This window comes from Eucyclogobius newberryi, unplaced genomic scaffold, assembly GCF_026437365.1.
Source record: "Eucyclogobius newberryi isolate DKJ021-1_F unplaced genomic scaffold, fEucNew1.0.hap1 SCAF_9, whole genome shotgun sequence".
In the NCBI taxonomy this organism is placed as follows: Eukaryota; Metazoa; Chordata; class Actinopteri; order Gobiiformes; family Gobiidae; genus Eucyclogobius; species Eucyclogobius newberryi.
The window spans coordinates 27,887,891-27,950,307 of record NW_027316532.1 but is presented as its reverse complement, the minus strand read 5'-3'; the positions used below and the strand labels follow the sequence as shown (position 1 = coordinate 27,950,307).

General features: G+C 39.8%; 3 protein-coding genes and 2 non-coding genes across 7 annotated transcripts; 1 reads left to right on the top strand and 4 right to left on the bottom strand.

Moving 5' to 3' along the window:
* The first annotated feature begins 2,533 nt into the window (after positions 1 to 2,533).
* b3gnt7 (UDP-GlcNAc:betaGal beta-1,3-N-acetylglucosaminyltransferase 7) lies at positions 2,534 to 5,516 on the top strand. The gene is made up of 2 exons (XM_072438954.1): positions 2,534 to 2,633; positions 3,431 to 5,516. Coding segments are annotated over exons 1-2 (1,209 nt in total). The 5' UTR covers positions 2,534 to 2,631; the 3' UTR covers positions 4,638 to 5,516.
* A 6,071-nt stretch (positions 5,517 to 11,587) lies between these two features.
* On the bottom strand, positions 11,588 to 17,701 carry ncl (nucleolin). Of its 3 annotated transcripts, none has more exons than XM_072438021.1 (16): positions 17,502 to 17,701; positions 16,613 to 16,702; positions 16,417 to 16,540; positions 16,186 to 16,314; positions 15,734 to 15,946; positions 15,514 to 15,660; positions 15,371 to 15,448; positions 15,080 to 15,203; positions 14,865 to 15,001; positions 14,668 to 14,797; positions 14,454 to 14,590; positions 14,250 to 14,385; positions 12,889 to 13,031; positions 12,656 to 12,782; positions 12,277 to 12,560; positions 11,588 to 12,211 (listed from the first exon to the last, which is right to left on the bottom strand). In XM_072438021.1, the coding sequence occupies exons 1-16, from the start codon at positions 17,517 to 17,519 to the stop codon at positions 12,147 to 12,149; spliced, it is 2,082 nt and encodes a 693-aa protein (XP_072294122.1). In that variant the 5' UTR covers positions 17,520 to 17,701; the 3' UTR covers positions 11,588 to 12,146. The 3 variants fall into 3 exon arrangements, with proteins under 3 accessions (XP_072294122.1, XP_072294123.1, XP_072294124.1); XM_072438022.1 differs by having other exon boundaries at positions 15,734 to 15,943; XM_072438023.1 differs by having other exon boundaries at positions 15,734 to 15,947; positions 16,193 to 16,314.
* LOC140354481 (small nucleolar RNA SNORA75) lies at positions 13,115 to 13,239 on the bottom strand. The gene has a single exon (XR_011925973.1). It is a non-coding gene; the product is annotated as a small nucleolar RNA SNORA75 (small nucleolar RNA).
* LOC140354482 (small nucleolar RNA SNORA57) lies at positions 16,012 to 16,147 on the bottom strand. Its single transcript, XR_011925974.1, has one exon. It is a non-coding gene; the product is annotated as a small nucleolar RNA SNORA57 (small nucleolar RNA).
* A 1,348-nt stretch (positions 17,702 to 19,049) lies between the features above and the next one.
* nppc (natriuretic peptide C) lies at positions 19,050 to 21,422 on the bottom strand. Its single transcript, XM_072438524.1, has 3 exons — positions 21,162 to 21,422; positions 20,375 to 20,669; positions 19,050 to 19,538 (listed from the first exon to the last, which is right to left on the bottom strand). Exons 1-2 carry the CDS (start codon positions 21,252 to 21,254, stop codon positions 20,397 to 20,399), a joined length of 366 nt encoding a protein of 121 aa, XP_072294625.1. The 5' UTR covers positions 21,255 to 21,422; the 3' UTR covers positions 19,050 to 19,538; positions 20,375 to 20,396.
* Positions 21,423 to 62,417: the final 40,995 nt, after the last annotated feature.

Genomic DNA, 62,417 nt, shown 5'->3' with positions numbered 1-62,417 from the left:
CTGTGTTGCTGTTGGACTTAGCATTTACAAAATATCCATCCAGACTCTCTCCCACAAGGTTTCTGTTCCTCGCCACATTGGAAGTTCTGTTACGGTCTTCGAGGCTCCACATAATGGCTTCTTCACGAACATCAAACAGGCTGGACTGTGGTTTCTCTCTGATCAGCCGTCTGAGCTCGCGGCAGAGGGCAGAATCACACACCCCCTCAATTAACTGGTCTCTTATTGCAAGTTGCGGGTCATTAACAACATTAGGAGGAGTTAATAGAGCAGAGTTTAACAACTGTGAAAGAGCATGCGAATAGTCCCTCAAATCTTCTCCATCTGGCTGTCTACGTGCATAGAATGCATGTAACAACTGTGGCGTTGTACGTTTATCTCTAAAAGCTTCACGTAAGAAAGAAAACAATTCATTGGGTGCAACCGTGTGTCCATGTGTACGTAGCTTGATATCATCTAATGCAGAACCCTTTAAATGTGACAAAATAAAGTCTATTTGGTCCCTTTCCCTTAGACCCCTTAGACTCATAGCCCGCTCAATCTCTTCAATAAACTCGTCCACAGAGTGAGCGTCTTTACCCGGATCACCATTAAAAAGGTACAATCTGTTTCTCTCTTGGCACATACACAACGGACCTCGGTTGTACGTCACCCAAAGAAGCAATACTGGACATTACAGCATCATGTTTTCGACTCAGTTCATTAAGCTGTAACTGTAACCCTAATAACTGGTTACCACTCTCGGTTAGAGGTGTAGAGGAAGCACCTCCTGCCGATTCACCTCCTGCATGGCTTGGTCCAGGAATTGAACCGCCTGGTCCGTCCTCTCCGTCTGACATCTTGCAATGTCTTTCTTTAAGTTGCAGTTTCTTGTAGTCCTCAAGTCCTTTGGAACCGTTCCAGTGGATACTCTTCCTCACAGCAGCAGTGTCTTCAGCTGAGCGGAACACCTCTCCACCACTACTGTTGTCTTAAAATTAAAAATGTTCAAAAACAACCAAATTTACCAGGAAATCCCACTTCTGACACCAAAAAGAAGAGGGGTATGTGTGGCCAGGTGGTAAAATGATGAACACAGACACCAGCAGCTCCAAAAAATAATGTGGGTCTTTTATTTCCCGACTGTCCTCAGGAGGAGAACAGCATTAATTTTGGTTTGATTTGGCTTACTCAAAAAATATACTTTACGCTTTAATATCTGTGTCAGGAACAAAATAAAATCAACAAAAAAAGACAACAGTAGTGGGCTTAAAGTCCTATGAAAACGCAAAGAATAAATACATCTTACTTTATACATTCGACTGTGGATACAATGAAAATAAAATTACATTAGAATCCCACAGTATGACAATGAATCTTAACTCACTTAAAAAAAAAGCAAACAGACTGCTCGGACCACACTCAGCACAGAAGGACCACGAGCAGTACTGTCTCCCCTCTGCATTAACCAAAAACACAATATTAAACATTAATAAACATGACAATCAATCAATATTGCAACTCACGCCGTCACGCTGTTTCAAACTACCCTTACGTCAGTAGTAACATGCTTCACAGGGCTAGTAGTCGATCTACATCGATCCTTGTTCTCTACAAAATTAGAGGAGAATAATCTTAAAATATGATGCAGTTTAAAGCATTGTCTAACGATATCAAAGATTATTTTTGTACTAAAAGCTCATTTTAAAGAAAGATTCACAATATATGAACCAAATTCTGCTTTCTCTCAACGAGGCACTCGGCTGTCGCGCTGTGGTGACGTCACAGGTGCGCAAGTGTGACTGTGCTCACATTTGACCACAGTGACATCTGCTGGCTAAACGGAGACTTGCAACTAACTTTTAAACTATTATATGACCCGGCTACATTAAGATGACATTTTAACAATGAAAAAGGAATGTGCTTAAGTGTGCCTGTAAATGTCTTGGTGGAGGGTCATGTACCACACAAAACGTGAATGGATCATCAGATTAACCATAAAAGTGCAAAAATACTTCTTGTTTGGGGATTACACTAGACGTGTATGCCTCTGTTTTAGGTCATTTAATAAATAATTTAAATAAAAAAAAAACGAATTATAGATATTCTAATTGTGCATATCCCCACTTCCAATATCATCATTAGAACGATATATTTCCCACCTCTATTTTGATCACGTTGTTCTGACGCACTTACTCTATTGAAACCGTTTTGCAAAACGGGATTAAATGATTTCCACACGTGAACCGCCTTCCCCCGAGTTAATTAATCACGCTAAACAAACAAAAGTGAACATGCCCATGTTTGTCCTGGTCACACACTACACCTGTCACATACAGGTTGCGCACAGGACGCACGCTGCGCACAGGACGCACGCACATCTCCATCCACGTCCTCCCTACGTGATCTACGTAAGAGCCCTCGCCGCTTTAAAACCGGGACTGTGCGCAGGAGGGTCAGCACTCCTCAGCAGCTCCCCGTAGCCTGCGCGTCCACATGATTCTTGGTCATTTTTAAAACAATTTAAAATACACTTTCTTTGACTGAAGTAACAAAATAACTATAGACATTTGCGCAACACTTTTTTTTTAATTGGAGTTGGGACTTTTAATTTGACTGGAGCTGTACCCGACGCATTTTACAGAAGGCAAAATGTAAGTATCTGATCATAAACTCTTAACCAATTTGCTAATTAACACGTAACAGTATAAATCCACATCTAAAGCTTGATTTGGCCACTTTGACGCACAGACAATTGATGCACTAACGGGCTTTTGCGCAGAGAAATAAGACGCGTTCACTGGGAATTAATTGTTTGAGTTTAGAGAGCGCGCCTTGTGACATTTTTGTTCAAGCACTGTTGACTTAGCCTCACTTCACAATTGGGGTAAGAACTCGCTGTCTTGAGGTAGAACGAGAGCCAACATGGGAGTGCCCCCGGGGGTCGCGGAGGAACGAGCCCCAGCACGATGCAATGGAAAGGCGCGGGTCTGAAGTGCGGCGCGGGGGCTTGCATCACTAGAAAAAATGTGTTTGGAAGACGTGTCCATCGATGGTGCAGTAACATTTATTGGCACACTTTATTACTACACTCCAATAACGCACTAAAGACGCCTTATCTTATATCTTAAGTTTCATTTTTCCTCAAGCCTTTATTGAAACTTCTTCCACTGCAGTTTATGAATAGCTATGGCGGCAATTTGTCAAACAGTAACTATTTCTTATCATTTTTTTCTTTTATCTTTTATCCTTCTTATAAATTGCAGCAACAAAAAACATACAGTAATAAAAAAAAAGGTAACGGTTGACAACGGCAAAAGACAAATTCTAACAACGAAGACGGAAATTGAAACAACTCTGAAAAAAAAAGTCTGGTCATCCTAACGTTTTCTTGTGTTTGTTTTTAACTCTGACATCATCAACTGATTTTTTTTTCTGTCGTGTCACGCAGGATGAACACCCGGGACCGCTGGAGGGTGTACAAAAGGGTGAGCCTCATGTCCCTCCTGGCTGTGCTGGCACTGACCGTTGTCCAGCGCGGGAGCATCAATATGGGCGCTCCCTTTGAACTTGAGCGACAGGCCCGCATGCACCACAACGACGACAAACAGGACGGCATCATCAAGGCTTTCTGGAAGGCAACCAAGCCTCTCCCCGTCACTACCGATCGCCCCAGCGTCACCCGGAGGAGCGGGCCGACCACCTGGGACGTCACCGGCATCAACTGCAGCGTGAATCACAACCTGTCGAGCAAAGATTGGTTCAGCGGGCTCGAGGCAAACTTCAAACAGTTCCTGCTCTACCGGCACTGTAGATACTTTCCGATGATCCTCAACCACCCAGAAAAGTGCTCAGGGGACATCTATCTACTCATGGTGATCAAATCTGTGGCGACGGAGCATGACCGCAGGGAGGTGATCCGCAAAACGTGGGGTAAGGAGCAGGTGGTGGACGGCAAGCGAATCAAAACGCTTTTCCTCCTCGGTAAACCTTCGAACGAGGCGGAGCGGGCCAACCACCAGAAGCTCCTCGAGTATGAGGACTACATCTACGGGGACATCCTCCAGTGGGACTTCCTGGATAGCTTCTTCAACCTGACCCTGAAAGAGACGCACTTCCTGAAATGGTTTCAAACGTACTGCCCAGACGTGCGCTACGTTTTCAAAGGCGACAATGACGTGTTCGTGAGCGTCCCGAATATTTTCGAGTATCTTGAGATTAGCAGCGAGGTGAAAGATTTGTTTGTGGGGGATGTGATTTTCAAAGCTAAGCCCATTCGCAAAAAGGAGAACAAATACTACATCCCCAACGCTTTGTACAACAAGACCTACTACCCTCCGTACGCCGGCGGTGGGGGGTTCTTGATGGATGGGCCGCTGGTGAAGAGGCTCCATGTCGCCGCAGACACCCTGGAGCTCTATCCCATCGATGACGTGTTCCTGGGCATGTGCCTCGAGGTGCTTAAAGTGACTCCCATCAAGCACAATGCCTTTAAGACGTTTGGCTTGGTGAAAAATAAGGCAAGCAAGTTGAACAAAGAACCCTGTTTGTTTAAAAGCATGATGGTGGTGCACAAGCTGCTGCCCACGGAACTTGTTCGCATATGGAATCTGGTCAATAGCGATCTGGTATGTTCCCAGAAGACACACATACTATAGCTTTACGAGAACATTCAGCCTCAAGCTGGAACTGCTCCTTTGATTGTACATGGACAAAGATGACATAGAAAGCTGTGTCTGAAGTGGACTTCCTGAAGGAGCTTCCATAAAAGTAAATTATGATTGACGTTTATTGTTTTTATTAGTGGCAATTGAAGGACTACTACTGAATCTTATCGCAGGTGGATTTGTATGAACATATTCAAAGTAGCTGCTCATTCAGTGGTGTGACACTGGACTTTTTCCGGGTTTTGGCCAAACTTTTCAAAAAGCATCCAGAATCTTAATTTCCATATAGAAAAATATTCCAGTTTTTTTCCTTCTGACAAACTACTGTTTACCTGCAGTTATAGAAAATTACCAACATGAACCCAACAATGTGAATCTGTGATCGTTGATCCTGTGGACAAGTGGTACAAGTAACCATACATATATACATGTGTTATATGTGTCTGTCTGTTAATATTCTGACCTGAGGGATTGCAATTGATAAAGGACAAAACAGTCTACCTCAATGCAGTGGTCGAAAATTCAATATTTTTAAGTGTTGGGATGTCACACTGATTCATGGTGACTTTTTATATATTGTAGACTTGCACTTATTAATTTAAATTAAATTGGACAGGACATTTGCCTTTCTGTGTGTTTTTCTTTGTGAATGTGCTGAAATACTTGACATGTATTTGGTAGTGGGTTTACCATTATCACTGTGAACATCTGTTGAGTGCTGGTACGAGATTATTTAATTACATCAGTATAGAATGAGATGATAGATTTAAGTGATTTTAAAGTCAAAATATATTGTCAGAATGGTTGTTGTTGTTTATGTCTTCAGAGTTAATGTAAAAAATGTACATATTTGTAAATAAATGGCTTAACTTTAGTGTCTCTCTTATATTTATATCATACAATATATAATTATGTACAATAGCAACATGTCCTAGTTCCTTTCTTATCTACCGTGTGCATCAGTGTGAACATCAGTTATAGGTCAAACAACAATAGTGATGTATTTTTGACACTATCTGTTTGACTGTATCTGTTACAGAACTGAACAGTGTGGAATATTTACATCAGCACAGCCTTGTCTTTCATCATGCATAATTACAAGCTATTTACAAGAAGAGGTGGAACATAATTCATTACAAATACTCACATTAATGTAATCAAGTGGATTTTTTGTCGATTTTTAAATTAGAGTATAGTTCTAACCACGTAATTGTGATTAGTTACATTTAAAATATTCAGTGGTGAGAAGTAACAACGTACACAAGTAAAAGTACTGTAGGCTTAAAAATATATAGGTATCTGTTCTTTAAATAAGTACATTTTAAAGTGAATACTTTTTGACTTACTTTTACTTCAGTACATCAAAGAGCAGGTATCTGTACATTCTACTCACACCCTTGAACTGAATATATATAACCAATAATTTGATTATTGGTAAACGTCGCTGCCTTTGATACAAAATTTGCACAATTCTTATTATTACATTTGACTCATAAACAGTTCTCAAAATCTTTTAGTTTTTTTTCTCCGGTACTTCCAATACTCTTACTTAGTGGATTTGTACACAATACTCCTTGAAACTTTATGCAACAATATATAGTTACTGAAGTACTTCATCCACCACTGACAATCATAAGAGGTACAACTCAAGTGTCCTAAGGTCAGTTCCCAGAGAATATGCGGACTGTGGTTTAAAACATAAAAGACTGGTCTAAAAACGCTGCTATAACTGTGCAAAAAGTAATGAGTACATTGACTAGTATTTTTAGTTTTAGTTAGACTTTATACTTTTATTCAAATACAAAAAGTGTGGCAGCAGTATTTGGGTATATTTGAGCTGAGTCACAGTGCTTTTACTTGAGTACAAATGTTCAGTCCTCTTTTCTCCACTGCTTACGAGAGTATCTTCTGTGTTAAACCTTGTGGATCTTTTCACATGACACACTAGAGATGGGGCAGATAGAGCCATGCAGCTAACAGTGGAGAGATTGTTTAGTGGTTTAAGTTGGCTCAGGAAGACAAAGACGCATCACACAACAAAAGACATGCTTTCCCGTTGTTCTTCCCTGTTTCATATGGGACAAAGTGAGAAGAAAGCTATATAGAAACCGGATAGTCTGGATATTATGTTTGTCACAGTGTACACACTAAAACACAGAAGATGGTCTGAGGAGCGTTTTAATCTCTTTATCCAGCTTTTGTTCCCACCAAAAATACAAACGGAGAGTCAAATGGTGTCAAACCAAGCACTACGCCTGTGCTTTATTTGGACAACAACAATGAACTTGGAGAAATGTGACAGCTCACAGTAAACTATTAAGAACAAATAAGTGAATTAAGTTTGATTTGTGATTTACATAAACTGGTTACAGCTTGCAAACATATTCTTACTCCTGGAACTATTCCACATTTTGTCAAGTCACGACCACTAACTAAAATTAATTGTATTGGCATGTTTTGTGAAAGAGCAACACAAAGCGGCACACAACTGTGAAGTGGAGAGAAATTATACATGGATTACATTTCCAGGTAAAAAAAAAACTTGGAATGTGCAGCGTGCAAAATTATTCAGCCCATTTTTCCTGAGTGCAACCAATTGCTGACCTAACGATTCAACAGAGTCCATTTGTGTGTAATCTAACATCAGTATAAATGCAGCTGTTCTGTGAAGGCCACAGCAGATTGTTGAGAGAATGTTGAGGAGCAAACAACATCATGAAGGAACACACCAGAAAAGGTTTTAGTAAAATAATGCTCCCCCGTGTGACTGAGCTCCTCACCCTGTCTCTAAGGGAGCAGCCAGCCACCCTGCGGAGGAAACTCATTTCGACCGCTTGTATTAGCGATCTTGTCTTTTCGGTCATTATCCAAAGCTCAAGACCATAGGTGAGGGCAGGAACGTAGATTGACCGGTAAATTGAGAGCTTTGCCTTTGGACTCAGCTCCTTCTTCACCACAAAAGTCTGATGCACCGATCCACTTGTCAGTCTCCCGCTCCCACCTTCCCTCACTCGTGAACAAGACCCCAAGATATTTGAACTCCTCCACTTGGGGCAAAGACTCCCCATCCACCTGGATGAGCCAAGCCACCTTTTTCCAATCGAGGACCATGAGCTTGGCTTTAGAGGTGCTGCAATGTGAACACAGCTTCTGCTCCACCGGCGGCCCTGAGCAAAGGGCCCCAGACCCCATACTCCCAAAGCCTTCTCCAGATCCACAAAGCTCATGTGGACTGGTTTTGAAAACTTCCCTGAACACACCATCCCCACTGTCCCCACACCTTTTTCCAATCGAGGACCATGAGCTTGGCTTTAGAGGTGCTGCAATGTGAACACAGCTCCTGCTCCACCGGCGGCCCTGAGCAAAGGGCCCCAGACCCCATACTCCCAAAGCCTTCTCCAGATCCACAAAGCTCATGTGGACTGGTTTTGAAAACTTCCCTGAACACACCATCCCCACTGTCAAACATGGTGGTGGCAGCACCATGTTGTGGGGCTGCTTTTCACCTTCAGCAGGACAAGAACCGTAAACATCAGAATCAGAAAAGGTTTATTGTCATTGTCAATGAACAAAATTCACACACATAGGAACTTGTCTTGGTGATTTGATGCAACACAAAACAATACAATAATGAACAATGAATAAGTAACAACATGCTACCAGATATAAAAAAATGAGAGTAAAAATAAAGACAAAAAATGGGCTATGTACACAAATTTACAGTTGTACAGATATACATATGTAGTGCAGAAAGTGAACAGTGCAGGGAGTGATTAAATTATAGTTAAAGTAAAAGTGTTTAGGCAGTGTTCATGAGTCCAACGGCAGAGGGAAAGAAACTGTGGCGGGAGGTTCTGGTCTGGATGGACCGTGGCCTTCTGTCTGAGGGGAGTGGCTCAAATAGTCTATGGGGTGTCCAGGGTGAGAAGGGTCGGCTGTGATCCGACCTGCACATCCCAGAGCCCTGGAGACGTTCAGGTCCTGCAGAGATGGAAGTCTGCAGCCGATCACCTTCTCAGCAGAGCTCACAATGCGCTGTAGTCTCTGTTTGTCCTTAGCTGTGGCTCCAGTGCACCACACGGTGATGGAAGAGGTGAGGATGGACTCAATGATGGCCGTGTAGAACTGCACCATCATCTCCGCTGTCAGCTTGGCTTTCCTCAGCTGCAGCAGGAAGTTCATCCTCTGCTGGTCCTTCTTGATGAGGGAGCTGATGGTGGTGCCGAGAAAGCGGAGGGAGTCCACAGTGGAGATGGGGGAGTCTGAGATGGTGAGGGGGGGCTGTGACTTTCCTGAAGTCCACGATCATCCCCACTGTCTTCTGGTCATTGAACTCCAGGTTGTTACCGCTACACCAGGACACCAGCCGGTCCATCTCCGTCCTGGTCCACCTCCCTCCTGTAGACAGACTCATCCCCGTCCGAGATGAGCCAGATGAGGGTAGTGTCGTCCGCAAACTTGATAAGTTTACGGAGTCGTGGCTAAAGGTGCAGCCAGACCTACAATGGAAAAGGTTCAAACAAAACATATTCATGTTAGAATGGCCCAATCAAAGTCCAGACCTAAATCTGAGCTTGTTGTTAAATTCAGCTATTGTCTTTAATTAGGTAGTGATTTCACACAGGGAGAGCACTGCACACCCGACTAGGTTTGGTCGACTACCCTTTGTCAGGTATAAGAGAGCAGCCCCTTTTGCTCTTTCTTATGTAAGGCACCTAAGCTTACTTAGCATTTTCTACACAATACATTTAAGTAAGAATGAGAGTGTGTGAGAGTTGTTCTTACTTGAAGCCTAGCCTCAAACTGTGGTTTAGAGCAAAATCTCTAATTGTTATTTATTACAAATGATGGTTTAGTCTTATTTCATGGGGACATATTAGTCATGTTTTATGCGGTTTTTAATCAAAATCTTGGTGCAAAATGTAACTTTTCTGATGGCAGGGCCACCAACTTGAAGTTGTTCAAGTGTCCTGCGGAAGACACTGAGCTTTGGCCATTTAATAACGTTTTGCATGTCCTCAGATCTGTTTTTTTTATTGTTCAAACTATGTCTGCCCATATCTGGATAGTATCTTGCATTTATTCAATTCCTGGTGTTGCAGTGCTGAAAACAAACAAACAAACCTCAAAGAACATGCATTCTTACTAACCTGACCATTGTAAGCCGATTTCCCTCTCCACAGATTTGACCTGTAGCTTGGCTTGGTTGTGCTTGTATTCATGGTGATAGACAGTTTAATGCTGTTTTATTCAATATTCCAAGCAAAAACAATAACATCCCCATAGAGACAAGCAGGTGGTGCACCAGAAATGTTACATTGTGCACCTTTGAAGTGGTCTATCCAGAATGGGAACAACAAACGTTCCCGGGAGAAAAGAGGCACCAGCCAACATTTACCAACATGCAGTGTAAATGTCCCACTGTGGTGAGGATACCTAGCCAGCCAGTGGATAGGCAAATGCACTTTTGTTGACACTAATTGGGTGGCTTTTGATGTCACTGTGGTCAATGGGTCGGCAGAAGGGGCCTCAGGCTTTCACACTAACCCTCCATTTTCTTCAAAAGCCTCTAAGGACCATTGCTGGCGTGGCTGAAGATGGGAATGCTGTAGGTCTTAAATTAAAAAACATTCTTTGTCCTGTCTGGTGAGAATATGCAGTTTGAGGGAATTTGTTACATTTTTTGTAATGCATGCTTTAAAACACATTTAGCATAATTAACTAACATGTAAAACATGTGTATTGTTGTATGGATTATATTCATGCAACTAAAGGTCTGAAGTGGTATTCACAAAACTGACGCAAACACGATAGATTTTGGTATGGCAAAATTAAAAGTGCACTATGTAACTGTTCTGGTGGGGGTCCGCAACCCCTTGCCTGGAATATTTCAGTGTGGTCTTCAACACATAATTTCTTGCATTTATTAAATTACAAGTGTTTATATCACTAAAAAGAAATGAGTTATATTCTTACTGTACAGTGGCTTGCCTCTCCATAAATCTAACCTGTAATTAAGCCTGGTGGGATCACCTGCATGTCTCCATGGAGACAGGGAAGTTTAAAATATTTCCTAACATTCCAGGCAAGGCAATACCTCCGTGGAGATCAGTAAATGGGTTTGCCTCCACCAGAAATGTTACATCCACTCAAATTGAACAGCAGGTAATCCTTGTAACCGTTCACTAAAGTGCAACTAATTTAAAGTGTATTCCTGTTCTTGTACCATTGACTTAAGAGCCATGGCAACAAGAAACATTGAGTGCTACAAGACACTAACACCTTGAGAGGATTCAGACATTGGATCTAAGCTAAGTACTAAACCAATAAGTACCTCAAAAGCTTCACATTTGCCGTGTTTACAAGTAATTGATCACATCCTGTGCATTCCACGTAAATTAGAAATAACTGTAAAATTATGGAAGTTTTATCTGCAAGTTATGAGCAGCTTTTGATGTGTGAAAGGTGTCATTAAGGCTGTTAGAGATACTGCAACTATTTCTCATAATACATCTTTTATCAGATGAGACTAGACCTTCAGATGAAGTAGGTTGTGTACAGCAGGAGTAAAAGACCTTCAGTCATGCAGTAGTCAGCTTCACAAGACATTTTCCAAGGGCTGTTTTACTTCACTGTCAAATGAGCCATTGGATAGAAATCCATGGACCATTTAGAGCATTTTACAGGTTAAACCAAACATTTCACTAAAATAGTGAACAGAGGATTTTTACAAATAGCCCACATGTCCCCAGTTCTATGTATACCCAGTCGCCAATGTCTCCATGCTGCCACCTGGTGGAAGGTAATCTCATAACCAGGCTTAGTGCGCCTGTCAGCCGATAGAAATCATTTGATTGAATATAATGTTATGTTAGCTAGTTTTATATCCTTGTTCCCGGTTCGTTTCCAGTATATAATTCCATTTCAAGACAATACACATCTAAAAATCACCTACTGGGATTTATTTTCATTAAGAGTATTTAGTCGATAAACTACAAATAGAGGGAAGAATTATTCCTGACTCGACAACTTCATCTCTGATGAGATGAACCCACAAAATGCATATTATTCACTTAGCACACAGCCTCAAATATTTATCAAAATATGCTTTACACAGTACAAGTAAAACTTGGACACCTAAAGCAAACTAAAGACAACAGAATATGGATACAAGAGTATCATTTACAAAAGGTAAAATGAAAAACATTTTTTACATGAAATTGACAAGATGCATTCTCAGCAAACCCTTCAGCCAGTCTATAAATTTCCTCATTTGATAGACGAGTAGATGGTGCAGGTTTGCTGCTGGGACATTCAGTACTCCAATTGAGTACTAGACAAAGTACCTTACTGGCACAGAGAGCAGGATGGCGAAGTGGGAGTACAATATAGGCCTAAAATGCCCATTAAAATTTAAATAACATTGATGCTTTCTGGAATGTCCAAAAGCTCTGAAAACGATGAAACCAGAGTCCGTTCAAAAGTAAAAGACTAAAGGGTTTAGTCATCAAACTTTATCTTTTTCCCCTGTGGTTTGGAAAATCCACCGCCACCTCCTCTGCCACCTGAAAAATGAAAGCCATTTAGAACACTGTCATAGGCATATTAGTTCCCCAGGAAACATACGTACCTCCAAATCCTCCTCGTCCACCCCTTCCTCCACCACCACGTCCCCCAAAGCCACCTCGGCCTCCTCTTCCCCCGCCGCCACGACCGCCGAAGCCACCACCGAACCCGCCGCCACCACGACCGCCAAAGCCACCACGACCTCCACCCCGGCCGCCACGGAATCCACCCTCGCCCTTCGGCTTGGCGTAGTCCAGAGTTACTTTGCTCCCGTCGATATCTCCATCATCCATGGCCTCCTTTGCCGCTTTGCAGTCCCCCTCATTGTCAAAGTCCACAAAGCCAAAGCTAAAACGAGAGCAAAAATCAACTTCCATTCACTTTATTCCATTAAAGCACATAGTTTGTGCCCTAAAGTAAAATTAATTAAATTATTAACTTACCATTTTGAAGCCCCTGTATCACGGTCTGTCACTATCCTGGCCCCAACGGCGCTATCAAACGCCTCCCTAAGAGTCTGGTCCGTTGTGTCCTCGGAAAGACCCTTCACAAACAAGGTTTTTGTTGGGCCTATAGTGAAGAGATAAATTGGTCAAGTTAAACACCATGCACAATTCAGATCAGTACTTCACCACATCAGGTTTAATTACAGCATTTTATCCACAAACATACATACCGGAATTCCCTCTGCCGCCGCCATCACCTCTGGAGTTCTGGCTGTACTCCAGTCGAACTGACCGACCGTCAATCTCTGTGTTATTCAGACTGTCAAGAGCCTCTTTGGCATCATCTGTGGTGTCAAATTCGATGAATGCAAATCTGGGGACAGGGTTAAGAAACTAGCATTAAAGAGAAATGGCAAGGCTTCAAGACTACAAAATTAAAAAAAAAAAAAAAAAACGTTTTGTTGCACATCAGACATAGGCAACATCCACAAGAATGGACCCGTTTAACTGTGCATTGACTCTTCTTCTCGTGCGAATCCATTCAAAATCATTGTAAGATTAAGAGGAGCTCATGAGAAGGTAGAGACCACACACACACACACACACACACACACACACACACACACACACACACACACACACACACACACACACACACACACACACACACACACACACACACACACACACACACACACACACACACACACACACACACACACACACACACACACACACACACACACACACACACACACACACACACACACACACACACACACACACACACACACACACACACACACACACACACACACACACACACACACACACACACACACACACACACACACACACACACACACACACACACACACACACACACACACACACACACACACACACACACACACACACACACACACACACACACACACACACACACACACACACACACACACACACACACACACACACACACACACACACACACACACACACACACACACACACACACACACACACACACACACACACACACACACACACACACACACACACACACACACACACACACACACACACACACACACACACACACACACACACACACACACACACACACACACACACACACACACACACACACACACACACACACACACACACACACACACACACACACACACACACACACACACACACACACACACACACACACACACACACACACACACACACACACACACACACACACACACACACACACACACACACACACACACACACACACACACACACACACACACACACACACACACACACACACACACACACACACACACACACACACACACACACACACACACACACACACACACACACACACACACACACACACACACACACACACACACACACACACACACACACACAGGTTCCCTCTCAAGTTGTTATTTGACTGTGTTGTCCTGCATTTCAGGCTCGAGTGAAATTTCAGATCTCATCTGTTGCCCAAACCTCCGAATCATACAAATGGGAAACAAAGTGCTAAATAGTTCTCTAAAAATGTACCAGATTAGGATCTCACCCTTTAGGCCGTCCGTTGTTTTGAGGAATTCGAATTGACACAGCCTTTTCGAATGTGGACTGCAGGGTGTCCTCGGTCGCACTGAAGGCCAGATTATTTACCACCAGTGTCTTACAAGCTGCTGCAGCTGCATTTCCTATAAGGAAAAACTTTGTTAATTTCCATTGTTCTGCTCAATGCAGTCATATCATAAGTGCTACTCACCTCCCATTCTGCCCCCTTTCTGGCTTTTATCGCCAACATAGTCAACAACAATGGCCCTTCCTTGGATCTCCGTTCCTTGGGCTTGCTCCAGCATCTTCTCAGCCTCGGCTTCAGATTTGAATTCTATGTATGCAATGCTGATGGGGGGGAAGAAATATTTATAAAACGTGCTTAAGTTGTTAGTGGCAGGTTTGTGGTTAGGCTTTTGTCTTACCCCCTGTTTGAACCACCAGTCGTTCCTTGGGGTAACCGAACATCTACAGAATCTTCAAAGACCTCCTTCAGTTCATCAATTGTTACATTGAAGGAAAGGTTCTTCACAAACAATGTACGGCTGTCCCTCTCTGAAATAATATATCAGTTAATACAAGTGCGTGTATAATCAGCATTTGCATTAGGTTCAACCCTCACCTTTCCTCCCCTCCTGTGAAGTCTCTTTACTCCGGGCTCGGTCGATCTTTAATTCTTGGCCCATAAGCTTCTTGCCATTGAGCTCAAGCGCCTTCTGTAAATCTTCTTCAGATTCGAAGTCAACATATCCAAATTTCCTAAGAAAAGTACAAATTTTACTTCACCATGAACTCATTAACAGTAATCAATAGGCCAACTCCAAAAAAAATACTTACTTGGATCCCCCTAACCGCACCTCAGCAACTTCAATGTCATTTTTTGAAAAGAATTTCTTTAGAGATGCTTTAAGCTCATCGAAATCTTTATTTGAATCCAAATTCCCTATGAACAAACACAATCCTGGGGGAAAGCAAAAGGCAAATTAGAACCACACCTTTAACCATTTCTGGAAATTGAACATTGAAATGAAATTCAGAAAAGATAAGGTGACATCACACATCAGTATTAAGTCCCTTGTGATCATCATTATATAACACCATGTGAAAGTACTTCCATGTGTTATTTACCTTCTTCAGTTTTTGCTTTCTTTGCAGGTGGAGTCTCCTTCTTAGCATCAGCTTTCCTTTTTGCTGGAGTCACTGGAGCTAAAACAAAAACATTTTAACAACTGATACAATTAAAAAACTTTTAAATCACCTGAACCCCTTACCATCATCTTCCTCGTCATCTTCATCATCATCCTCCTCGTCGTCATCGTCATCATCTTCCTCATCCTCAGACTCCTCCTTGGCTTTCACCATGCCTGCCTTTTTTGCCTTGGCAGGAGCTGGTGTTGTATCCATTTCCTCCTCAGATTCTAAAAAATGTTAATGCTTAAAATCTGCCCATAATCACAAACCACCAACACATTCTTGGGTCTTGGATCTTACCATCGTCATCCTCTTCGGAAGATTCTTCCTTCGCTGCAGGCACCTTGGACTTTACTGCTTTGGCAGCAGCTTTAGTCTTAGGAGCAGGGGCCTTCTTAACAGGTTCCTCCTCTTCAGACTCCTCGTCGTCAGAGGATTCTTCAGCTGCAGGGGCCTTGGCGGCAGGTTTAGCAGGGGCTTTTTTAGGGGGTGGGGCCTCTTCTTCAGACTCTTCTGAAAACACCAGACACGATTAGCATTTGGAAATTGATGATCAGTTTTAAACAGAAGGAGATGGTATTTGTCACAGCGATTGAGGATAGAACCGGCAGACATTAAACACACCGGTACCGAAGACATAGCACTGCATTTCATGTTCCTCCGCACATTACACACATGAGTACTGAAAACTACATGTATGCCAAGAAATGGAGGGTTTAGACTTTGACAACCATTGAACACCGGTGCCTTACCATCATCATCATCATCATCATCATCGTCGTCGTCTTCATCATCATCAGACTCTTCAGCCTTTTTTGGTGCGGCCTTGGCAGCAGCCTTGGCTGGCTTGACCTTTGCTGGGGGAGTTTCCTCTTCAGATTCTGCAGAAGAGTTCAGTTTTAAACAAGCCAATAAGACATCTCACACTCGTTGCTATAGATTTTATTCAAGTCACTTATTATAACAAAGGCATTTTTTCATACCAGATTCATCCTCTTCATCTTCACTGCTTTCTGCTTTTTTAACAGCCTTGCCATTCTTAGCAGGGGTAGATTTGGCAGGGGTAGCTTTGGCAGGTGTGGCTTTCTTCACCTTTGGAGGAGGAGCCTGGGGAAGGGAAAAAAAGAATAAATACAATAAGTTAATACAAAAAGTTTAAGTAAAAGCTATACTGCATACCTCCTCCTCACTGCTCTCGTCGACGGATTCATCCTCCACTTCCTTGGGCGGTGGGGGGGCCTTTTTCTTCTGCGCTACTTGCTTGTTTGCCTGAAAATACAAAAAAATGAAAAACTTACAAAAATGGCGCCAAATGGGCTAATAATTGCGTCTTAAGAATCAATGGAAACTCGACTGCAGAACGCAATACAAGTCTCTTAATGTCCATGTCCTGTCCTTTCTCACCAACCTCGTGCGTCACACGTTAAACCCACGTGGGCTCAAGGGGTTCGGTTGTTAGCATGAAGCTAAACTAGCGGCACAGAACCACTAATATCCATTTGTTATTAAAATACAGATCAGTGTTAATTTTATGTTTCGACGTATTCGTTTTCGCAGTTTGGTTGAGGTGCCCACATGAGCGGCCGTGTTTGAGGCGAAGCAGAAGCCTGCGTGTGATGTTTGCTAATGTGCTAATGCTAACACATGTCGTGGCCACGTTTATTCAAGCACAACACGGGGATGTTAGTAAAACGATCCTCAGCATGTCTCTTAGCACATATATGGCAAAGTAGGACCAAAGTGAAATGAATACTGGTGATTTCGACCGAGGAAGCCGCAAACGCAAATGTGTGTGCCATTTTGTAAAGTAAGCATGAGGGTGGATAACAGGCCTCAGCAGCACAGAACAAACATGGCGCTGCGAAGAGAGAAAACGATGCACAGGAAGACTAATGACGACAAGAATACGCTTTTCTGTAGAAAGCGCACTGGGACATGAACATAACACGTTAGAAATGTTTACTTTTGCCTTGTGTGCGGTAAAATGCACGCGATTACCATAATAAGGGCCAACAATTGTATTTACCCATTTTTTGTCATAATGCGTTAAATCAAAAGAAATCCTTACCTTTGCTAGCTTCACCATGATGTCGTTGTGTTTTTTGAAACACAAATAAACGGTACAAAAAATGAGTAATGTCTGTCTATCACATGCACGTGGCTCAGCCTGCTCAGTGAAACATTTGGGCAGGAAAGACAGAAAGTCAGAGACGCGCGGCTTCTGTCCCCCAGCTCGTCCACTGGGCCTGCCCACCTCATCCCGTGCACCAATCACAGGTCGCGCTCACATTATGTCCACGCCTCCAAGTCCCGTGGAATTTACAACTACAACAAACAGATGTCTTTCACAAAGAGTGGACGAAGAAATCACAGCCAGTGGTCAATGTGGGGACCTTTAACAACCTAGCCATCGTGACAAGAATTATTGTTATTGTGTACACTTTTAATAACGCATGCAATCTATATAATGGACAACGTTTCAGCAGGTACGAGTGTGGGACAAAGCCTGTTCGAGTTTGTGAAATAATCCAAACGCCGGCAGAGTTAAAAGCCACCACACCGCGGCAGTATTGCCTTAATCGTTGTGGGACGCTTCCGACTCTGGTCCCGTCACGTTCACCGTAGCCCATTTTAGGATAACCCACGAGCCTACTATTGAGCCTACTGATAATCTATTGTCATAAGATCATCACAGAGGCCTGCTGCAACATGAATGTGCAGACTAAAATGACCTTTTCAGCGTTGTCTAAATAGACCAGTTGTTGGGCAATGCAAGTGCAGCACATACTATCCTGCAGCATATGCTCTTACAATAGGTTGCATTGATTCCTCTACGACAGACGTACCAGTTGATGCTGCTCAACAGGTGTATGTCCAATCGGCTCCACTCTGCCCTCTAGTGCTCTCTTTGTAGACACAAGCTTGAAATGACTGTTCTGGGTACACCGTGAGCCCAGGGTTAAGAATGCAAGAGAATACAAAAGAAAGGTGGAAGCTCATGGGTGTAATGAAAACAGAAGGACCATGGAGTGAGTATTAGCATTTGATGATAACATACTTAGATGGGTAATTCACTATTTTATACAGAACATTAACCAAATTGAGCTGTTTAGTTCATGTCCCAGTACATGCATCTGTGGAACTGTGGTGAACAAATGATTGCACTATTTATGATAAAGTACAGTAATATATACGTATACATTAATTATACATCTTCAGTCAAATTTTGATAGTTTAAAGGGGAGTTTTTGTATATAATTCCTACCAGCCCTCCACCACAATTTAACATGATAGGCTGCTGACATGTGAATGCAGCCTATTCTCTCTAATGAGTTAAGTGATTATATCTGAGAAAATAACCTCTGAGCTAATATCACTTTTCCCAAGAATAATTTTATTTTCAGAACTAAATTGATATGCATAGGCTATATGTTCACATGAGCTATATGTGGTACATTTATCAGTATAATTTGTTAAGATGTACTTTAGTTAAGTTTTGTAAAGCATTATTATAGCACTATTAAGTATGACTATGCTGAAAGGGAAAAGTCAGATTGAACTGAAGATTCACCCTTAAAGGTTTTTTAAATAAAGAATCAAATAGACATAAGAAGTATTATGTAAGTGCACATGGAATGTCATCTTTATAATTTTTTAAAACATTTACAACTATTTGAAACAAAAAATAATTGACCTGCATTTTGTTCTTTCAAAATGTTACATAAATAAAACATATTTATAAATATCTCTTTTATAAACATATAAATAGTTTTTAAACATAAATACATTTATGCAGGAGGAGATGAAATACAAGAATGTACAACAGCAGCAGCATCAGCAACAATATACAGCTTTGCATTCTGTCGTTTTTACACCATTGTCCACTCATCATACATTATATCACTGTCGGAATGTGTAGACAAATGGATGTAGTGTCTGCATATAGAGTTTTATATGAGGGTTTTGGAGCGTCGTCATCGTAGTCTTTGTTGATGCTTGTCATGAAGACTTTCGCACCGGAAGTTGGTCACATGTACTGTTTTATTTTTTATTCCTCAGGTGAGAACAAACTGCTGTAAGTTGTCCAAACCTATCGTCCACAGATCTGTAAGAAAAACATAGAAAGTTTGTTATATTACATTTTGTGATATAAACAGAAGACCCATGTATTTAAGCAGTTAGGTACATTTAAAGGTGCACAGGATATAGTCGATTGGACCTGTGACTGTAAAAAACTGTGCTGTGATGAAAAACATTGACTCACAGAATTAGAACTATAAGGACTTGACAGTTTGCCACAGCCACACACAGGCACGCACAGGAGCCTGGAGCTGCAGGACTAATTGTGCGTCACCTTAGCTTCCTCACCCCTGCTGTTCTTCTGCCTTAAAAAAATTCTTTGGTAAAAGCGGCGGGTTTCCCAGAAAGATCTCCCACTGCCACAGCATGCTGCTTTGTTTTAGTATGTGTCCCTCCTTCGTCACACACTGGCTTTTAATCTTAAACTCGATACATCCTGTCTGCTCCCAGATGAGACAGCAATTATGCCTATAAAGTGGACTCTTTCAAAGACAAAAAAAATACAGACTGGCTATTTTCTGATGAGTTTAAACTAACAATTTTACTATCACTGGATATTTAATAATGAAAGATCATGTCACGGTTAGTCATTACCTCACTGACGACATGACTCTTGGACTAAAACAGAATTAAGTAGGCTATTGTAATGACTGGAGAACATATTTTCTCTTATGTCGTTTGGACCTGATGCGCTTCTCCTCTGTCACTCTCTCAGGACAAACAATCTAATATTTATTGGTAGTATTTGTGTTTGTAGTGACACATTTTATTAGTGATTATTTTAGTAGTTCCCTTTTCTTTAATTTCGCCCAAAAATCTGACTATTCCTGTATATTGGTATCTGTATTTTAGATGTCTTACCTCCATAGAACCGCTCCGGTCCCTAGCATCCCATGCCACTTAGGGTTCCTATTCTGTCCATCTTATGTCCGAAGCAGCCACTCCTCGACGTGGAACCGGCCTTTTTATTCCCTGATTTGTGTCTCCTGGGCACGGGGTGGTCGTTGAGGAGCCGAGCCCACATCCCCCTGGCCCTGGTGTCCACGCGTAAATCACGCAGTAACCGTATCCGCGAGCGCACAGCCTCCAATTGCCTCTCCCTTTCCTCTGACTCCAGAAAGTCCGCAAGCTCCTCACCCAGCAAACTCCGAAGAGACTGAAACATGAAATAACACCTTAAGCACGTTACAAACTGATACTGACAGCGTAAAACAAAACTGAATAACCATTTAGGCAAAGTGGCTAATTTCACAAAAATATGTAGTTCTGCCGAGCACTCTTCAATTCAGTTTCCAAAGGCAGGTGTTTAGTGCTGCGTTGTAACTACCACCGACAAAGAAAATCACATTCAATACTAATACAAACATTTATTTGTTGTTGCATCCGCAAAGTGTGAGAGTGTAAGCAGGTAGAATGGTGTGCGTAATTTTTCTTTTACCCACGAGTATGTTTTATATGAACATGACATTTAAACATTTTCTGTAGTTTTTAAGATGCAACAATACTCGAGCAATACTTGCTTGGCATTTTGTTTCATTTTTACGTCATTTGAAATGTCTAAATTTAAAGGCGCACCTTAAATTGCTGTTTGCAAAATGTTAGTGATTTTAAATATGATTTACGCACGCACTTAGAAATGAGTCCTTACCTTTTGCTGCACTTGTGATAACGGTTTTGCTCCAATCTTCATTGAAAGCAAAGTGACAATAAGTCCACATGCTACCAAGTAAGACACGTTCATCTTGGCGACTGGAAACTTTTAGAATGAATTGATTCCTGTGGGACGCAGTAGCCAATCAGCTGTTCACCGGAGGCTGAAGAACTTCTTTCACTCTTGGGCTCCTCAAGTGCTTCTCTAACTCGGTGTATTGGGTCGCAGTGCTTTATAGCCAACCCATGGTGATGTCATAACAACCTGCGTAATGGTGCGCTTCCTTTCTCGCCAGCTCCCTCTCCAATACCTGCCTCTGAGCACGTCACGTCACACGCAACTCCACGAGCCAAGCTCCTGTCAAAATGAGATGTGATTGTCCGCATCAAACTTCAAGCACTAAAAGATCATAGTGGCGACAACAACATATATTCACAATGCCTTTTTTATGACCAGCCGGTTCAAGCGAAAGTAGCGTGAAACTTTGTAATAAACCATATGTCACAATTTTAAATAATAAATAAGCTGACCTAGACTTTTACATTTGAATTAGAAAAAATATCTTCAAAGATAATCTCAAATGGACTCACTCCTCACCTACATGATCATGGTTTCGGGTCTGGTCAGTGTCTTTCAGAGGCACTGTCTGCACTGGGACACAGAGTGGCAGCATTTGCTGTGCCAAAGACAGTGTGCATGGTACATCAATCAGAGTGTGCAATGCAGGGACGGTCACAGATGACATCATGTCATTATTATTATAAAAAAATAATATCCATATTATTTTATTGAACTTATGAGTTCATTAATTTCAAGAACAGATTTTGGATCACCTGATCAAACTATAGACTTGGTTTGCAAAGTGTATTTCCAATGAATTATATTCATCAAGTAAACATAAATATTGATTAAATGCTTCAATAATCTGTTTTAAAAGCTGCACGAGTTTATGACAGCAATACCAAGCTATATCAACTCCACTGATTAGCACTGACATCTTATATTTTATAGAGCATTTTCTGCATCTTTAAGTTTCTTTGACATTTTACGAGGATGTGACACATTCTTTTCTAATGCCACAAGTGTCACTATGTCTCTTGTTTTGCATTGTTTAATAACGTTACACATTCTTTCCAATGACTTCACACAAAGTTAAAGAGCATCATCTGCTTTGCCCCTTTTCCCCTTGTTCTCTCCATGCCTCTTAATTTTCAGTAAATTTTATTTTTAGTTTTTATACAAATTCTTAATGTAGGGTCATGCACTGTTGTTACTCAGTGTCTAGGCTTTGGGCAAGAAAAAATACTACGAAGTCAGTTACAGCCCTATAAATAAACACTTTATGGTTCAGGGGGTTTGAATATTTAGATCTGCAAATAATGATATGCCATCAGCTCCACTACAACCAACTTCATTTGCCTACCATTTTATTTGAATGTATGCATTTTGGAACTTTCTGTTCATTTTATGACCTTCATATACTTTTTTTTAAACTTTACTATTTTAATCATGCGCCACATCCAAGAATATGTCCAGTCAAATTCCAGAAAAAAAAGTGGAATCCCTTGTAAGCATTGTTCAGTGTTGTTCATGCATAACGCCAAATAAAAACACAAGGCCACAAGTGGAATAATTTAAAAGGCTGTTCCACAGTTGTTCTCCCTAACAACAGCAAGCACACTTGGCTCATATCAACGAGGCTGCAGGTTGATTGGACTGACTGGGAAAGAGGGTTCTGAAATACAAAGACCACTTGGATTTCCTAACTGTTTTTCCAAATAGTTTCAGATGTCCCTTAGTTCATTACGGGTTTGTACATAACTATGCTATTATTTAATTCGCAACACAACATAATATTGTAAATCATATGGTAGAGATGCCGCTGCACCAATTGTCAATCTGAAATGTAGAAAAACCCCCTGCATTTTCATAGCGCACCAATTTGAAACATTTGTCGAGTGGCGTGCTGACTATACGAGAGCCATAATCAAATAAAAGTATTTGAACCTCCTTTTTGTGGCTGATCATTGACGTCAATTTTGGTAGACCTGCGCAATGGCCACACAGGTTAGTAATGAGAAAGTTAACACACATCAAACTACAGGCATCATCTATTTACAGTGCATGTATGATTTGCATATTCTATAATTTGTGTGTTTTCAATGGAACAGGTTTGGTTTAGTGAGTGTAATGCATTCAAAGAGCTTGAATATCTGGATTTGACTCATTTGAAAATAATACACACAGAAGTAAAGCTGTCCAGAATAAATACAGTTAACATGTTGACAAGGCAATAAAAGACTGGTTGGCATATGAATCAAATGTTTATCCTGATTGCAGTTAGCTTTACTGTCAGGGCTTAATTCAATAAAGATCGTTTTTCACCCAGAAGTCTCTGAGCCCCGAATGAGTAAGGTAGAAGACAGTTACCTAAGTGCTATGAGAGGGCCACAGTGTACCACATGAAAAGAGTACTCCAGCCTCGTCCAGTCAGTGCTCAGAACAGGTCATGTAAACTCTTGTCACACGTGGACTGCTTGTAAATGTGCAGCACTTAACCTCAGTGTGACCCTTCCATACATTCTCACAAAGAACAATGACGAAAAGGTTTTTTACATAGGAACTGTATACAAATAAAACACACGCAACTCCATTTGTTCATGCTTTCAGTTGAATGGTATTTATTTATCTATAAAGGGAAATTACTTTTTTGGCCTTTAGGCTTTATTAGACAGGAAAGCTGATACATGGATGAGAGAGAAGGGAGGACATGCAGTAAACTGTTTGAATCATACTGCGGCCGGCTGCACTTGTAGACTGGCATATGTGCTGCCACTTTAACATCATGTGTTTCATTAATTTTCATTAACATGCACTGTCCCCACCAAATAAATAAATATATATTAACCACTCGTCCACCGGGCAGCACAGGCCTGACTCAGTCAAAAACTGTTTTGCAGTAGATTCCTGTTCTGCACCAAAGGGCAGAAAACAACAACATCCACATCAAGAGTAGACAACCATAAATATTATTCACACATTTAGCAGTTTACAGTGACAAAGAGTCTGGTGTCTTTTTAAAATGGGTATCAGAGCTACTTGTTCTAGAGGGACATTCATCCAGAGCCTGTGTGGAAGTGTTCTGCTCCTATGAGAACACTGCAATAAGAAGTGTTTTAGGATCTGGTTGGGTGAGGAAGGTAAGATTCAGGTGCTGAAGTTGTATTTGTAATGCTACAAACCACAGAGTACAACAATATGACAGCTTAAAGCTGTGGTACATGACTTTTTTTGGCAAAGAATTTAGTTGATTATGTCCCCCCCCAAAGAGTATATTGTAAAAAGCAGCACCTTGGTACAAAGTAAGACCACTGTGCGCGGTCTGCAGCTAGTAGGAGCGTTCGTGTACTTGTCTGGATGATCGACGAAAGATAAAGAGTCCAATGAAAACACCCAGCAGCCACATGCAGACCAATAGGGTTAAACCACAAACTCCAACGTCGCTGATCGGATCTGTGCAGGTCTTGCTTATCCTGACAATAAAGTATTTTGCGTCTTCTCAACCAGAAAGTAAGAGTTGAAAGCACTGGACCACCACAGCTTCACTTTGTCATCTGAAGTAGTTCAAAAGCTGTGCACTCGGCTGAAAATTAACACTACAAAGGGTTTGTGAGAGCTAGGAACAAGTTAGATTGATTTCAAATATCTACTAGACTTGGGGTTTGAATATCAGCTTCTCAAGTAAGTTAGTTTTAACAACATAAGGAAAACTATAATTGTTGGCTGTTGACCTATAAGATTATCATTCAATATGCTTGCCCTTTTCAGGGGGCCCTTCTGCCCTTCTGCCACTCTACCATGAACCCGGCTTTTACAATAGGAAGGAGTGAAGCACTGTGGTCTTTATCACCATAATGGGATCAATGATTTAATAAAGGTTTTCTCCAGCCCTCATTCAAATCCTGCATCTCTTGGCCTCTTATTCCTTTCTGGGGTATACACATAGGAGTGTTGCCATGGAAAAGCTGTTAAATTAAAGTTGCACCAGTAGACGAAAAAGTACTTTCCATTTGATTTGATCACATAAGATTGAGACAGTCATTATCAGATGTGTCTGTAAAGATGAATTAAAATTCTTGATTTATTGCTCATACAGGTGTACTGGAGTTCATGATGTTTCTGCAGCTAACCTGTGGCAAGTTTGTTTTACATTGTCTCCATGTTACCATGCACAGTGTCTTTTCCATTGGCTGGACAAGCCTGCTTCTGATTGCTCGTGGTTGTACAATGGAATCAAATTAGTGATTGGTAATGACCTGAACGCACATGTATTGAGGGCGGTGGCCCATCTCACTCTTCCCATGCACACTTTATGTAGCCCTGTTTTTCAGAGTGACAATGTCAGCTTTTGTTCATTACCATCTAATCTGCAGGATTTGTTTCTAAAACAATCGCTGGATGTTCCATAAACTGACTTTAGGTTCATAATTGGCCAACATATACATCATGTTCTTCCATGAGTGAGCCACCAACTTTTTACTTGTTTATAAACCTTTTTTATGCTTACACGGTTAGATAAGACAAGATTGTTTGGTTTCCAAGCATTCAAATCCCCACACTAGGTCTGATTAATTTGCTTATATTTATTAAAGAGATTTAACTGCATACATTGGTTGGTTAATCCATGTTTGGACTGAAATGTGTGCCAGACAGTGTTTTGTTGTAATATTCTCTTTGTGCAATGTATGTCAGTTGGGGAATGTGTGAGCATTGTCTTGGAAATCAAGACAGATTATTTTGCCAGAGTTGAGTCAGGATGATTGAAATGATTGCCTACAACTGCATGCACTACTACCATCAATTATCATCTAGAGCCACACAATATCATGCGAAGTTCAGACAAATGAAGTGTTACAAAATAAATGAATGAAGCAATTAAGACATTTTGATTTAAGATTTTTTTTGCCTCATGACAGGACCTGGCATCCCATGTTTAATATGTAAATGTAGAAAGCAGTCCACTTAATTCAGAGCATGTTAACATGTGGCTAACTGTCATCTTTGGACTGACTGAGTGAGTGGTTTTAACATCTTGCTGAAGGGCAGTTCGCCAGCTCATTGGGCTGTTACTGCCATTGAACCCTTGTCCTTTACTGGTAGGGTCACTGTAACCACAAGGCCACCATGTCGCTCTGGATAATCGTTTTATGTTCTCCAAATAAGTAATATACTTTTGGAGCGGAAGGAAACCTTCAAGTGGGTGGTTGTAAAAAAGGTTGACTAATAAGACCTGGAATTGCCCTCGCATCTGGGAGGGGCTTCATTCTACATTATGCACATTTGATGCCAAAAACAATGTATGACCGATGGCCTGGGTTAAGCACCAAGGAGGTCACGATTCTTTAGCAGCTAATTAAGCACAAAGTAGTTAGGTGACGGTATTCCTCCCTTTGTCATTTAGAGCTAATATTAGTTTTTCTTACCTCACCATTGAACTAGGCACACCACCTTTTATGCTTGATACCTGCCAAAGGACCTACCAACATCTGGCTTTTGTCTTCAATGTGAAAAAGTTCAGTCTACATTCAGTTGAGGGTCAAATGACATACGCTGGCAAAAATGAAAATACAACCCAAGTTAACCTGCTATTTGGAGACATTATTAAATCATGAACGGAATTGACTTGTTTGCCCATTTGGTGAAGTGAACAATAAGCCGGTACAAGGGAGTCCATAAGAAATTGCGTAAAAACTACCGAGGTAAAGTGAAGTTCAACCATTTCCGATGTTGTCACCTCTTCCACTCGATAGCTCACGAGAACGACTGATGCAACAGGACCAATGGATCTACATAGGCTGCGGGGACATTCTGCTTATGAATGAAGCGAGTTCTTGGAGAGAAACATTTGAGAAATATTTTACGTTGTCTGACTATTGTGTTCAGTGCAACAACAGCTTGACACTTGTTTCCTCTGCTGTTTTATGTGCAAACAACGCAGCACTAAATTGCCCAATCTTCACTTAAAGTTATCCAACATGGCATACCAAGGCTAAGGCCAGAGATACAGGAATTTTAAATCGAGTCGATTCGACACAAATTATGACCACAGACATTTTGCTATGATTATTTATCTCGCATCTGTATGAATGATACCTCCATCGCATATTTGCCTTTTTGAGAAAAGGTTTGAGGCAGAGGCCACACAAAATAGGATTGTACTAATTAAAATACTTAATTATATTGTTTATTTATGACTGAATTGCTTTCCAAAGTACAATAGAGTAAATCAGTTATTATTAACATTGGGTGTTAAGACAAACACATTCTAACCCATTCCTGTAAACACATGATTTGCAGCCAAAACAGTGCGTGGAGTCTTACCCTAATTAGCTTCTGTGATAATATGCAAAGTAAGTAAATGGTGTGATGAGTTACAATCCTTTTAGTATTTTGTGTGGTCTCTTACAGTGTCTGTTTTGGCACACATTCTGTTTGCTTTGCTCTTGACAGGCCTAATATGGCCCCCTCGGGTGTGTACATAGTGGTTTGTAGCGCTGTTGTCGTGTCTGACTGCTTCTCCTTCAAGTGTGCCCGCGGTTTGCTCTGCAGGAGGCTGGGTCTAAAGGCCTACCCAGAGAGCATTGTGGTAAAGTGCAGCGTCAGCCCGGTGCGCCATGCGACTGGCAATGGAGTATGTGTTCGGAGTGCTCCTGCTGCCTGTGCCATGTTGGCTCCTGCCCGGTTCTGCCAAGGGGGATTCTCCTTCAAGTATCACTTCTGGATCATAACAGATAATGTAATGCTTTGTGGAATTCAAATAATTATCTTTAAATTCTTATCAAATGAATGTACACCTTTGTTTTGTACATGTGACCTTAAGCAAGGGTGTCCAATGGTTAGTTTAGTGGGGTTCTGACAGAGTCAGGAGAATCATCTTTTTTCTGACATTCATGCATTTTTTTTGGCAGCTAAATTCAACACATGAACACACAATAACACACCTGACTGGGATCCCCATGAAAGAGAAGGGGAATTGAAGGCTTATGTGCAACTACTCCAGTGGCATTGAAGAATGGGGACAAAAGTGTATTTTAAAATCCACAAAACAGAGAAGACCTTGCCAGTGCACTGTCACCTTTCATATTCAAGCAAGAAATGTAGAAGCGTAGTATCAATGGTCTCAAATAAGGAAATCAGGAAGCATAGCCCAATAAAAATGACTTTTCATCTGCCTTTGATGAACTGAAACACTCGGGGAGAAGAGCCTCCTGGAGGACTATGAGTGGTTATCGGAAACCGTGTCCTCCTGTGTGATCTGTTTACAAAGTCATCCGAGGTAAACTTGTTCAGGGTGGGAATGTTGACATGAACTAAAAAAGGGTTGGACACTTTGTGGCTTTTTTTTTTTTAACCATGAAAAAACATCCCGTAAGGCATCTGTCTGTACTGTGCTTTCTGGCACCAAATCAAAGAGTATTGCAAGACTTGTATATCTGATAAACATTTCATTTTAATTTAGCATTTATCCAAAAGTATTCTGACACAATCTGTATTACCCAGTAGTGAACCAACAGCTTATCAGGTTGCTCTACAGCTCTTTTGTTACAGTTTTATACTGTTTTTACTATGCATACAGCCGCTCACTAACGGACCTCTGTGGGGGAAGCAATCCATGTACACTGCAGCTTTGTCACCCACTGTTCAACGACTTAAGTAAATATTGTGCCAAATACAGACACAAGACATGGCGAAGAATTAAATGGTCGAACGGCCGAAATGTGTATAAACATCCAAGAATGCGAATAGCAGATAATAAATGCTAATGGGATGCTATGGATGTTGCTGTATTTTTACTTCTACAGAACAATCCATTTACTTTGTGACTCGGCTTGGTATTGCTGTGCTTAAACTAAACATAATTAGCCAGGAAACGTATTTAGAAGAGGGAAAAAGTTGTGTATTGAATCAAGAGAGTTTCCCTCACGGCAGACCACGCCCCCTAATATGACGTGCTGCTGACAGTATCAACCAACCTGTCTGCCGGTACAAATAAACTTTTTGGACAATTTTCTTCTGATCTGAGTTTTTACACACCAGTTTAATTGTATCCAACTGATACTTTCAAAAGGTGTCACTTCAAAACATATAGCAATGAACATACTGTATAAAAGAGGGGCGATTTTTAACTCTGTAAGTGGCAACATTAACTGCTGACAGGACATGGTGTTAAAAGATAGACATTTGTCTCAGTCAAAAGGTTATTTGGAGAAAAAACTTGTGCTACTGCAAATCAGCACGTATTCACATGAATATGGCAGGCTGCGCTGTTTCATCTCACATCACTTGTCTTAGCACATATTGCAAGCAAATCATGCTCTCTGGTTTCAGTCTTTTTGGTGAACCACAAAGTTGAGGCAGGAAAACGGACAGCAGCTGAAAGCTCATCAGCCGGCTCCTCTTAGAGTCCTGCAACAGTGAAGTCAGGGTTCATGGGAAACCAGCACATAGCATCAGATGGAGTAAGCATTCATTCATAAATACACCAGGTTTGCATCATGTGCTGTGTCGCTAACCACTGTTGGCACCATGACTGCTGCTGCACAGGCTAACCACAAGGCTTGCCCGACTGGCATGGTCCTGATCATTACCATATGTGCATATAGACCATAGGAGTTTGAACTATAGCTGGATATAGTGTAGTGTAGTATTATAGCACAGACTGACTGAGCTCAGAGTGCTCCGTTTTTAAAAATGATTTCAAATCAGGACAGGCAGTTTCTGAATCGCAGTGGTCTGATTAATGTTTTCTGAACACCAGGAACTATATATCGGACATATATTTTTATTTTTATTTCAGGGGACAAATAAAATCCTCTTTTATGAGCTACGGTGTTCCTTCATTGTTAACAATTCTGAGTTGTAATAGATTGATTCATGCATGTTTGATTAATTCCGTATTGTTCTTCAAGGCTTGAGTGCTCAGAGAATTTCTATTCCATATAATACTGAATATAACAACATAATATTTCAATTTTAAGAATAACACACCACTCTGGGCTATCTGTACAAAAATGGTGCCTCCATGACCTTCTCAAACATACCGGTAAATATAATCTACCGGATAAGTGTCTACTCCAATATATACAGTTAAAGAGTTACTACACAGAAAATATCTATATATAACCTACAGGACAACACATTATCATTCATTTCCAAACTTAAATTAGCCCCAGATTACTATCACAGATATATTATGATGACCTGTCCTCTTCCCCTAGACAAATGGATCAATGATGTACACACTAACCACCAAACACCCAATTAATCTGCAAAAAAAAAAATCGAATATGTCACAAAACACAAAACTACAACTCATCCAATACAAAACCTTACACAGAATGCATAACAGCACATAAGAAATGTATCATGGACCTCACTGACATCATCATTTGCACACATTATACCAGATAATAATAGGTACTGTCAGAGGTACTGTCCTCGATCTCAGCATCTCCCCATCATCCCCAGGGGTCTGCTTACTTGGTGATCAATCCTCCCAACTCTTACCCAAACAGCTACACTTACTCCTAATTTCAATAATCTTGTCAAATATAAAACTCTCCTGGAAAGATGGATCGAAAATGACTGTGAACCACAGGCTAAACCTCCTAAAGAACCACTAGACAATACACACAAAAAACAAAACTCTTAAATCACTTGGTCTCCATTCTTTATACAAAGCTGATTCCTCTTATGTCCCCATCACGTACTTTTCACCTGTTCTTTGTAAATAGTATTCAGAGTTAAAAAGTAAGTGTAGCTATTCTTCCTAGAGTAATTGCATAATCTATGACACATTTACATGGATTCTTATTTCTAAGTGATGTTTCATACTAAACTAGTTAGTTACATTTAATTTCAGATCAATGTTAACATCAGTAGCAGGCATACATTGGCTGTAATAGTGATAATATTAGCAATCATATAGCTTAATATGCATTGCAAAGGTGCTATGTATTTACTAATTCTCGCACCTCTGTGCCATAGTAATTTGTATCATGTAAAACCTTTGCTTTGTGTTATGGCGTGTTCAAATTCGATGGTACATTTTACAAATAAATAGCTTGTTTTATTTGATACATGCTGGTATAGTGTGGTTGTTTTGATGACACTTGTATCCATCAGATGCTCTCAAAGTAGGATGTTTTAGTGTCTTCGCTGCAAGGCTTTTAGTGCCCTAACCCTACAAACTTTCACACTAGTAAGACAATTTATAATATCATCTAAAAACAACTTTTCCTGAATGATCAGGTAAGGCATACCAGACAATAGTGGAAAAAGTTTGTACAAAAAAACTGACAGAAAGGTCTCAGGGTCGGGCCAGCTTTATTTTTTAGCAAACATATTGTAACTCATACAGATTTGAACTCTCCCATGTGCTCAATGCTGGCGTGTGGTAAAATGAAGAGAGGTACCTAGAGAAATAAGCATGGAAATCCTTCTTTCCTTGGAGCAGACTGCCCACTCAAGCCCTCCAACTCAAGGTGGTCCCTCAGAGCTCATGAGCCGGGACCCCATTCCTCGTGTGCCCCTGTTTAGTATCAGCTCCTTTTTCCATGTACCTGTTTGGGACCACTGCACTTGTACACTGCAAGCTGTGTGTAGCTAATTATGGTCATATCCAACCCTCTTTTACACTGGGCCCTGCTGTTACATTCACAACTCGTGTGAGATGAAATGACTGCACTACATATTATTGTGTCCAAAGTAACAGTTCTCAATCAACAAAATAAAATATAAGTTGCTAAATACAAATGTTACCACAACATATTGGATATTTATTCTACTTTACAGCAGTCATCTTTAAGGCACTCTAAAGCCTAGTTTCTATTGGCTTTCTATGGAGCGGCTCTGTATGACCTGACTGTCTTAAGTGAACCGTACCGGGTCGTTTGAGGGGTCCTAAGCGGCTCGCATGTGGCACTACGACCTCAAGGGGTTTATAACACTCTCCGCTTTAGCCAAGGGCAAGCTAAACTCAACAGGGGACTTATATGTCTACTAAAATGCTTACACAGCTCAGAGCTTATTCATAGCTGCTTCAGTAATACTGTGCACTTGACCGGAACTGATTTCTTTTCACTTTAAATAGGCATATACCGGTAGTATATGTCGTTTTGTTCTTGTTTTCATTGTGTATTCACCTTATTCCGGCAGCCCAGCCAACGTAAAAATCTTTCCATAAAAATCTTCAGGAAAAGTGACGAGGTAAACACTAGAGTCAGATAGGTGTGTCTTTTGTCATGGGGCGGAGACCCAGAGGACATAAGCCCTGCTCCTGTCTGCTCTCAAGAGGAAGGCCCTGCAGGAGCGCGCGAGGTGGGAAGGGTCACAGCACGTAGCTTCCTGTACAGTAATACTCCAGTCTACAGCATAATATGCAGTCAGTTCAAGGATGACGCTGTGGCTTTAAGGGAACCAGCTGTGTTTTTGATGGAAACCCCCAAAACACACTCTTATCTCATAAGGCCATGTTAAAAGAGATTTCCAGTCATTTCTTTCGTGCCCAAACTGGTTCCAGAATAATAGCAATAAATTATATATTGAGTCTATATTTGGCATATGGGTGACTTTAGAACTGGTTAAGCACAGTCGTTGGACCTTATCACATGGTTACCACATCACAACATTTAGATTTTTAAACAGACATCTCGTTTTTGGGTACCACGGATATCTTACCACTTTCCAAAGACAAGCATGTGTTAGATGTGTGTCTTAAATTGTCCATTGTAGATTAATGTATCTCAGCCCTGCTAAAGGATCACTGTCAGTTGTTAGGATCAGTCAATAATAATAAGCTGAATTTAGGGTCCGGTACATGATTTAATACCTTGCAGTGCAGTGTAAAAGCAGCAATCTGAAAGCATTTTGTTGGAGAACCATAACTACCAAGGCACATCATGAAGTTAACAGTAACTTAAACAGTAAACATGTTCTTCACCCATGGTTACAAACTCAAGCACAGGTTCTTTAAAAACGGATACGATAAAGGTTTTAACCGTTTTGTGATACGCCAGTCCTTTTATTTAAGGTTGGGACTGGCACAAAAACTGGCTCGAGAAACGGTCTTCATGAATAGTAGAGACGTGAGACGAAAACCCCCAAACACAAATAGGTGGGGATGAACTTTTAAATAAACTGGTCTCTAAATGATTCTGTCTTTAGTCAAGCTACCAGTAAAGATGTGTCATTTTCACAGAGATTGTGTCTTATCTGAGGTTATCTGATAGCCTCAAAGAAAACATTTTTGGTGGAATCTATTTTTCTAACGTCTGAATGTTTTCAAAGCGATGTTGGAAAACCTTGAGGGGGAAACAGAGCACACTAAAGTTCCCATCAAAACGCTAGAAAAGCAGTTGCCATTAAAACCAATGGTCTGTGCAGATGCATACACTATGAATAATGAAATAAACAAAGTCTCTGCCGAGTTCAACTTGTCTTTTTATATTACCCACCTCCAAAGGGTTCTGCAGCGATGCCCCATTTAACACAATCCGCTTCAGCTCCAAGCACTGCCTCTTTTGACTGTATGAAAATCTAACACAAGATATGATATTTTCCCTCCACTTCCTGCAGTACAATTGCCACTAAGGGGTCATTTACTCTTGCTGGCGACTACATCCTGGAAAAGCAATGAAACTGAAAGTTTGAAATACACATCAAAATCATTATGTAACTCGGAGAATCTTCTATAGCGTCCTAAATATTTAACCGTCTGTTTGGTTGTGTTGTATATTACGGTAATTTAAGGCACACTATGTAACTTTTCTGCATTTCTCCATGGAGATGTTATTGTTTTGCCTGAAATGTTCCTAAGTAGGGCATTAGACATGTGTAGTACCTCCATGGAGAGAAGCCACCAATACATATCTTTCAAGGCATTTGGAACGATAAAAACACCCATGCAAAAGTCCAATACCACACTGTAGAACATTCTAGGCAAAGCAATAACGTCTCCATGGTGGCAGCCCTTCACAATGACGTTACATAGTGGACCATTGAGAAACCTTCCTCAATGTACTTGTAGTGAACATTAAAAGTAAAGTGCTAATTTGACTCTATATGATGGTTTGGAACACTAAGGACTTAATATGGACCACATGCGTCTTTATTTTTCTCTGCAGAATTGAAATGTGTAATTAGTCACATTGTTTCACAGTCAAAGTGACTTAACGGGAGGCATTTGAGGGGGGTCTGAGTGAATTAGTTGGAAATTTCTATTGCTTTCTTTGGCCGAGGACCACTTCCTCTCACAGTGTGCTCTGTATCCCAGGTGTGCTGTTCTCAACCTCAGAGCTGCATATTAAAACACATGCGGCACACCGCACTGGGCAATAGTCACCAGCCACTTAAACCTATCTTAAATCTACTCTGTCTTGGCGGTCTTAACTCAGTGGGAATACTCAACATTATAACTTTTGTGATGTTTTTATTTTTTTCCATTTGGAGCAAGAGTAAAATATCTGCCTAATGTGCAGACTTTGTGCCTGATGCCCTTCCTGACCCAACTCTCTTCTTCCTGACAAAATCTTCTATGTCATTGTTTTGTGGGATGTCAAAGTCAAAGTCCTGTACGATCGCCGTTAAACAAATTAAAAGTCCTTATGGATGTGATGATTTTTCCTTTCCCCCCAAAGCACGTCTTTTGTCCCCAACAGTCTTGAACAGGGCTTGTGGACACTGCTCATGAAATATGAAATCCAGACCAGATTCACCATCAGGGAAGCTAATTGGCCTCACCCGGGTCACTCAGAATCCAGATCTGTTCTCTGCGTTGATGTAATGTGCTCCACTGAGACTGTGCCAAGTGTTAAACTTGAGCTAAGGGAACACTTTGCCTAACTTTACACATAAAAACATAAAAACACAGTTACATGACCTACGTTTTGCTTTAGTTGTACTACTTACTTTGGATAACTAGTGAGGGCAACATGTGAGACCAAGCCTTTCAAATTGTTTATGGTTACTGATTGCACTATTTCTCCAGTCTCTAAGGAGTCATCAGCTAAAGACGAAAGGTAAACTCAATCAAATATCTGCTATTTCAGTGATCCAGAAAGAGGACCTAAAATAATTCCTCTTTAAGCCTCTACGGATGTCACTAGGAGAATATACAGTAAATGGTCACATTTATATAGCGCTTTTCTACCGTCAAGGTACTCAAAGCGCTTTACATCAAGGAACCAGTCACCCATTCACACACACATTCACACCCCAGATATACGCAGACACTGGGGGGCAAGTTGGGTTAAGTGTCTTGCCCAAGGACACAACGGCAGTATTCACATGAGACAGCTGCGATCGCACCGCCAACCTGCGGGCCAGTGGATCTGACCGCTCTGACTGAGCAGGGAGTCGAACCGCCGACCTTTGGATCAGAAGACGAGCACTCTACCACTGAGCTACTCCAGTACAACCGGAACACAATTAGAACTGTAGCTACTGACTAAACACTGAGTCATGTTCAAGACATTTGTAATTACTTTTGATAAGCATAACATTTTCCCTTATAACACTAAAAGTAGAACTATACTTTTATTGTCGCATAACAACACACTGACAAACAAAACGTTTCGGAGCTTATCCCAAATACATTACATTTAATGATGCAAAACAACACAGACATTTAAACATAACTTGACTGACCAAAGTGAAGAGCAGCCTGAGTACAACCTAATATTTGTGTGGCTGGACCGGTCCCTGTGACCAATGACATCACTGTGACTTTTGGTTGACTGCTTCCTGGGTTCAAGAGTTATTTTTGGTTCGTAGGTTTGCACAGAACGAGCCACATCTGTCAGTGGCATACAGTCATTACAAATGGAGTGTGTGTGAGAGAGCATGTGGTTGAGGAATACCTTATCGGAGTATATCCAGCAGAGAGAAGAATGACCATCAACCTGAGCCCAGACGGAGAAGACTCTTGATATTTGATGACAGCGTGAACTCAGGAGGCTTTCAAAGAGCGCCAGAGAAACAGCCAGTCCTGCAGTGAAGGCACTCCTCCCGTTGGCCACAGTACAGCATAAGCACCTGCTCTGTTATTAGGCAGGTATTTATTTAAAACACAATCACATTAGTGTGAGATCAGTGTGTGTGACAACTGCTCCGCGTTTCCAGCCATTATTTGCTTAGCATTTTTCCCTTGCCTGAAAGCTTAAGTAGGCAGTATTCTTTGGCATTAATGACCACACAGTGCAGGGAGCTCGGCCAAAATAACCCGTGACTTATGATGCAAAAACCACCAAAAGGCAGAAAGAGACAGATGTGACAGTAGAGATATACAGTATTTAACCCACTGCCACAAATATACCAGTAAATCAGATGATAGACCTTCAACTTATAGGGACATTAGCTTCAGGTCACACCAACCTCATTATTAACTTTTGTGGCTTGTGTCAAACTGTTGTCCATTGAAAAGCTCCTCTCACTAATGGGTTTCATTTTTGAATGGTGTACGCAGTGTGATTCCGAAAGTTGAATACTATGTAAATATGTTCTGGATTCAGTGCACATAATTTGGCAATTCATAAATCTTATTTCTTATTCAGTTCCCTGTTTAATGGACTTTTGTAACTTTGCTTACTTTTGACGGTTTTGCTTTCACACTCTTTTGCAGGCTAAGGTAATGAGTTTTGAGACCATTGGATCGGATTGGATGGAAATATAAATGTTTTCTATGTAAAAAAATAAATAAAAAAATAAATAGTGGTTCTAGACAGAAATGATTGACACAGCACAATTACGGCATCTTAAATGAGGGTATCATTTAAATGAGGGTATAATTTAAGAAGCCAACTGGTACGCATCATTCCCTCCAAAAAAAATTAAATGCCTCTGAACTACCACAGAAGTAAAACCAAGCACTTGAAGTATTTATCCTGGTGACACACAGTGTACTCTGTAGCTTCCTCCTCATTCAACTTTCCATTGTCATTCTCCCAAAAGCGATGGATGACATGTCATGGAGAGTGATTCCAAAAGAAGTGCACTAAATTTCCAACAATATCGAAGATGCACTTAAGCTGGCACTGACAAGAGGAAAACCCCACAATTTATTTGATCTTTTAATGTATTGGGACAATTGAATGAGAATGCTTTTTAAGGTTAGAGCTAATGGATGATGATGATGTTCGTTTTAATTGAGGTTCAGTCAAGAACAGTCCATATTATATATAAAATAAATTGTATGTCGTGAGAAGTACAATGAAATATTTCATAAATAACAGATTCAATTTCATTTTCAGCTGTTCTCAAATGTATTAGTGTGAGGTAAGCTGCAAAGCACTTACTAACAAAAAAGTAATGGCTGTTGCATTGACGTTGAAGTTGGCACACATGTGACGGCGCTCCATTCAAGAGTTCAGAGAGTGTGTGAGGGACGTTTCTCATCACAGCAGGACCACGGACAGGGCATTGACCAGAGCTGGTAACTACAGGCGAGAACACTATGATGAAGGTGATCATGGAAGTGTATGGCTGCCAAGTGAGGAAAATAGTCACATTTCAACACTATAAGTTTACTTAAAGGGGACTTATTGTATAATGCAAGCCATAATTTGCATTTTGATTGGTTTGTGCATGTTTGAGCAATCCTTTATTTCCAGGCTTGAGTGCTCAAAACCCTCGTCCACATCTCTGTACTTAGATGTGATAGCTTGAAAAATGAAAACTAATGAAGCCGGGTTCTAAATGCTCATGTAGGCATTTTTTAAAGATTAAAAACATGTCAATAAAAATCTTGTTATGGTGAATGTACTGTTCTGTTGTTTTGAACAGGAAGTCAATGGACATGTTTAAGCTGTTTTAGATCAAGTTTACAATAAACACAAAGAAAAATAATGATAATGAGTTTCATTTATTTATAATTTTTTTAAATACTGCATATTGCTAGTCCCTATAAGTTACAACAAACCTAAACAAACAGTAGAATGTTAATATCAGTAGACACAATACTTTTATGAAAAATATTTCTACTTCACACATTTATTCCTGAAAGGGCCTCAGTTTGATCTAACATTTAAATGAATTTACCTTTAAAAATGCAATACCAGTCCTTAACTATAATAAAGGTCAGATGAGCACCTGAAGTATAAAGGGAAGTTTATTTGTAGAGCACAATCCATACACATACAAGTGCTTAACAGGAAAAGATGCATTCAAATTACAAAACATATACAAAAAATAGAGGCCTGTTTAAGGAATTATGCAGATTTCTAGCTGCATAAAACCCCATGTTTAGTCCTGAGGTTCATACGACACTAACATGTCATATGGCACAAGCACACGGATGATTCACCACTGACGCACTCACCGTTCTTTGTTAAACAATTACAAATTTGAGTTGGAAAGATGGCACCGGTACTGCTGACTATCAAGATTATTAGTGGCGGTCTGATAATTTGAACTTCATTTTATAGAAACAAGAATAGATCTGTACATGGATGATGATAATATGGGAAAATAACCAACAAGACCCACAGAGGTTGCTCCTTGTAAAGCCAAAGGATGAAGACGCTCAAAGCCAGGCAGCTGCTGTATTACTGTAGTGTTGTAATATCATTAAGAAGACAGTGGGTCATTTAATGTAGCTAATAGTTCTAGCTGACTTTAAAAGAAATTGTCTGTCCTGGAACAGGAGGCAACTGTTGGGAAGTGAGAGATAGGCCAAATTACAGAGCAATTTACACAAATTAGTGTCGGTCCAACACTGAAAACAAGGGATGACGTGTTACAATCCAACCACTACTTACTCAAGAACAATTAGTACAGTGGATAAAAGAGACTTTAATGGTATCTTGTAAGCTGATATTACCTGTAGCCAAAGCACCACTCACTACTAGTTGGCATAGAAGTTATTAAGAAAACAGTAATAAGTCTTCAAGACAAAAACAGTGGGCTTTAAAGTCCTCCTGATTAAAGCTCATGGTTTGGAGATTCTTCCACTGCTTCTCATAAGTTGCCAGAGTGACATTGAAAAATTGGTCAATTGCAGATGTTAAATGATCATTTGGGGATAATACAGTATCAGCATAAAGGCCCTATCAGACTTTTATTTCATATAGCTCAGCAAACACTGTTAGACCATGCTGAGTAGGCATTGTAAAAGCAGCAATTTGTCAACAAAACAAAAATTCAACTGTGCATTTTAAAGGCAATTTATTGGATTAGACCCATAAAATAATAACCAGGTGATGCAGCTCTATGTCCAATTAGGCGTTGGATGTACTTGCCAGACAATTGTTTCTCTTGTCAGTGTGCAACATTACAGAGGGGACTAAACATTCAAAAACAAACCATGTTCCTCACTTGTGGTTCAAAATCAGGTAAAAGGCTTTTGACCTTTACAATGACCAAAAAAAAATTAAAAACATTCTTGAGTTTTTACATGTGGCAGTGCATATTCACATTTGCAGTTCAAAAGAAAGCCAATGGTGATGATTATAATTGATTACACTCATAGGAATATCAGATAAATACATTGTCTTGCATGTAGACTGTTATGGGGTCTGGATACTAGTGTAGGGCCCCCATTTCCAACAAATACATATAAAAAGTTATATTTGTTTCTGATATGAGTGATACGGTATAGTACACTATTAGATTTTTTCTGTTGGCTTTTGTGATTACTGTCGGGGGGGAAAACACCAGTGTAATTGTGTGCAATTTTCTGTCAGAAGCTCATGCTGTTGCCTTTAGCCAAGTGAGATCAATGCGTTTAAGTGTGGGTTGGGGCAGGAGCCTGCTTTTAATTCCTTAAAGGATGTGACCTCAGACAGCCAAACATGGGAAGCATGTCGAGCCACTTAGCACCAGGGAAACTCAGGAGGTCGTCTGTGAGCGGTGGGAGCATTATTGATAAGAAAATGAAGCTGATTCTCTGAGATTTGTCTCCAGAGCTGCCTATTGATGATTCAGAGTTGTATGTGCTCCGTCATCTCAAAGTATCAAGTCTGTGTGTGGATTGAGGTCATACGAGGCCTGCTCCACAAACATTCTCCTCCAGGATCCTCATTAAGGCCAAATGAGAAGGCATCTGCACCGGGCACTACTCATTTTAATTTCTATTACGCAGATTACTAAAGCCATAATACAATTTACTCTGAGCCACATGCGCTTATAGTTTGTGGGTTGTTCACATATTATTTTTTTTGTTGATCCATCAATCCAATAACCATTCCAAATTATGGTAAAATTAAAATATATTTTGTATTTCTGTAATGGCATTGTAGTTTCCATAAACCAAACCAAATGCCTCACAATAGCTGAATTGTATTGCACATGGCACATTCTGCGCAGCCTTCACATATTGAAAGAGTTCCTTCTCAAGTAACCGGTTTATTTTAGGACTCATAATTTTATCCAGGCTCTACTTGTCTTTTTATCTTGAAATAATATGACCTCATTCATGAAGTAGAATGTAGAATGAAGTAGAAGGTGATGACATGTCTAGGTGATGTCCCATATCAGGTTTTGGAGCAGGTAATATACAGATTTCAACCAAAGTCTGCACTGTGGGTTGAGATATATATTTTTTTTGAATGATGTCATTGTAATAGTTTCAAGATTTTATTACATCTAATTCTATGCTCCTACTATTCAAATGTGTTCATGTTTTCTGCAACTTTCCTGGCCTGTATCTCATGCACCACGAGGGGTGCCTCCATGAAAGATTTTCCGTTTCTGGAACTTAAAAAAACAAGCCCATGGAGCAAATCACTGAATGATTAGGGGAATGTGACACACGCTTCAGATTTGGTGACATTTGAGTGGCTTTCAGTGTTTACATGTTCCAATAGTACTTTTGACATTCTTTGCCATTGGCCGAATGGGAATTGTTAAATGTCAACTTTGTTTCCAAGAGCCTTCATGCAGTGTTTGGCCTCTTACTTTGATTTGTTTATTACAAAGTCTCTTTTTTCATTTAAAGGTATTCCTTTTTGATTAGTGCAAATGGCAATAGAACCAGCTCTATGACTAAAAATAATCTTTGCAACTCTAAATTACTGATAATAAAGGTACGCCAGTTACTACATTGATTTATCGTATAAAAACAATAGTTGGAACAATCATTTTTTATTTTGGTGTGTACTTTTTTGCAGACATGGGGAATTTTGAGGGAATATTTTGTGATACAGACATGATTTAAGCTATAGAGTGTTGAGTAAGTAACTTCTATTCTGCTATTTATTTATTTATTGCAAAGGCTGTGTATTTGGCATAAAGTCGTTTTCAGTATATTAAATATTTCCATTTATTGTGATATTTTTCAACAGCAATATATTGCACTTTGAAAAATATGATTACATTATTAGGCAGAAACATTACAAAAGCCGATCCATATGTCTGTGATGCCAAGTTTTCTTTGTGCACATTATAGGAGTAATGTAGAGTGTCGAGTGTCCTGTTTTTCACCTCACCCCCCATCCTGCTTCACGACACTAGAGGAGGTGCGCCTGGTGGACCAGGATTGAATTTCCAACACGTCCTTTTCAGCAGTGAATAATATTCTTGTAATGTCTATTAGTCCTGGCAGCCCCACATGGCTTTTCTGGCAAAATATAAAATCTTACCCGTAGAGAAAGTTACATCAAGTCCAATTGTATCACTTACAATCATAACAACAAGGCATAATCTGCTATGAATTTATTTTGAAACGATACCAATATCTGATATTACTGTTGTGGCCAATAACCAATAATTGCTGATACCGCTAAGGCCACATATTTATGTAAAGCTATACTAAAATTCACAAATTAACTTTTCACTTTTGTAAAAAATCAGGAATGAAACATGAATGTGTAAACATACAGCCACATTCAGCCGATTTCTATTTTTATACATTCGTCTCTTCAAAAAGTCAAATCTGATGCTGAGAATGACACATTTGTCAGTTCTTTTTTTCATCCTTTCAACCATTGTGAAGCCTACAGCCAGGCCAGTGATGATAAGGTTAAAAAGACCGTAATTGGGTACTTTCCTTTGGTGCTGATCATTGACACAGCCAGAACAAGGCCATGGGTGTGAACTGAATGGAGAATAGGACAATGCTTTTAGTACATGGTGTTATCTGCTGGTGCAACTTCCCTCAGACTCATGTAGTGTTTTGTTATGGGACATTCAGCTGCAGTGTCTGACATTAGGGGGAAAAGGTGCTGGTGAAGAATTGTTTGGGTGAAGTGCAAACATTTGTCTTTTCCTGGAATCTGAATAGATTTTAAGAAGCAGGCATGGTTAAAATGTTAAGATTTAAAATTGTATGAGGTACAAAGAAGCTCAGGGTGGGTGATCATTTAAATAAAATTACCATATTTGGCTAGGTCCATGTTCAGTGACGCAAGGGCAAGTGACTTTACTGAAAAATTATTGTCACTACATTAATGCAGTGCAGCAAATATGCTAACGATAAAGTACTCAGTTCATACATTTTCTTGTATAAAACAAAACTAATAGGTTGAACCAATCAATCAAATACAGTCAAATACACTTCTGGAAGAATATACCATAAAAACAAACAGTGTTGAACAGTGAGAATAGCGCACCGGTCTGTGCAGTTTATAACATGGGAGTCCTGGGCGGCTTGTCAAGTCATAATAGTGAAAGTTTCCATGTGATTTCTTTGAGGTGACTGTTTATGATGGTGTTTCCCAGTGTGCCAGTGGAACTCCTTGTTTTGTTTTTGTTCTGCATATTGGAAAGAACATGTTTCCAACACTGCATGGCGAGTGCTGCCAGGGACCCCTTGATGATGCCTCATCCTGCACAACCACTCCCAGATGCTTCCCCCCTTTTACAAATAGACTTTCCTCATTATTTGAGGCCTTACTCGTTTGGCAAAAAACGCTTGCAGCGATTACTGAACAGTAGAATTAAGTAGACTCTTGTTATGAAATGTGGGAAAATCCAAACCTTCAAAAATGGGTTAGGAGTCTTTGGTTTAATATGTTGGACTTTACAAATTATTAAGATTTGACAGATTTTGTAAGATGTAAGTAGTAAATATGTGTAACTACAAAGAACATTTTATTATGTCAATTGCATTTATCATATTTATATCTATTGCTTCTACTTCTGCTACTTCTGCTACTGCTATAACTACCATTAATTGCTGATATGTCATTTGACTCCATGGTCTGCAGGCTGTAGCTGCGGCTCATTAGTGACGTAACCGCTCAGTGCAGAGCTCTGCACTGAGGTTGGTTTCTCCTCAGCCAAGTGGGATATATTTGAATCCAATACCTGTGGGTTTGAGGGCAGAAACACAAGTGTTTTTCTGCGTCTATGAAAGCCTCTGCAGTAATTTGCCTAAAATAGATTTCCAGTGTAGAATAACTGTGGGAAAAAAGACTGTTTGGTGGTTAATGGGGTTTATCCTGGAGATGCATTTGAAAGTGTGATGTGCAGCTATGAGTTGTTATAGAACTGCAGTAAAATCAGAGAAGAATAAGGCACAAAATCATCTGCAGCTCTTCAAACTACAGTAGCTTTCTCATTTACCCAATCAATCTCATATTTACATTTATGCATATTTGAGTAGTCTTTATTCTTCTGCATTCAAGTTGCCATTGCTCTGAAAATCCCTGTTTCCTCCTACCCTCCATACACACCCACAACATACTTTGTTTTTGTGTTTTTTCCCCCTAAACATTTCTACATATACATTAGAAAAAATACATATTGATTGGCAGCGCTGTCAGCATGGTGTGGTAGCATGGCACTTTGTTGTGGCGACGGTGTATGTTGTCGCACCGTAAAGGGGGCGGCGGAAATCAGCACTGCAGTTTTCAAATGGACTTGTTGTTTTTATCACATTATTTTGCAATTTAAAATGCAGAACAAAATGTAGTACAAAATAATGATCCACGGATGTCATAGATTATAAATATAACTGTAACAGACCAAAGACGTTTGATAGTTTCTTAAGTGTATTTTTGATAACTTCTTCTAATTTCATATTATTTGATTAATTCATTTTGTGTCTGAAAGTGCAATATGTCTTTTTAAATGTCTAGAAAGGGCTATACACTTGCCAAAATTCAACCAATGTTAACATGTTAATATCAGGAATCATGACTTACATGAACTAATATACATAAATCTCTACCTTTATAATCAGTCATTATTCAAGCAATATATAGTCAACATATATAATACATAATTAACATGACACACACATTCTAGGTCTCTGGCTTATTTTTGTGTCTTTGGTTCCTAATTGATAAGTTTAAGTGTTTCCTAATTCACACATAAATTGCATTGTAATCCTTTTCCAAATCAAATGAAAATTGTTGTTTAACATAAACCTTAAACAAGTTCAAGGGTCTACAATTTTCAATGAAGCTGTAGCTTTTTCAAAAGAAACATCTGTGCACATTCGTTTTGGGAGCAGTGAGCCGTAAACCAGTTGTATGTGACTCTGATCTTTGATAACAAGCCTGACGCTGACACTGTACACGGCGACACGGGACTTTCACAACAAACAAGTCATTAGCATCAGACGGGAAACAAATAGCGGACCTCATTCAGAACCAGCACCTTGTAAGAGAGATTACAGGCATGTGGGCCCAATTGGTTAACAATGAGCCGGCCCGGGTTTGAAGGGCTGATGATTGCTGACATATGGTAGCCTTAAAGTCAAAGAAGAGAGACATCAGGTGGAATAAGAGTGGGGGGTCAGCGAGAGAGGGAGGCTGGCTCTGAGGGATGAAAGCCTGACACAGTGAACGTACGGAGCCTGGAGCGCCGCTGATGTAACCTTTCCCCCCAAAATGCGAAGCAGGGGGTGGTTCTATTCAGAGGGATGTAGGCTAAGCAGAATCACTGGAGACAGGCGCCACCAGAAGCTGCCCAGCCCACAGTGGGTGTTATCTATTAGCAAACGTAACACTCCCGGTTGTCCCGAAAGCAGCTGACTTCAAACTGTGTTAATGTCAGATAGTCTTACACATGGTTTATTTGCTAAAAAAACAAAACATAACATACTTTACGATTTCTATATTCATCTTTTGACCATTATTGTCAAAGAAAATCTAGACCAAAGCTCATTGTAATATCATTGGGTAATACACTCAAATGACAAATCGGGCCCAATCATGTCGTTTCAGACTCGATCGAAATCAGATGTTGCATCCCGATCAGTGATCGGATATACATTTTACTCTTATTAGTTTGATCAGCGCATTTCAAGCTTATTATTAGACATGCCTCCGTATAACGCTGTATGAATGGATCGCAACATTTTTCTGCCGTAAAGCCCACACTGCTAATATGAAGAAAGCTATGGATGAGACGGGGGTGTGGAGTGTGCGCTGTGTTGCGCAATCTTGCCAACTTTGCGCACATGAGGACTTTCCCGGTGTGATAGACACCGTGGCTACCACGAGGAAGAACACTCGCCCCTGGCTCACTCTCGACTCGAAGACTTTCAGACGGATTTCATCAAGAAAAACATACATTTTATCATTTAAGCCAGAAGAGAATTGAGAGTGCAGTTCTGAATAGCACATTACTGGCCCCACTTTATGACACTGTTGCACTTTCATTTAATCCAACAAGACCCCAAAATATTTGAACTCCTCCACTTGGGGTAAGGGTTCTCCATCCACCTGGAGAGGCCAAACCATCTTTTTCCAGTTGAGAACCATGGCCTTGGATTTGGAGGTGGTGATTCTCATCCCAGCTTCTTCACACTCTGTCGCAAACCGTCCAAGTGCATGTTGCAGGTCCGGGTTTGATGGAGCCATCAGGACAACATCGTCTACAAACAGCAGAGATGAGATCCTGTGGTCCCCAAACCGGACACCCTCCGACCCCTGACTGTCCATAAAAACAATGAACAGAACCAGGACGCTTGACAAATCCCCAGAAATGTCAAAGATATTTGTAGAGGTTAGCAAGTTTAATTTAGTTTTTGTTGCATTTTTCCCCATAAAACAAGATATGTTATTGTTTGCAGAGGACATCCAAGGATCTGACAAAATTGCCTCAATTCAGTAGCCTAACAGCGACCACAATTAAATTCAATTTTGCGATTAACTTTACTGCCCTGTCATATCTTGCATGGTCATTAATCCCAGTATTGTTGTCAATTGCTGTAGCGACTAATAAAATTATGTGAGGAGTCAAAACTCATTACTTTTCGAGCACATGAGTCAACCCCATGTTAACTTTGTGAAGTAAGTTGAGAAACAACAGCTCCTTTTCTCATGTACGTCCGATGTGCTCTTAACAATGACGGAATGAGACGGCTCGGGGAAATGCAACACAGGAGGAAATGCGATTAGCAATTGTGAGGCAGCTGTAATGAAACATTTGTGGGGAGTGGCAGCACACCTGGAATGCCTCCGAGTGGAAGCTACTGTAATGATTTTAACACTGGGCTTTATCCCAGCTGTTGCCATGGGGCAGTCTGGATCTATACAGGCGGCAATTACTTTAGAGAGCGGCCAAAAGCAGGGTAAATAAAGGAGGAAGTGGCAAAGTAAGAGTTCGTGTTGTGAAGGAAAACAACGGAAACCCTGGCAACCAAAAATGGTCTAAACAGGGTACAACTTCGATGGAGATTTAATTTTTTTGTCTCAATGTTGCATTGTAATGTAATTAGAAATTAAGAAAATTGTATTAGAAAGATATGATAGATTTGACTTTAAACTATGACATTTCTGATTCAAAAATAATAATTATTGATAATTGTGCAGTTACTTGTGGTCGGTTTTAGTGCATCTTTATATAAATAAGTAATGCCATTTTGTTAAAAGGAAATAGTAAAAATGTTGTTCCATCCACCTTTACTTGACACATTCTGATCATTTTAAACGTCTTTTATCTATTGATGCTTTATGTAACTGTACTTAAAGACGACATATTGTGCTTTTCGTCTTCAATATAATTCTGATCAACGAAGTTTGACGAAGTTAAAAATAATTAAAAAAATTATTCAGCTTACTTCCGGGTTGAAAATTGCCTTTGGAAAGCTGCAGTTCACAATAGCAAACAGAGGACTTTTTTAATGTGTGCCAAAATGGCTACAAAGAAAATAGAACTGCCAAACTAAGTAAGTAAAGAGCAGTGGGCGTGACAAATATTACATTTTAAACAGCTACCAGTCACAATTAGGACCAGGACATAGTAATATCACAGCTGCTACCAAAGTTATAAACTATTTTCATAATGCATTGGATAATCATAAACAATGTGCTGCTGTTTTTTGTTGATTTGTCATCTTTGATTCTGTGGATCATTCTCTTGGATTGTCTGGATGCTTTTGGGTTCGATTTAAATGCAAAAAAGTGGTTTGCAGGTTTCCTCATGAATAGAGCTCAAGCTGATTCTGCTTTCTTAACAAAGTTGGTCCTCAAGGGTCCACTTCTGTTTACAATTTACATCAACTCCATTGTTCATAATATAAAACACACAGTAGTACCATCCACTTATACGCACATATTCTATATGCCAGGGAGCCTTCTGCTGCACAATTCAGCATAATCAAGTGGATTTTCACTCCATCTATAAAAACTGTGTTGATCTAAACTTGTTAATGAATGCAAGTGAAACAACATGTATGCTATTCTCCAAACGGCACTCTAGGGACTCAAAAAATGCATGTATTCTTACACTCAGTGATAATATGATTAAACAAGTACCCTACTGCAAATACTTGAGCATTTGGAACGATGATAAAATCTCTTTTAACAAACACGTGCAAGAGCTGAAAAATGATATTAAAGCCAGATTTTCTTTCCTCTTTAGAAATAAAAAAGTGCTGCCTGGTTCTCGAGTGGTTATGGCACAGCACACGTATGCCAGGCTCCATGTGAGTTTGAATATCGACATTTACTGCATGTCCTCCCTTCCCTCTCATCCCCCATTTCACTCTTCCCTCTCCTGTCTAATAAAGCCTACAGGCCCAATAAAATTTCCAAAAAACTAAAAAGTGTTTTCCTCTTAATTGTAGAATCCAACAGCTAATCCAGGCAACATTTCTCTCAGTGCTGGATTATGGTGATATTATACACTGCCTGTCCAAAAGTGGTCACCCAAGCAAATACAGTAGGTCATCTTCTCCTACTGGATAATCGCTGCATGGATCTTTCAGCTGCAACACGGTATTTAAACTCAACTGATGCAGTGAATGGCTTCTGATTTCTGAAATAACCATGTGGAAAGACAAATCCCGTGGTCATGGAAAATATGTCAGTGTGATTGAGAAGGGTCAAATCATTGCCATCAGAGAAAACATCTGAGGAGACGCACTAACTAACTAACTAACTATATATATCAATAAAAAGACATGTTACTAAGTTTTATTTGAAATTATTTTCTCATCTCCTCATAATATTCGGTCTCACAGCTTTAAAAAAAAAAAAAATGAATCTGTTGATGTTCAGACTAATTGAGTGCCTCGATGTAATTTCAGACCTAAATGCTGGAAATTCAATCAAACACACTTATGGTTTTGCTCTGACCTTCTACGTGATTAAAAATTCCAACATAATGATGTAAAGAATAGATCAACACCGAAAAACCTAACTGTGTAACTGTGGCGGAGCTGCACGTCACAAATAATGAACTAAGCATAAGCCACTTTCTCGTGGCATTTTTGTTGGCGCCACCATTTTAATTTATCAGAAAACGCAGAGATACTTTTGAGAGATTCACACAAATTTATTTTTAGAACATGATGGCAGTCGCACCTTTTCCATCGAGCCGAGGGGGTCTGCACTTTGCAAAATGTGGCACAAGAAAGTGGCCATATCCGTCTGCTGCTTTCACAGAACTGCCCATGATTTTTTCTGTAGCTCAGCAACAGCAAACACACAAGGCTTCATTTGTAAAGCAGACAGATTGGTTATTCGATACTCTTCCATTTTAGTCATGGTCTGGTTTTCCTGGTTTTCTTATATGGTACATGGCAGAGGGGCAAGAATGGAAAGTATGAATTCAATTTATTGTCTTCTTCAACTCTTCTAAAACCAAAAATAACTTATAAGGTGCAGTTTCGAGGGATCGTCACTCAATTTATTTTCTATAAACCTACATGGTAATGTCATTATCAGGGTCGGGTTTAAAATACTTTTGCAAACAAATTATTACTCTGTCTTTTTTGGCTGTATTTCTATTCCATCTTATTAGAGATGCACATTTCCTAGCTGTAAAAACCTTTCTAAATTCAAGGATTGTGATTATTCTCTTGGGCCAATATATAGCAGATGTAACAGGAATCTTTGGGTTAAGAGATTGCATCAATTGTTTATGCAAAAATCAACACACAGCTCGCATCATCTAATAACGAATTAAACCATTTTTGAAAAAGACAAAACACAATCTATTTTGTATCACATCATATTGTATTACATCATGTTTTTTGTTTTTTTTAGGATGTTTTTGAACGGGCAGATTATCCCAAAATCCACACACCCACAATGCCGTTTGATCTGATGAGAAAAGGAAACATTACCTCAGCCACTGAACAGAGAAAAATACAGACTCCTCTTGCTTGTTTACATTTGATTTTTCACTCAAAAGTGTGGTTTATAAAATTGAAAGAGGGACTAATATTTCAGCAAACGCAAAATCAGCTGAGTTTATTTTAAAGCAGCCCCATATTTTTATAGTAATTTGTGCAGCTCATTTCATAATGTTAGTTTTGGACACAAGTCGGTGAGAGAGCAGATCCGCTTAAATTAGCCTTCTGCGCAGTGTAAACATGACGCCGCTCGGTCGAAGGTAAAGGTGCGTGGATCGGGTGATGCGGGGATGCACACGTGTCGCTGCAAAGACAACAGGTACCTGCAGCGGTCGCAAATAAGGCCGTTGGGGTTTGCAGCTGATGAGCGCATGGCAAGGGCGTTGTCCATTCGAGAAAAGCCAGAGTTAGCCTAGGGACCGCTGGTTTGCGGAGCTTTTTAGGTGGTCCAGCGGAAAGTCAAGCACCGGAGGGCTTTCAGGGTCTGTACAGTGTTGAACTTTTTTTCCTCCTCTTCCTCCGACACTGGTGTACAGCTCTGTGTTATTCTTCTCTCCTCGCGCTCACTCACTCCTCCACTTGTTTTCCCTCCGAGTCGCCTTAATGAGACATCAAAGAGCTGCCAGACGCTGTTGTGTGAAAGTGTCCTGGGCTCCTGTTTGACAGCGCTGTACGTGAGGATACAAGTACAGACGGCATTTATTCATAAATCTACCCCCCCAAAAAAATGAAATAAATTATGAATAGAGTTATTTGGTACATTGGCAAGTATCAACGACAAAGAATTCACTTTTTAACTTTTCAATGGTCCATCGACAATGATCATGACCTGCATGCGTAATTGGTGATCTCTAATTGATTTTTGATACATTTTCCAGTTTGTTTGTCTTGCTTTGTTGCTGGGTTAAGTTACCCTTCGTTGGGTGTTGCAAGCAAAGCAACTGAACAGCATTTTTGGTGAGTTTTCACGATTTCACGATTGACAACCTTCAAACTAGAGTGCAACATTAAAGGAGACTAGCATTTTTCATGAGCCCTTATTATTCCTCCCCTGTTTGTATTTTGAGTAATCTTGTAGTGTCCTGCATTTGAAGCTTAAGCTTAAAACTAAATAAATATTTGTGTTGTTGCATATCAATTTTCCATAAAACAAAACAGAACAAACAAACAAACAAACAAACAAGTCTCAGTTCTGCAGCTTTGAACAGGAAGTCAATGGACCTGCATCAATAATTCAGTTGTTTTAGCACAAAGTTGCATTTTACAGTGAACAAAAGGTAAATTAGTGATCCGTAAATGTGATGGCAAATAGAGAAAGGAAAAACAAAAACATGAGCCAGCTCCAACACGTTTAAGGATGTACTTATTTTCCCTTTTTCTTGTATTTATTTGGCACAATCCTTGAAGTCATATATACATCTAGTGCATATAGACACTCGATTAGGCGAGCTGCTACAGCGGTTTGAGGACGTTATCATTGCATGCACAAGGACCCACGTTGCACTCTGGGACATGTAACGTGAGATGAGGGAGAGTAGCTCTGAAAACCTCTTCGTTTCCTCTTTCCTTCCTCTCACACTTTGAAGTCCGTGTCTACCGTCATTTCCAATCCAGGAAAGGAGGTTTGTATTCTATCAGATAATATTAGTTTTATATATTTTTTTCTTCGTCTTGTCATTTTCGGCAATTTCACGAAGCAGAATTAAGCCCACAAAAAAATTAAACATTTTCTGTGTTTAAAAAAAAAATAAAAAAAACACCCCTTTGATTCAGAATGATCCATATTTCTGATTATATTAGACTATATTAGATTGTAATATTGTCCCAGAAGAATCATGTCATTTGATCATGTGCAATAAACACATTCTAATTTGCTGAGTAATTTTTCTCTTTAATGCTTCTGGAATATTAGCGCAATATCATGATTCCATTGTGGTTACGTTGCAACGCTTCAAAGTCCTGTATTATTTCAGACTTTTGTTAATCAGAACAGTTATTTTATTATCATGACGGTTGTTACGGTGATGCAAACAGATGCAGTGGTTTAGAGTTTGTTTGGCTCACCATGTACAACTTATGTCCCACAACAATATCAGGAAGAATGATCATCACCACAAGGTTGAATAAAAATAACGGCCCACGTTTTTATCTTTGGTGGTGGTTGGCTTTAACTGACAGGGCATTTGTTTTACACATTAAACTGGGGTTGACCTGACCCAATGCACTGATTTACAGAGGGAAAAGAGCCGTTTAACAGATCAGGGTAATAATGTCAGCTCTGAAGTTAAAATTGTTTTTGAATTTGTTTAACATACCTGAAATACAGTATAGACTATTATTACCACTTCCTATGCCCGAATGTGCTGTATCCATGTTACAGTGGATCTGTTTGTGCGACTGCTGTGTTTTCTCCATTACATTTAACTCATAGTTGATTTATTGTGAGTTGTGGGTTTTTCAGACAGTCATTGTTTATTACTCGCTTGATTTTTAAGAAGTGTAGAACGGGCCCTCGCATTGTAAAGCAGTGGCGTAATGATGAGGGATGAGAAGAAATAAAACGGAAAGTCAGATTTATTTGAAGTCGGTAAAGGACGCTCTCTCAAACTTTGCCCCAATCTCTTCCTAGCCATATACATCCAAATACAATAATCCTCCTAATTGTTTACTAAATCTATAGCCCTACTCCTAGGGCTTTCGACTAAATAGCATTTCCCATCCTGTTGATATGGAGACAGTTAACAAGCACAGGAAAGTCAGAGTATGCTCTTGATCCAGTTTTTGCCTTGCTTCTCCAGTGAATCAGTTACTACTCTACGTACAACTGAATAGGTGCAAATGGGGGGTTGAAATGTGTTCATCTAGTCATTTAGCATTAGCAATAAAAGTTCGCAAATGTAGATAAACTGCTATTATATCTACAACCACACTTTTGGTAAACATAGACGTGCTAGAAGCTGTATCTCTGCAGCACAAATGAACACATTGAAGAGTTTTTACCTTCTCTTGTATGTAGCGGATCAAGACAACAAAATATCACAAGCTTCCACAATTGAGGAGCTGTAGCTTGTCTAAAATTAGAACTCTTTCAAACATGTCTCATATTTTCCTGGCAGTTTCTTGAGCCGTACAGATAAATGCCTCTCCTATCTGCTCCTAGTCTTTATGTTACAAACAGTAGGGCACTGGGATTGTAGTTGCACGTTTTACCTCGTAGTCGTAGTGAGCGGGGCAAAGAGTCATTCGCCGATTTCTTTCATTCAAAAACACTGAACAACATGAAAGTCTGACAGATGCATCCTTCTACGGCATGACCACAGAGACTCTCCGAGGATCACTGCCCTGCACTCTCAGCTCCAGCACAGAAAAACAGAAATGCTAACCTTTGTGCCGCCTTGTACCATCAACATTATGCTCACCACCTGCGTCCAAAAAGAGAAAGATGTCTGTAATGGCTTCTTAGATATATAATAGATTGTGATATAAGCAGACATAGGGACACTCTGAACCTAAGAGCCCCTTTAAAGTTTTGATCGTTTCACTTGACTTTGTACTGAAAGTGGAATCTGAAAACAAACCTGTAAAAGATCCTGAGTAGATTAAAGAGATCAAGGATATCTGAATCAAAGACTCTTTAGACCTAACGTCAAGTCATACGTCTATCCTTTAGTACAATTAGTTTCCTGCATGATTTGAGGCTTAAATGTCTAAACACTGATCTCGTTTTACAGAAAGCACCAGGTGAACTTTCATCATGTCAATGTTTAGAAATGGTAAAAGATGATTGATATAAGGTTATTGCCGGCACTATTAGCTTTTCGGAATGAGCAGGAAAATAAGTTATTTAATGTTGTATTAGATTTACCATTTTGTGGACATATACTTCTCATCTGAGCACACAACTCACAAATAGATCCATGTTATAAATAATCATTATTATTATTACATTATTACTGAGTATGTATATAATGTGTTTCCACCTTCATGCCACTCAAAGCGCAGGCAATGTGGGTGTCTTGCCCAAGTACACTGCAACATTTCCTCTAGCACCCCACTGTAGCACCTGGTGTTCCAGCGGTCTCCATAATCATCCATAATATATGATATATCAATTCTAGGTTCAAAATTTTAATTTGACATTTTAAACGAGTCTACAGTGTCTATGAAATCTGTTTTAAAGCTTGTGTCAAAGTTGTTTTTATCTATTTATTTAACATTGGTTTATCCAGATTCAGTATCCATCTGCACCTGTCTGTGCGCTGAGGACTTATTTACCTTCAACTCCACTTTTGATCATTCTGAGTTACTTGTTTTAAGTGATATGAAAATCGATTGCTTGTCCAAATCTTCTGACAGTCTAAAAAAAACTATTGTAATGAGTAAACCTAATAATTAAACCTCACACTTAACTCAAAATTATTACTGCTCCCACCTGACCTGACCCTAAAGACCCACTTAAAGTAACATTACTGGACATTATCTTAAGCAACAGGTCTCAGAATGATCAAGCGGTGTTTTTCCGCTTGATTTTAGTGGCCACTGTCTTAGTGGGTCTGTGCGTAACATAAAATGTATTAAATCCAAATAATGTATAACCTGTAAACATTTTAATGAACAAACATTTCTGTCTGATCTGTATTATAGTGACATTGGTTTTACCCACTAGTATTCCAGAGCCCAACATAGCGCTGGACTTTTTCATAAAAACATTGAATGATATTATTGATAAAAGTAAGGTCAGGGTTAAAATAAGAATAATCCCTGTTTTTTGCAGACATTGCAGCATTATTTCAGTGCAAAAGTATTCTCCCTTTGCAATAAGGAGGCCAGAAAAATTATGAATTAATAATATCCTGTCCAATCTCAAAACTATCCTACCAAGCAAAACATTTGGAGAAGCGGATAAGTAACCAGGTGTGTGCTTTCTTAACTAAATATTACATTTTAAAGAGTTTTTTTAATTCTACAGCAACAGTCTGAAAACCTCTGAACTCAGTTTATTATTCAGCATTAAGGTTGATTACAGGAGAAGGATATAGAACTCACCACTGTGAATTATATTCTAAAGAAGAATGTAATCATTGGATGTGGGAAGAGAACAGCACTGCATTTTGTTTATTTATAAGACTCAATTTGGCATCTAGATTATTTATCAAGTTTGTTGCACCTCAGGTCAAGTTGTCACTGAGTTATCAGGACATTTTTATCTTACAATCCCATCGTGTCAACACAGAGACAGAAAAATAGGCCTTCAGTAACAAAAACACAGAGACTTTCAAAATGAAATCATTTTATGCTTGATTTTAAAGCATTTTATATAATTCTATCTCATAGTGTATGTGCAAGTATGTTTTTATGTATTTGTTAATTTTATTGAATGTTTTATTGGGGTTTTATTTGGACATCCTGTGTTTGTTTAATCTGTGTTGTGTTTTAATAACGTATCCATGAAAATAAAACTTTTCTCATTGGGTTTTCCCTGTATGAATAAATGAAATGAATGAATGAATGAATAACAACAAATGAATTGCTCTATAAAGTGTAATAGCCACAAGCAATATTAGGTAATATTGTAACTATCATAAAAGAAAAAGCATTTAATATCTAACTATGAACCGAAAATCACACAAAAGTATTGTTAGATTATTATTTTCTAGATAAATATGTCTTTATGTATACATTTATAAATAAGCACACATATTTTAAAAGAGCGGAGAACATCATACTAATTTCCTGATTCAATACAACCGTAATATTTATTCATGTCCTTCAGCTTTTGTAACCTCAAATACATCACTTCATTCACAACTGGCTTCTGTCCAGGCTGAACGGCACTAAGTCCAAACGGATACATCACAGATTGCGTCATTCTCTCTGTCATTGCTGATTGCAAATGCAGAACAAATGATCTGATGATGTGCAGGTTGTCTTTGCCAATCCACGCAAACTCTAGGTGTGTAGCTGAGATCCATTCTGCACCACCCGTGAACCCAAGATGCACAGCCACTGAAACTGTAACGTGAGCCACCGTCTGTTTCCCCAACTCGGCACATTTATGCACATAAATCATTTCCTACTCCGTGTTTTGGGGGATTTATAGCAATAATAGGCCATCTCTGCCATTCCCATCCTGTTCCCTCGGTGCGGTCCCTGGGAAAAAACTTCACAGGTCTTAACTTTTGGTCACATCAGGTTTTCAATTGCAACTTTACCTTTGCTTAACCTCTCAGGCCCAGACCAAATCATATGTTTCCACGGAGCTACCTGCCCAATCTAATCTTGAGGAGCTTTGAAACAGCAGCAGGCCGATGCATGAACAAAGTTTTGGAATATGTCCACATGACCTCCTTCTACTGTTTGATCATGTTGGTTTTGCAGGGAGGGTCCGCTGGTTAAACACAGAGACCGCTTGTACAATAATATGACCGCTGTCACATCTAATACAAGTCTTAAATGCACATGTCGTTTTGAGCTGTTAATTTTGTTGAGTTGCATAAGGCTGCAAGAAGCGTCACATTTTCTAAACGTGCAAGTTTTGACTTTATACAGTGTCATCTTCTCCAGGTTTTGGCCCAGGTCTTTAAACAAAGCACTTGTGAGTTATTCAGATTCAGAGCAGTTTATTCACAAGTTTTCAATGAAAAATCATGCTCACTTTGAACTTCAGGTAATCAAAACATGTACACATTTATTTTGTGGTCAGATGCAAATATTTAACACAAGTGGGTGCTCCACTTACATGAAACAGGCTCGGTGTTTTATGAGCTCTTTTCTTTTTCGTGACGCACATCTCCAGTCCATGACATTTTCATTTTTTTCTTTGTTAGCAGAGTACAGTGCTATAATTTTGAGTTGACATTGTCCAGTGGGACATGGACAGGTGAATAAACTCTTGCATCTGAATGCAATCCAAACATGTTTAGATTTTCAAACTCCAGACATCAGTCCAATTAACATGACACAGTTTGTTCCAGAATACTGTGCGCTCTGGAGCAGAATAATGCCATGAGTGACGCAGAAAACCAAAAAAAAAAAACCAAAAAAACCATTGTGCAGTAAAAAGTACAATTTGCCTCACCATCTTGCGTAAAAATGTGGTTCTATTTATGAATATATAGATAGATTGATTGATGCTGAAACCAAGAATACAATGTATCTAGGATGTTGGCGACAGCGGATACAATCAAAACTCCAACAGAAATTAATCAATAAACAAGGAAAATGCACAAAAGGTTTGCAGATGCTTCCCCACTTTAGTTAAAATCCAGAGTAATAATATTACAGCAAAAAGGAAGCGTTGATGTCTCAGTTATTTATAGTTGTGAAAGACTATTCCATGAAATCAAGCTTCACTTTACGACTTATACCACTTGTTTTCCAAATCTGCCTTTTTATCACCTCGTAAATTTCACTGAAAAGTAGCGACTTCTGCCTGTGAGTGAAACTAATCTGACTACTGCTCTGTGAAACCAAAATTCATCCACTGTTATTCAGGACGTCACATGGACTGAAGCCTTTACACGCTGCTGTCAGTCACTTCCTCAAACTATTGTAAAATAAAAAAGTGAAGCGTGAACCAGTTCGTTAATTACACATTTCGGAACAATTTGAAGCCAACAATGCAGGAAGAGGCCCTCAAAAAGATGCACCATAAGGAAAATCCTCCAAATGATCCCCCAGAACATGACTCAGAACATTGATCATGCTGTTTATCTGTTTTAAATTTCAATAAACAACCAAAACTTGCTAAAACGGGAGTCAGCATCTATTCTGCAATTTATCACATGGTCTAAACATATAACGATAGATGACATTTTTTCATTACATTGAACTATATATATATATATATATATATATATATATATATATATATATATATATATATATATATATATATATATATGCAGTATATGACATCAAAGACACTCTTGAATGATAAATGTGCCAAGAGGACATTTTTTCTAATTAAATGTTGGTCGTGTTGGTGCATTTGGCTGTAATGCTCAATTACAGAACTAAATAAAACCACAAAATTTATAGTACCATGCAACCAATAATTTAATGGAAAAGGCTTGTTTTAATGCTCTAGTAACATGTAATGTAATTGCCCTCTTATCTCACTCTACTGTTTGCACAAAATACAGAATCTATTTAGTGTAATGGAGGCTGTTTAAGATCTACTGTAGAAAATGGAAGTGTCTTTAGTTTTCACTTTAAGTTATGGTTCTCCCTTGTTTAGAAGTTAATTAGAAATCTTATTAACAGGGTGCGTGTTTGTCAAAGCTAAAAACACAAGCCAACTTGTTTTAGCTTGGACCGCTAAACAAATATTTCAACTTTGTGCATAAAGGATGTGTTTTTGCAAAAAGACGAGGCATAAGTATGTCCTTTCAAATTTACCAAAGTAGTTGGAGAGATATTTTGGTTTGTTCATTCAGTGACATCACCAGGAGTGTGCCCCTGTTAGCAGAAGGGAGGGAGAGCAATTAGCCATTGCAATTAACCTTTAAAAGGCTGCCTATCTGCAATGAGAGCAGCAGATGAATAATAGTCAAGCCCAAGTATAAATCCAAAGCATTGCCATCCGGTGATCCTCCCTAGAGACTACTGAGGTAAATGGCAAGGGCACTACAGGAGAGCCCCTTGAGTCAGGTGTAGGAAAAAGCTAACTCACGCTTTTCTTTGCATCAGTTACTGAGAGAATTTCTGTTCCTGCGCTAAACCGACACGGTCTACAGTTAAAAAAAAAGGTTACCCATCGGTCCCATAGATTACCGTGGGACACTGCATCACAGTGACGTCGAGGGCTTCTCCCTGTTTGGACATGATAAGGGTCAGTCATTGTTACTGATGGTCTGAACCTCCCACCACCAAATCAGCTGCCGCCACCTGCTTCGACCAATGATAGAGAGTTGCTGGATGTGTGATGACCACTCCACAGAAAGTGATCCTCCGACTCCAAATCAACAGAACATTGTTTCAGGCATTTGACTTTGAATCCAGTAAAGTCATTATAATTTTCAATAGTTTTACGTGTACGTGTGCTACATGATAGAATGCATGACTCTCTGGGTGGGAGTAATCCATAACAGACTTTGACTTCATCAGCCGGCATTCCCAATCAAACGCTTGTACGCTAACTCAGCCAAAAGAGATGTGGGATAAAGCACGTAGAGTAATCTTATCAAGAAAAACACTCAAATGCCTTAATCTCTATTGCTGTGTTAAAACAGCAATTACAGTTAGTATCAAAGCCGTTTGAATCCTTGCCAGTGCCTGAGAAATCATGGCAGAGGCAGAGTTCCCCAGACTAAATGACCAGGGGAGATACAGGGAGGGCTGCTTCAGGGACAAAAGTCAAGAGGTGCTTTGGCCTCATGAGTCTTATGTAGGAACTGAGTGAAAAGCCTCTCTTAGCCAATAGCAGCTGAGGGATAGTGAGGCAAACACAGTCATTAAGAAACACCAGGAACACTCATTACCCTTCAATACACTGTTGGCCTCCACAAACACAGGTGCAAACATATAAACACTCAAACTTTTCTCAGTTTCACTCGTGGGGCAGATTGATTGATTTTTTCTTCAGTCTTAAAAGTTGTTGCAATGTTTTTTTCATATTATTCTTAACTCTTAAGGTTTTGTCTTTCAAACTTTCTTGAATTATATTTTCAGCATGCAGTATTTTATTATCTACCCTTGAATTACAAATAAGGTGACACTGTTACCAAACACAGCTAGTGAAATCCCACACGAATAGTTAGGCTTAGGTGCATAACTATAATCATGAAGCTGGTGAATATTGACTGTAAAAACCTTAGATCATTCCTGACCATTTCAGATGAAGACAAACACAGAATGGACAGCAGCTAAAGAGAAGGCACACCAGTGACCCTTGGCTGAGCTCCGTAGCCACAACTTGAACCAGCGGAAATGGGAGACAGGGGGAAGGAGAGTGGAGGACCCAGAAAAAAGTGCTCTAAGTAAGTGAAAGAAGCCAAGGGAAAGGTTGTGGAAAGACAGACAGAGACGTAAGAGTAGAGGAGCGATTACAGGTTCAGATTTACCAAAACATGACTCAAGCAATTATCTGCAAACGGCCCCGTGCAGGTCATGGACACGGGGCCAAAGGCTGGTTCCTGAGAGCAAAGCCACCACAAATGAGCTTAAGCCACTACGTCCGATTGCTTTGTTGTACCTTTCGGGTGTCACCAGTGCTTCCTAAAAATGGTCTGTGAGATTATTCAGTAAGAGGAAGTTGCTTTGGGAAAGTATTAGATCATAGCTCAATGACTTTTCTCAGTGGAGAGAATGTCAAGAAGAGTGCGTTTTCATTTAATCTTCCAAAGCCAGCAGTTCAAAATAACAGTGCAACTTCTAACAGTACCCATAAACAAACTGTAAATTATTATTATGCACATCATATATACCTTTATGAATCATTTTTCTTCTGTGGGGACTGCAGGCTCTTGTATCTGAGCTATTTAGATGATGCGTTTACTCTTTGTTTCACCAGAGATAAGAGTACATGGTTGATTCATTGATTGACCGAATGACCGAAGCACTTAATACCACATATCAGTAATGCAAATATAAATAAATGAAAAACATGTGTATTTACATTATATACAGTAAATTTCAGTCGTCCTTGAGGAGCTCAGACTAGCGCCACTGCTCTTCCATGTCAAGATGAGCCAGCTGATGTGGCATAACTCTCTGGGAAGGTCTATCAAGCTTGAGAATGCCTTGAGATTATCCCTGGAGTGGCAGAAGTAATGCCATAAGTGACGCTAAATTAGAGTTTAATTAGAGCTAAAAATAGAAATGTAAAAAAAAAAAAAAAGAAGACTTAAGTTAGACAAGATGAGAGCAGTGCCAGTCCAGATAGACTTAAAGGTGGTATTGCTATAAAGACCTTTATATGAACTGGTAGCTGCTGTGGCCATTAAAGTAAAGGGAAAACTAAAAAGCATAATAGGGGCTCCTTAAAGAGGTGTTCTACTCTTGATTTTCTGCAGACACGTCTAGAACAAGCCATTTTATTTGTGAATCTTTGTGTGATGCCAGCAGGCTATCATTCTCCAGGAGCTCTGCATCTGGCCTTCATTTTCATTGGTTGGTTGAGTTTAACACATCATTAAAGCAGTGGCTATAAAAATCTGACATTCACGATTTTCTTTGTCAACTTTAGGTCTTTCCATCCCAAGCTTTTACTGTCATTGGTTCGACAAAAGTGTTTCCGCTTTAACTGTTTCAAGTATTTAAATGTCACACCAATATTGATATTTCGTACAAGATATATTTATTTGAAGCTGGCAACATTGAAGTTCAAACCCATTGTTGACATTTCTTTTGAAGAAAACCCTGAAATTGAACCTTCTTAAGAATTAGCTTTGCCTTTTCAGGGGAAATGATGGAGCTTTGCAACAGGTTCATTTGTACAATACACAAAAGTTTCTCAAGAGTAAAAAGAAAGCTGGGGAGAAAGGGAAAGAGGGAAAAGAGGTTTTGAATTGGTGATCGATGAGGTGGCTTTATTTGACTTCAAAGCTGTTTAGGCCCGGCTCTGACCATCTCTGTGCTCTTTTAGTGGCTCAAGAGAATCACGTGGTGTTTCTCGGCCCTCGCTGGCAGAGCACCCTGCTGCTGCAAACAAAAAGATCCAAACAATGTTACTTTCTCAGTCTGATGCAGCAAGTCAATGGCTTTTGCCCCGCTCGCTACATTTTCCTTCCTTTTTGACATTTGTTTTTTATTGGCAGACTTGTTTTGTACCCGAAGCTTGGCTAAAGGAACTGGGATTCTTTTCCTTTCCTTTTGTTAGAGGGTGCGTGCTGGGAATGTCTATGGCTACTCATATCAGAGGTCGTGCAAGCCCCACTTTGAGATGGTGTGTTTTTCACATTTGTTTTGTATAAGGCTGACTGATGTAAGGCATTGAGATTCGATCAAGCAGGAGCTAATTTAATCCCAGAAGCTAACCTAGTTTTAACTGCAGGAGTTGACTCTTTGGGCATGTGAAAGACGGTGACTTCCACCAACACGTATGGGCAATCCCACCCTAACAAAGTTAGTCTTTATGACCACACACTCATTACGAATGGGCCTGTGTGTCTGTATTAACAGGCCTTTCTGAACAATTCACCCACTAGTTCCTGGTTTGATGTCAGCTATGACCGTTTCTCGGTTTGCGATTGCTTACAACTTCAAAATACAAGGATTGCAACAGTCGACATGATGCATACGCGTAGTATTCTCATCTTGTTTTTGTTACCTCAGGCTTGCTTAGTCACCTGTAACAGAACGCCTGAAGGGCTGCCACACCTTTGGCTCTGCTTTAGGGTCTTCCCCATGATGATACACAGCAGAATTGGCTGCATATTGAGACGGAAATTAGTTTGAAAACATGTCTTAGCATTGTACGGGACCTGAAATGTGTCTAATACATGCCTAAATCAATACATATCATAAGTATATAGGCAAGCAGCATTTAGAGCAGCTTTTATGGTAACAGCAGTAATACTGTTTTTAAATAGCAGCCATCATCACCTCCATGTGCTTGAGAATGCCATAGAAAAAAAAGGAAAAGACATGAGACACAGAGGTGAGGAAGTATGTAGAAAAAGTAGGTGATGTCTTGGGTTTGTCTATCCACAAGCTTGAGCTATAAAGAAGTGGAAGAATTTCTATGACAGCGCTATTATATAAATTAGGTTTGTGGCAAATGGGAG

Bases quoted from the DNA above. Each gene is read 5' to 3' on its own strand.
- ncl (XM_072438021.1), bottom strand. The intron at 15,661-15,733 runs GTAAGATCCAAG...AACATTTTTTAG, and splicing joins TTCCGAAGAGGATGACGATG to AATCTGAGGAGGAAATGGAT. The intron at 15,204-15,370 runs GTAAATAACACA...GCTTTCCCCCAG, and splicing joins GAAAGCAAAAACTGAAGAAG to GATTGTGTTTGTTCATAGGG.
- nppc (XM_072438524.1), bottom strand. From the start codon at position 21,254: ATGAACGTGTCTTACTTGGTAGCATGTGGACTTATTGTCACTTTGCTT. The intron at 20,670-21,161 runs GTAAGGACTCAT...TTCATGTTTCAG, and splicing joins TATCACAAGTGCAGCAAAAG to TCTCTTCGGAGTTTGCTGGG.